Genomic DNA, 62600 nt, shown 5'->3' with positions numbered 1-62600 from the left:
CTGGGCCAGGGCTTCACCACCCTCTGAGGAAGAATTTTCTCCTAATATTCCCTGCCCTCTGGCAGTGGGAGCCATTCCCTGTGACCTGTCCCTCCATCCCTTGTCCCCAGTCCCTCTCCAGCTCTCCTGGAGCCCCTTTAGGCCCTGACAGGGACTCTGAGCTCTCCCTGGACCCTTCTCTTCCCCATGCTGGACCTTCAGCTGTCCCAGCCTGGCTCCATGCCAGCCTCCTGGGATTCACTGAGCAGTGCTGGCTGATGGGTTGGGTTGGTTTCACGTTGCTTCCTCACTGCTGATCTGCACCTGGACACCTTCTACAGGCTCTGAGAAGGCAGAGGCCGCCCACCATTGTGAGCTGAGCTGTCCCCCCCAGGCTATCAGCAGCCTGTGATGAAGCTCTTGGTGTGAGACAGGACAGGGGGAACAGGTCATGCTCTGTCCAAGCCTTTCCATTCAAGGATTAGAAAGAGAATCCTGTCCACCACGGTAAGAAAATTAATCTACAAACACCAGAGGTTTATGTCCAAAAAGGAGATAGAGGAGTCCTTTTTGGCTTTATTCAAATAAAGGGAGAGGCCATGGGGCATTCTCCTGGGATCTCTCAAACTTTTGGATGTCACAACCTCCTTTTTATCCCAATTTCCAGCCACATTTCGCTTCTCTCTTTCCCCATTGGCTGAGGTACTTGAGAGGTTCAGACTTCCCAAAACACCTGGTACCAAAGATTTCCCTCTAATATATAACCCTCCTTTTAATTTTTAATTCTTATGGAATTTAGGGGTTTTTCTTCTCCATTGTTTCTTTCTTTCATCTTTCCATGTCTAATTTCATTTATCAGCAAACCTAAAGTTTATTTGTGAAAGCAAAGATCTTTTTCCATTAATCAATCAGTGGAACCCTTCCCATTGTTTCTTTTGTCTCCCAGTGCTGGTTTTATCTACCAGCAGCCCCACAGCTTGTTTGGAAAGACAAATCCACCATTCCTCTCAACCAGGACTCAGCAAAAAGCACCGTGCAATCCATCCCATAAAACATTCCCGAGACAAAGGGGGCCATGAGTAGCAAAATTAGAGACTTTGGGGACACAATTAAACCTAAGGGATCACCAAGGTCCAAACACAGATCAGAAGCACAGAATTTCAACACCACATTAAGCCCTTCATGACCCTGTTTGCTCATTTCCTCAATCCTCTTTTACCCTTTCTTTGGTCAAAAATACATTGATTTGAGGTATTTTTCTTGCCTTTGGAGTTTATGCTTCCTGAGCTTCCTCTACAATGCTAGATTCTAATCCTCTCACTCCTTTTCCTGACAGGAAAGGCAGGATTTACAGGGAACCTCCTGTCTCTGAATCCTGAGCTTTCAAAGAACATCCCTGAAACGAAAGCTCCAGATAAAAATCAAGGCAGCGCCGCTATTACTGCATTTTACACGACTCATCTGCTTGTATTGTTCCATCTAAAAACATCAGGAAATGGAATCCGTGGGTGGGAAGGGAAGTCCATGAGTTGTCAAATGGGAAGTTTGGGTTTCCTTTGATGTTTAAAATCCCGCTGAGGGAAAACAGCAGTAACTCAGCTGCCCTCTCAATTCCAGCAGCCTCCCAGGGAATGGACAACTCTGGAATAGCACCGAGGGTTGGGTGTCAGCTGCAGGCTGGGTGACATCAGCCAGGCTCTGGTGGGTGCCTGAGAGGCATCAGAGCAGCTCTGGGGGTGAAATGCACACCAGCACAGCCAGTGCTGCCTGCCCATGACACCCCCAAATCGGGGCTCGGCAGTCTAATCCAGGCGGGCGGGATTTATCCCCTTCCAGCGGTATCTGTGCCTCGGGAGCTGCGCTCAGGGCTTAGCCTGGCCTACTCTGAATTCCACTCCAGTGAGGGAGAAGCGATTTTGGCATGTCCAAAGGTCACTGGATGGGCAGATGGGGGAGGTTTCTGTGGTGGATCCATCACTGGAGGTGTCGGACACAGAACCTGCAGCACACAAAGCCTTTTGCAAGGAGCTCCTAACTGGGCTCAGAGCAAGGCTTTGTTGGAGCCCAGGACATCCCTCTGGCTGCCCTGGATGGCTCCAGCCCCTGGGAGGGGGCTCAGAGGTCCTAGCACAAAGCAAAAGACACCTGTGCCTTTGATCTTAACCCATGGGAAAAATTACCAACCTTATGTGAAGATTTGCAAGCCGCAAGAGTTTGAGTAGAATGATAGTTAGTTTGTCACAAAGTAGAAAAGTTGAATTTTGTGGTTCCTAGAATGGGAGTTCAGGGGGCAAGATGGAGGGATTTGGGCATGCCTTGTCCTTCTTCTTAGCCTCCCTCTTCTGGGTGATGTTGGCACTTCTGGATTGGTTTAGACTAGAGACAGACTGTCTAACATGGGTGATAGGTATTGGAAAATTATTGTAAATAATGCACACGTAGTTTTTAGTATAAAAAGATAACACCATCCCAAGGGCGGTCAGTGTGCCATGAACTGATGTGCCAGACAGATCTCAGCAGGTCAGAAAATGAATGTCATAGATAACAGAGAATAAACAACCTTGAAAACCACAGCCAAAGAATCCTGACTCCTTCTTCAAGCACCAGGCTGGGAAAAAAGAGACTTTCTAACACCTTGGGGTCATCTCGACCACAGAGACTCCAAGAAGGTTTGTCTGCATTCCTTCCCATCCACAGCCTCCATCCTAAGCCAAAATCCATGGGAGATGTTGAGGGGAAGCTCCTGGCAGGTCAGGCGCTGACATGGTGTTAAACATGGTGAGCAGCCCTCAGGGAAAAGGAGAAGCTCGAGACAATTCTGACCTTCAGGGTAGGGCTAAAATGCACCAAGTGCCTCAGAGGGACCTGCACCCCCTCATGCTCCCCCTGTTAATCCCTTACCAATAACCTGGGTGTTCCCAATGATTGGCAGCAAACATGGATTCAAACATTTAGAGAATTCCAACAAGGAGAAAGAACAAATCACGTGGCTTGTGAACATCACGGGGCAAGAGGGTCAGACACCTCCCAGCCACGTTAGCAGCACAAACTCCATAAAAACCATGAGATATTCAAGTCTCTTAGGTGATTTATATGCTTAAAACACTTTTTAGCTTTCCTGTCTACAAAGACAGACTTATCTTAGAAAACTCATCCCACTTTCAACCACCTGGCCTGAAACCATTTTCCATCAACACACCAACAGCTCCAAGAAACTCCATGCAGGGAAGGGATTTCATCCTCCTTGGTTTTACTGCAACATGGGGACTTCACTTCACATCCCACCCTTGATGGAGCTACAAAACCACCCCCAAAACTTCCAGAGGCCCAAAACTGCACAGAGCAGCCCCTCAGGACTCCCCAGCATCCACTTTTCCTTCTGTTTTTCTGAGCCTCCCAGGGCTGCTCTGACAACAGCAAAAGGCCAAAGCACTAGGGAGGCCTGGGCACATTGTGATGCTCACTCCTTTTCTGTGGGGCTGAGAATAAAGGAGACAAATGCAGAGAAAACACACAAATTCTGGGGTTTCCCACCCAGGAGACAGAAAAGGAGCAACATAAATCTAGAAACTTCATCACAAATTTCACCCAATGCATTTTGCTTTACACACAGGCCAGAGGAGAAGCACTGTGTCAGAATCCCAGAAAATAAACCAGACTTGCAAAGCTAGAAATACTCCTGTTTTAGCCCATGTGATTTCCTACAGGAGGGAGTTGCAGGATCACAGCTCCCATATGGACAAAGAATTCCCCTGATGACAATCAGCCACGACCTAAGCCCTTGTATTTTAACAAGTGCACGTCATTGTCATTACAGTCACTCCACCCCATTGAGCTGTAGGGCCCAAAATAGCCTCAGCTGTCCAGCTCCATCTCTCCCTATCTCCCCTCAGAACCATTTGGAGAAATGGGAGGAGGGTGGGGGGCTGCAGAATGAATCTGTATTGACACCAGAGAGGAGCTCAGAGGGGAAAATAGTCCTGGCTGAAGAGAAAAGCTGCACTGAGATGATGCCCTGGAAATAAAGGTTTTTGAAACATTCCTTTCTGCCACCTCTCCATGTGTTTTTCCAGGCTCTGCACGCCCAGTGGTGTCTCAGATTTGGGGAAAAAGTGTAGCAAGTTGAGTCTACAGCTCTAAACTTGATTTTTTTTTCACTTTCCTCCTCTGGAGGCTGATCTTTGCTCAGAAGTAATTAAGCAAAACAATCCACATTTGGCTCAGAGAAAAGGAAGGAGGGATCTACTACCTGCACCTTCAGCTCCATGCCCAAATAAGTTTCATAAAGCAAAACATCCACCAGCACAGCACAAAACCAACCTCACCCTCCCTCAGCTACCAACAACCTTCTCCGCTTCCTGCTGGACCTCCAGCATGCCCAAATCCACCTCTCCTTAGCTGAAGGCTTTGGTCTTACCTGGAGTCTTGTCTGAGTCTGGGGAGGACAAAGCTCCGGGCAGAGGAAGAAAAATCCGATTCCTACTGAGATGAAAGGAGAGGGAAGAGGGAAGAGGGGAACAGAGGACGTGGGGAGACCATGTTGGCTTGGGTTCCCCCCCGCTTTCCCCTCCAGGAAATAAAACAGAAACCTCAGCAATGGCAGGGAGGTGCAGAAGGTGCCCCCGAGTCCCCCTGCAGTGGCTCTGCTGGCCAGGGTTAGGCTGTGCCGCCCCCCTGACCCTCCTCTGGGTTGTCCTCCTCCAGTCAAAGCGCTGACGTGCTCCTCCTTGCCTCCAGAGCCCAGCTCCAAAATAGCTCTGGGTGTCATTTACCGGGCAGATTAAATTTCCTGCAGCACACATGCAAAAGGGCAGCGCTTTAGGGACTCACTGCCACAGCCCAGCAACAGCAGGGGGCAAAAACCCCAAAAGTGGAGGTTTGGGGACAGGCTGTGGGGACAAGGAGGGTCAGAGGTGTTCCTCAAGGGTCCATCCCACAGCTAAATGTGATGGGGGGGGGATTCAGGAATGGGGGGCTGCTGAATTATCAGCGTTGCACACTTGGACAGGAATTCTGTCCCAAAGGCATCAGATCAATAGTAGGTTTATTTATAAATAAATAAATAGCTCCCAGGCAGGAGCTGTTACAATGGCAAATCAACAGCAAGTTAATAATCCTAAGTGTGTCTGTGCCCCTTCACCTTGCATATATATGTATAGGTTATATGAAGTTATGTGTATATATATATAACCCATATATAACCTATATATATATATATTTCCCCCCCTTTTTACCTCACAAATACAAACCATGTGCAAAAATCACCTGAGCAGCCAATCCATCACATCTCAGAGGCTCAACATCATCATTTCTATGTTTACAAGTCAAATTTCTAGTTTTATAAACAATTTCCTTGGGGTCCGTGCCAATTCTCATTGGCAATCACAGTGTTTTAAATTTAAAACCGATTTTTGCTAATGGTCAAAGAGCTACAACAGAGCCCAGCAGGCTCCCCCACAACCACTTCAGCTCTGTGCAAATATCAGGAGTGAACTGCAAGATGTGCTTATTTTTGGCAGTAAACAAAGCAGATAAGGTGCTGCATAGCCCCAAGCTCTGAAGACACAGTGATAGGTTGTGTTAAATCACTTTTCAGGGCACAAAACCACCACCAGGGCAGCACAAGGGAGTTTTAGCTGGGATTTTTGAAAGCAGGGCTTGAAGAGAGTCACAGAATTCCAGAATGGTTTGGGTTGGAAGGGAGCTTAAAGATCACCTTGTTTAATTCCCCAGGAATTGTCCAAGGCCAGGCTGGACAGGGCTTGGAGCAATTTGGGATAGTTGGAGGTGTCCTTGCCCACACAGGGTGTGGAATGCGATGAGGTTTAAGGTCCCTCACAGCCCAAACTATTCTGTGATTCTGTCAAAATTAATAATATTACAGGATTGAGGAGAAAAAAAGATTTAAGATGGTACCTGAACACCCTGTGCATTGGCTGAGGGACTTTATCCAATGTTCAGCCCTGTGAAAAACTCATCTCCTCTTAAAGACAGTGCCCACTGTGCTTGTTCTGCCCTCTCTCCTGAAGGTGGATTAAAGTTTCAGGACTTGCAGAGGCTTCCCAAAGGCACAGGAATGTGCCCAGGGTGTGTTGGCAACAGCTCTCAGCAGGATTCTCTCTGAATCAGCAGGATTTGGTTTCTGAACAGGCACAACTTCACAAACTGGACATCAGCAGACTCCAAAGTCTGTCCCCAGCTGATGCCTCAGGTTTTGGCTTTTCTATTTTCAGATTCTGTGCTGCTTTAGTGTGTGGGTCTGAGCTTCACATCAGGGCATGGTGAGCTCTGTGCACAGAGCAGGGAGACAAAACAATTCCTGCTCCAGCTGGGCACCAAGGACAAATGATCCAAATCTCAGCCCAGGAGCACAAACCCCGTGGGCTGGAGAGAGAAAAACAAGCAGGGTGGGACTGCAGGGGCTAAAGCTGGGATGGGACAATGAACTGCAAGATGCAAATGGAGCAGAACTGATCCCAGGGAGAGAGCCCGGGAGCGCTGGTGCATTTTGGGGCCATTTTGGTTCATCTTGGGTGCAGCCCTGGCTGGGCTCTGGTGCTGCCCAAGGTGCATCCATGGAGGCCTTTTAATAAATCCCTGCTTTATTCTTTAGCTCTGTCCAGCCTCTGCTCTGGGTCAGCCTGCACAAGGCATCCCAACTGGCAATTTGGAATCATCCAGTGTGCATTTGGAGCAAACCAAAGGAAATTTGCTGTTCCCCAGCCCTCCCTGTCACCACCTTTCATCTCCCTGCCCTGTGCAATTGCCAGAGGCACCAGGTAGATTTTTATGGGATTAAATGAGCAGTGCCTTTCCTTTAACATCTTGGTGACTTTGATGAAGATCTCAGAGACTTTATGATCTCCATCTTGAGGTTTTTGTTTTTTTTTTTAGTAAAGGACCACCTGTGTGTACCAGAATTGCAAATCTTCAAACTAAACCTCCCCTGGCACAACTTGAGGTCCTTCCCTCTCCTCCTGTTCCTGTTCCCTGGGAGCAGAGCCCGACTCCCCCTGGCTGTCCCCTCCTGTCAGGGAGTTGTGCAGATGCAGAAAATCCCCCTAAACCTCTTTTTCTCCTCTTTTTTTTTTTTTTTGCCCTAACTCTCCTGATATGAGTTGGATTATCTGAAAAGTCAGACAATACCCCAAAAAAGTAACTAAAAATTAAAAAGAGAGAAATATCTCCAGCACCAATGAGTTATTAACCTATTCAGGAACTACAACTTGTCATGAGTTTAAAATAAAGAAGCATCTTAAAATGATGAGCTAATAAAAGTTCCACCTTATAGAGAGAACGGCGAAAGGCTTGAAAAAAACCTGAATTTGGATGAAGAAAAATAAAATATCATCAGGCACAACTCTAGTCCCTTCCTCTTTGGAATAAGACCTGAGAGCTTTCCCATAAATGTGTTTTCTCCCCACAAAAAATATCAGGAAGATGGGCTTGAAACAGAAACATGTGAAGTTTTAAAACACAGAAAAATCTTTCCTTGCCCTTGAAAACCATAATTTGGAGTTCCAATCCTACCCATCTGAACAGTTCAGTTGGAAATAAAAGGATGCCAAACAGAATTAACCAGAGTTTAGAGGCACCAAAACAAGCTGTGTTTGGGTTTCCTCCAAAAAATCAATTTAAATTATTTGAATTATAATAACTAGCAAGGCCTGAGGCGTTACATCTTATTTCAATATTCCTCTGAAATACGAGATTTTTTGCATAAAAACGCAGGTTTTTGTAAAAAAAATATTCCTGCTTCTCTCTGTGGGAGAATTTAATTTGATTTTTTTCCCCATGTGATACTACTCAGGAATTTAAAAGCTGACACCATTTATTTCTCCTCAGTATGTTTACTAAGATTTTATAACTAAAAAACTCTGATGTGCTGTCTCCCAATCTAGCATTGTCAGAAAAATGAAATTGTGACTGTGGTCACAAGGGTTTTCAGGGTGAAGAAGAGACGAGAATGTTGACTCCATGATCAGAAGGCTTGATTTATTATTTTATGATATATGTTACATTAGACTATACTAAAAAGCAATAGCAAGGAAAAGTTTCTTCAGCAGCTAGCTAAGCTAAGAATAGAAAAGGAATGAATAACAAAGATCTGTGTCTCAGACAGAGCAAGAGCCAGCTCTGCCATGAGTGGTCAAGAAATCCAAACACCCACAGGAGACCAATCACCTGTTGCATTCCACAACAGCAGATAACCATTGTTTACTTTGGTTGCTGGAAACTGCAGCTTCTCACAAGGAAAAATCCTAAGAAAGGATTTTTCATGAAAGATGTCTGCGACATGTCACCTTTTTTTATTTAATTAAATTAAAAGGAAAAAGTGTTTGTAATTTTCTCTGCTGTACTCATGCCGAAGAAAAAGACAAACACTTGACAGGTTATCTGTTGCCAATCAAACTCCACTCAAGTGCTCCTGTGGAATGAACTGGGAATTTCTTCACCTGTAGGACATAAAAGTCTATCATATCACTAAAACGATTTTACAATATAAGAAAATGCAAAAACAATGCAAAGAAAATTCAAGTCCAAGCAGCTGAGTTTCAGGAAAAGTCCATGGCTTGAAGATGTTCCTCTTTGCCATATCTGAAAGTTTCTTTTGGTCCTGAAACAGGCTTGCTACAGAAAAAGTCAGTTATCAAAAGTCCATTGACGGTCTTCAAAGAATTTCGAGAAAATTTCTGAAATGTCTTGCCACAGCCCTTTATTGAACAACTTGGGCTGAAGCCAATCCCTGGCTCCTCAATGCCTCTGCTCAATGCCTCTGAGCTGCTGCCAGCTCTTTCACCCTTTTTTATTCAATTAATTTTTTTTTTTTTTTTTTTTTTTTTTTTCTTCTTGTCGGAAAGAGCAGCAGCAGAGGAGCCAGAGAGAGGCCCTTGGGGGCCCTGGCCCATGTGGAAGGATCAGGAACCCCACACCTGGCCCACTGAAAGGTGGCCCAGGACCAGAAGGGGGAAGCAAAGCCCCCAAACCCAACAGGAGGCCGGGAGGTGGCCCTGGCCCAAGCAACCAAGGCAGACAGCCCAGGCCCAGCCCCCGAGGCAGGCTCTGCATTGGCACAGACCTGCACCCTGCTGCCAGTACAATGGCAGAAGGGGTGACCAAACGCTTCCTTTCCCCAAAATCACCGAGGCATGCCGGCAGTGGGAAGACAGAAGCTGTCCCGAGAAACTTCGTCTCGGGTCTGGGGATGTCCTTTCCCCACAGCAGACAAGCGATGCTCGCTTCCTGCTGTGCCCTCTGCCTCTGCGATGCAAATGCAACAGGTATTCCTCCCATCTGCCTCACGGCACCACCTCCACCCCCTCTGGGCTGGGGACCAGGGGCAGAACTTTCGGGACCCACCTCCCCCTCGCTGCTGGGGCGCGCGAGGGGCGGCAGAGAGATCCGCATCCCCCAGGGGGAAACCCCGGACCAAACACCCCCCAACCCGCCAAAAATGCTGATCTTGAAAACAGGCAGCCACGCTGCGCCCACAGCCAGCTGTCGGGCCATGCCTCCTCCACGGAAGGACAGGCTGACGCCCTCTTCCCCTGTCCCAGCTCCCCCCGTAGGGGCAGCCCCAGGACAACCCGAAAAACTCGGGGAGGAAGTCACGCTGGATGCAGGAGGCGCCGCTGCAGCTGCCGCCGCCGGCTCCAGGGCAGCCTCTGACGCAGACACCGGGGACGAAGTCCCCACAGGCGGCAGAACTGCCGGGGCGGGCAGCGGGGCCGCCTGGGGAGGCGGCGGGGGCGGCGGGGGCGGCACGGGGTCGGCAGCATCTTCTGCGCCGGGCTCTGACATCGGCCGCGGAACCACAGTCGCAGAAGGCGGCGGGACGGCCGGGGGGAGCGGTGGATCGCTGTTGCCCAGCAACATCGGCGCTGCCGCGGGAAGCGGTGTCTCTGAGACCTCAGATGCAGGCAGGGAAGCCGGCGGAACCGCGGCCGGAGCGCACACAGGCTCCTCCGGAGGGGCGGCCGCGGGAGGGGCCGCGCGGGGAACCGCCCGCACCCGCGGGGCGGGTTGGGGCGGCGCTGGCGGTGCTGGCCGGGGCGGTGCCCGTGGCGCTGGCCGGGGCGGCACTGCCCACTCCCATCCCCCCCGAGAGCAACGGGATGGGGGAGAAACCGGCTCCGTCTGAGCGTGCTCCGAAGACGCAGTAAAAAAAACTTTGGCTGCGGGCGAAACTTCGCCCCCCCACTGCGGTTCAGGGGGGCTGGAAAGCAGCAGAGCGTCCCCCTCCAAAGGGTCTTCCCCCGGAATCGGGGGGAACGGGGCTTTGCCCTTGCAGTTAGCAATCCAGGGAAAAACAGCTGCTCTCCGTTTCAAGACTAGAAAGAGCAACAAAAAGGTTGGATAAATCGAGGGGCATCCGAACCCACGGCCCAAAAAGAATTGGAAAATGGAGTCCATACACTCCCAGACAAACACATCAAGGGCATATAGCACATTCGTAAAAAACCCAAAGAGCTTTGCCCATCGAAAGAACTCATAGAAATCTGTCTCCAACAGGAGAATTCCATCCTCTTCACCCCATTTTTGCCAGAGGGCAATAAGTTTCTCCTCTGAAGGGGAGAATGGAACCTCATCCTCTAGGGGAGAAGTCCTCCAGATGAGCAGCCACAAACTTCGAATGGCCTCATCTTCAGGAGGGCAAAAACCAACAGTACCTTGTGACAGTGTCCAGGACTCTCTGGCTATCTGCACGGTGCTGCTGAGCTTTCTGAACATCTTCCTGGAGGCTTTTCAGAAGGTTCTCTCTGTGGTCAGCCTTGCTGTGAACTCTGTCCAAATTCGGATCTTCAGTTCTTCAGCTCCTGGCTAGAATCCACTTCTGTGGTCACTTGTGAAGCAACCATCAATGCCACACATTCAGGGATTACCCAGTGCAGCAATGCTCCTCTGGTGGTCTCACCAAGTGATGATTGTCCTCCTCAGTCGGGGGTCACCAATTGTGACTGTGGTCACAAGGGTTTTCAGGGTGAAGAAGAGACGAGAATGTTGACTCCATGATCAGAAGGCTTGATTTATTATTTTATGATATATGTTACATTAGACTATACTAAAAAGCAATAGCAAGGAAAAGTTTCTTCAGCAGCTAGCTAAGCTAAGAATAGAAAAGGAATGAATAACAAAGATCTGTGTCTCAGACAGAGCAAGAGCCAGCTCTGCCATGAGTGGTCAAGAAATCCAAACACCCACAGGAGACCAATCACCTGTTGCATTCCACAACAGCAGATAACCATTGTTTACTTTGGTTGCTGGAAACTGCAGCTTCTCACAAGGAAAAATCCTAAGAAAGGATTTTTCATGAAAGATGTCTGCGACATGAAATTAAATAAAAATCAATGCTAATAAAAACTACACATAGAAATGACAGAAAATGAGATTTTTTTTTTCTACCACATCTAATTCTGATGGGAAAGAGCATCTAATTCTGAATTAAACCTCACAAGAAATTCCCTAAGGCATTTCTAGAGGAACACATTCCTCTAGAAAGTTTACTTATACCTGGCAATGTTAATTGAGAAAGTCATGGAGGACACAGAAAAATAATATATAGAGGACAATTAAGTATAACATTGATTTTAAAAAGAACAGAGGATTCTGGGTTAATTTTTCTTCAATTCCTAACTGGATTATTTTTTCTTAAAATGCATTTGTTTAGAATTTCAGGACAAAAAAAAAAAAAAGAAACAACAAACAAGGCTGAAGTGACACTTCTTGCCAAGGCTTCCAAAAAATCTTATAGATTTTCCTTTCTATTTCATGCTTTCCTGAGCTTCTCTCCTCTTAACTTTTTTTCTATATTGCTGATAAACTTTTTTCTATATTGCTAATAAAGTACCTAAATTTTAACCCTAAATTTTACCTGATTTAACCCTGTATATCCCAAACATTTTGTCAGGATGCCTGGAGATGTTTGAAGAGCAGACACATTTGTGCGTCCCATTATGGATTTTTGCCCCTTTCAAAACAACTGAAGAATTGCTGATCCCAAACCCACCTGTGCTTCCCAGTAATCCCCAAATCTCCCCAGAGCTGCACCTGAGCAGCATTTTCCTGGCATTAAGAACTAGACTGAAAAAATAAAATTAAAAAAATAAATCAATAAATGAAAGGTTAAAAAACCATTTCCTGAATTTTGGGTTGGTGGCAGTCTGACTGCAGCCTCAAGGGACTCTGCCAAAATCAGATTTTCAGTGAAAATGTGGCTCTGATGGCAAAATCTGTCTGGTTCTGTTGGGCCAATCCTTCCATTTTTGAGATTAAACCTTCAATAACCAAGCACTGAATAAAACTCTGCACCTGCTCTACACCACAATCCAAAACTGTCTACAGGTCTCTCACAGGGCCAAGTTATTTCCTACAGGAAAAAAATTAATTTCCTACTGGTAGAAATATTTTACATTTTACAACTTCTTTTGCACTGAGGGCAGTGCAATTGCCATAGAAAAACACCACACTTGGTGTAAAAATTTTTTTGCCCACAGAAGATGTGGACTCCCCATGGAGTCTGGAAGGGTTCAAGGCCAGGCTGGGTTGGGCTCTGAGCAACCTGAGAAGTGGTTTTATATAAAAAGCCAAACAAATAAACAATCACAGCACAAAGTAAACAAAAGCCCACAAACAAAAAAGAACAAAAAAAAAAAAAAAACCAAAATTCTGAAATCAATCAAAAACCAAAAAATACAAAAGAAAACCAACCAACCCACCCAAAACAAAAAAATCCAAACAGACCAGGGTGGTTTGGGTTGGAAAGGACCCAAACAAGTTCTATTAAAAAACCCAAACAAATAAACAATCACAGCACAAAGCAAAAAAAAAAAAAAAAACCAAAAAAACAAAAAAAACCCAAAATAAACAAACACAAAAAACATTTTAAAAATACCCAAAAAAACCCCAACCAACCAACCCAAAACAAAACACCCAACAAAAAATCCAAACAGAGAACCCCAGAGTGGTTTGGGTTGGAAAGGACCCAAACAACCTGAGTAGTTCTATTTTAAAAAACCAAACAAATAATCACAGCACATAGCAAACAAAAACACACAAACAAAAAAGAAAACAAAAAACCAAAACAAGCACTGAAAAAAATTAAAAATACCGAGAAAAACACCACAAAAACAAACAAACAAAAAAAATTAAGAAAACCCAACCAACCCAAAACAAAACACCAAACAAAAATCCCAACAGAGAATCCCAGAGTGGTTTGGGTTGGAAAGGACCCTAAAACCATCATTTTCCACCCCTTCTTTCCATCCTCCACTACCCCAGGTTGTTCCAAGCCCAATCCAACCTCCCCATGTTAAAACCACTCAGCCAAGAGCAGGACACCAGGAGTCTGGAGCTGTTTTGCCTTTTGAGATGTCTTTTAGTCAATAAACTTCATCCCTTTCAAAGAGTTACCTGCACAGAAGGTCCATTTTTAGGTGCTGAAGCAGCACCATGGGCTCTCCATGGTCACACTCATCCATCCCTTCCTGGGTTCCAGCCAAGGAAGGTGCATCAGCAGGGATAAAACAGGCTCCTTCCCTCATCCCAGACAGCACCCAGTGACTCAGCTCATCCCACTCCTTCTGCCTCTCCAGCTCACCCTTCATCATCATCACCAGGAAGCCCTGAGGGAGCTGGGGGTGCTCAGCCTGGAGCAAAGGAGACTCAGGGCTGCCCCCATCACTCTCTGCAGCTCCTGAAAGGGGCCTGTGCTCAGCTGGGCCTGGGCTCTTTCTGCAGCAGCACTGACACAACCAGAGCACACAGCCTCAAGCTGCACCAGGGGAAATACAGGCTGGTGTGGAAACCCAGGGCACTGGGAATGTTTCTGTGCCTGCTCTGGGGTGCCCTGACCCCCAGGGCAGCACTGACTCTGACCCTCATCCATGGAGAAAGTTCCCCAGACTTCAAGATAGACTGGAACCCACAAAAGTGTGAAATACATTACAGAGAGCAGTGCAGGTGTGTCACTGGGTGAGAAATTGAGGTTTTGGGGTTTTTAGTGTGTTGTGGATGGAAGCAGATGGAGGGCACAGGGTGTCATCCTGGGTTTCTGCTCCATGCTTCTTCTTCCTCCTTCTCCATGGGTTTGGGTGGCATTTTGGAATTGGGCAGAAAAGTCCCCATTGCAGCTCTGTGGGATCAGTGATTGGGTTCAAAGGGAAAATAATCCAGGTGTCAGCTCTTCATTGGACAGTTTAGTCTGAAAAGGCCTTGGAACAAGAGATTGTGGCCATTTTGTGCCTTCTAATGAAAAGCTGCTGAACTCCCAGCAGTGAGACTGTTTTACTGATAAGAAATAATAAACACCTGAGTGTGAACATGAACTACTGTCTCAAGTGCCTTCAATCCAGACCCAGAGAAACCCACAACTGGAACAGCCACAGGTTGGATAGCAGGGAAAAGTTTTTCACAGAAATGGTGATAAAGTTCTGGAATGGCTGCCCAGGGAGGTGGTGGAGTCCCCATGCCTGGGTGTGTTTAACAAAGCCTGGATGTGGCACTGGGGGCCAGGGTTTGGTTGAGCTGTTGGGGCTGGGTTGGACTCTACCTTGAAGGTCTCTTCCAACCTGGTCATTCTGGGAATCAGCAGAGAAACCTTTTCCCTTTTTGCCAATACCCCACGACCAGTGGCAGTGACTGCTTTACCCAAAAATAAAGATTCCATGGCCACATTGTTATTGGGTGAGCTGTGCTTTCCAGGGAATTCCAGACTGAGTGCATCTCCTGTTTGTGACTCACCTTGGAGAAGTCAATAGAGTTGTTTAAACTCTAAATTCTTCCAGCACCCGAGGGATCAATCCCAGTACAATCCAATCAATCCCAATGCAATCCCACCACCAGCAGTGCCCCTGTGAAAAGCACAATCTGTCAGAGATGTGACATTCTCAGCAAAGGGGCTATAAAGACTTGATACACAAAGGAAAATTTGGATAAAAATTTGACAACCAGGTTGCTTTTACTAATAAAACTATCTTAAACATTTTTCTTGCATGAAAATGGCCTTAATTTTTTATGTTAATAAAACTATCTTAAATGTTTTAATTGCATGAAAATGACCTTGAATTATTTTTTTACATTATTTGAGCTTATATAAATATTTTGGTTTTTTGGGTTGGTTTTTTTTTTCATTACCTTCTGGAAGGCAGACAAAGATCCCTCAGGAAAGAGAGAAAGAGCAAGCACCAAGGTTTTTATTCAAGTGTGCTCTCCTCAAAGGGCCCCATTCATCTAATTATGGATATTTATATCATTATTTATACAACTATTGGCTGTAGTCAGTGCCACTCACAGATCTTTAGTGGGATTACCTCCCAACAGGAAGCACATCCAAACTTAAAAAATACAAAGTGCTTGCACAATGGATTTATAATCCTAGAAAGGCAATTTCTTCCCACATGACAACAGAACTCAGCCCTTGAATGTTCCTCAGCTGGAGCACAAATCAATCATTTACAAGATGATTAAGCACCCCGGAAAGCTTTCACTCACACACATTGACACCCCAGATTAGCTTTGCTTCACAAGTGCTGCCAGAAGTTGTCTTTAAAATCTCACTTGGATACTCTGCCTGAATTTTGAAGTGATTCTGATTAAAGCAAAATGTAACTTTGCTTGTGATACATGATGCTTCTGCTGAACAGAGGGGAAAAGAGTTCTCTCAGCTCAGCAGAGCTGCACAAGCAGGAGGGGAAAAGAGTTCTCTCAGCTCAGCAGAGCTGCACAAGCAGGAGAACAACACCACAAACAGGAGAAGAACATGACAAACATCAGTGCCAAGGGCTGAGAGGAGCACTCGGGACAGGGAGCTGACCTGGGAGAAAAAGGGGAATGGCTCCAGATTGGAAGGCAGCAAGTTGAGATGGGATTTTGGGAAGAAATTCTTTACTCAGAGGGTGGTGATGCCCTGGCACAGGTGCCCAGAGCAGCTGTGGCTGCCCCTGGATCCCTGGAAGTGCCCAAGGCCAGGTTGGATGGGGTTTGGAGCACCCTGGGATGGTGGAAGTTGTCCCTGCCATGGCAGGGGTGGAACTGGATGATTTTTTATGTCCCTTCTACCCAAACCAATCTTGGATTCCATGATCTGCAGGAAGAGTGGAGTCACTCTGTGAAGGTTTGTGAAGGCTGGACAAACACCCAAGAGTGAATTCCAGACTGGCCTCTGTTCCTGTTTCTTCCTGGTGACACCATTCATTTGAGCACCCTGATAAAAAACCTGGACATGAGCCAGATTTTATTTCCCCCATTTGTAGCTGTGACTTTCTCTGTTCAATCCCTCTTAAAGAGCTGTTTGTTTTTCTGGCCATTGAGTTTTAATGGAATTGCCTGCAGTCTTTGCAGTGCCAGGGATCTACCAGGATAACAAATCCACCTTTTCCACTAACATCTCCTTCACAACAGGTCAGACATCTGTTGAAAATGGATTTATGGATTCCAGAATTAAGAAAGCAACACCCCACCAATTCAGCCAATCCTCTAAACCCACTCACTTCTGTTTGACCTTCTGATACATCATCACCTATCTTATTTTTCAATTCTCAGTGACTACAGTCCCTCCTGTTCTGGGGGAAATCCCTGAGCTCCCAGGGTCACACTGGTACAATTCTATTGATTCAATTCCAGCAGACCTTGGGTTCTTCCCTATTTGCTTCAAGAGGGGACAAGGCACCCTGAGACCCATGAAGAACAAAAGGAACTCTGTCATTGGGAAGCTCCCACACCTTCTTGGTGATGTCTCACATGCAGCTCCTCACAGCACTGACTCCTCCTTCCTCACAGCACACCCAACCATCTCCAACTCCTCTCAGCCCCCTGACCCACTGTTTTATAGCACTCAACCTCACTGGACACAGCTGTGGCCTGTTAAGGGCAGGCCTGTCCCTAATCTTTGGTAATTAGTACAGCTGCAGCTCCTCAGGGGCCAGATCACCTTCTGCACTATCTTCATTTTCTTGTATTCTATCCCTACACTGTCACTGAGCAGGTTCTGCAGCACAGCAAGAAGAGAGATCAGGAACAGCTCCTGGGAGGGGGGTGTTGGATTAAGCCCTTTTCTGACCCAGAGCTGGGGCAACTGAGAGGTGCTTTAAAAACTTTTATTCCATTTTCATTCTCATGTGAAGGGTGATACAATACAGATGTTATCATTCACACCATCACAATCAAGAGCTAATTATATTCTAATTACAACACATTATAAAGTGTTTCTTGGCCCATCAGCTTTAGCCACACCATGCTGTAAATGCCTTAAAGCCAATCATCTAAAATTACCCCTGGTGGGTCTCACTCCAATGCATCTTTCCTGTTCTATTTCCCCAGAGTACCCAGGCCTATTTCCAAGGCCACCCTTTGAAGTTTGTTTCTGGCTCCATTTCTCCCTCAGCAATGTCTGTCCTATTCCATGGCATTTCTAAATCAGCATTTCCCATCTCAAAGTTTACACCCAGATGCACACACAGTGTGAGCCTTCTGTCAGGCTTGGAGAATTCCCTACAAATCCATTTCCACAGGAGGAAGCTGTGAGTTTACAGGAGAGCTGAAGAACTGGGAAGGCAACAGAGCCTGAGATTCAAAGCTCACCAGAGCATCCTCTGGTTATTGATGAGATTATTGATGATTCCAGGCCAGGCTGGACAGGGCTGGGAGCAGCCTGGGACAGGCTTGGAGCAGTCCCTGCCATGGCAGGGGTGGAACAAGCTGAGCTTTAAGGTCCCTCCCAACCCAAACCAGTCTGGGATTTAACCAAGTGACTTCTCACAGCTCTGAAATCCATCCACATCTCCCAAACCAGCATTTGGCAGCAAAGTTAAAGATCTGAGTTACCAGAAATCCTCTCTGTAAGTCAGAATGGCCCCACGGCTCATTCAGTCATGACCTACCCAAGGCACAAAGATCTGGGAATTCTGTACCACAAGCAACAGCAGAAACTAATTTTTTTTCCCATTTATCTAAATTCCCTGCTTTTGCAACCCAAAAATAATTGGGTTGCAATAAACCCACTCTTAAATTAAATCTTTATCTAAGCAACCTGATGCATCAGCTCCAAATCAAAGTTCTCTTCAGTAAGTGGAGGGAGCTGGCACGGTGGAAACCCAGATTTTATTTTTTATATGGCACTAATATTCAAATCAGAACAGCACCACTGAATTTCACAGCTTCACAGAGCCCAGCCTATCACCCAAACATGGATTTAAAACATTTTTGATTCATATTATTTAAAAACCAACATAAAATACTGAATGCTATCAGACTGATTTGGGAAGAACACATTTCCCTGTGCCTGCTCTCCAAAATATCTCACACAGCACAAGCTGCCAGCACAGCCCCACTAAAATAGCTGCATTTATTCCATCACAGGTGTTTTGGAACAAGTATCAAAGCAACCGAGCTGCAGTCAAATAAAAGCAGAGATGCCCCCCAGGGAAGGGATGCTTCTCTCATGATCTGCTCTGGAAATCCCCTTCTCTCTCCAAAGGGAGGGAAAAGAGGAGGCTGCTTGGCAGGGTGGCCAAATTTCATTTATAAAACATGTGTCCAATGAGAAGCAACAACAGAAACCTGCTCAGAAGGGATAATTTTGGATATTTGATGTGTACAGCTCAGCTGAAGATGGAAACACCTCAAAATTACACCTTCAGATTATCCAAAGGACAATTTTATATCTTTTACAACAAGTATTATAACTTCTCCACCAATGAAAAAACAATCCTATCAATTATTTAATTATTTTTTCTATCACCAGGAAAGAAAAAATGCTTTTAAATTATTAAACTCTAAAGCAAGCAACTTTTCCCAGTCAAGGCTTAGAACATCACACTCAACTTCAGCCAAATTTTGTTGTTACCTGTGCAGTTCTTGACTTTTGCTTCAGATCTCTGCCAAAAAAAAAAAACAAAAATAAAAAAAAAAAAAACACCAGATCTGGGACATTTGTCAATTTATTTTGAGAAAAATGTTAAATTCATCCCAATTCCCTCATAACATCCCTCGAGGTCCTCACTAAACTCTTCTCTTTACTCTCAACCACCTGTTGCAAATCGGAATTTTCTGTGTGATCCAAGAGATTCCTCAGCCCCAAGTTCAACAAGTGCCCAAGCTTGCCCAGAATTAAGGCAATAAATACTTCCACAATTAAGGCAATAAAACCAGTCACAAAAAAAACCACAAAGGATTTTAATTTCTGTCATGAACACAGAACAGGTCAATTCAAGGCAGAATTACCAAACTGAAATTCAGCAGCTGAGAAACAGTGAGAGTGGCTCTAAACAAGCTGTCACCATTTATTAGGGACATCCACACAACACAGGTGATTATTTAAATCAAAGGAATCAAACCACATCCATAGAAAATACCAGAAAATTACACTGGACATGACCTATTCCAGAATTCTCCTGTTTCTGAAGACTCTCACACATGTGACACAAACCCCATCAGTTCAGCACAGGTGGGCAGAACAAGGCATCCTGGTGTTCCACAATAAAAATAAAAAAAAAAATTAAATAAAATAAAAGGAAAAGCAGATGAAATTCCCAAGTTAAGGTGCATCAGAGTACATCTGTGAAGGGGAATTTGAAGGATGTTACACAAGAGGTAGAAGTAAGATTTTTGCAGCGTTCAAACATCCACAGTGGTTTTACAGAAACACTTAAATAAGCCTAAATTGATTCATGATTAAAATCTTGCATCATCAACAAGTTTTTGCAGTTAAGTTATAATTTCACCTATTTTTCCTGGGCCCAACCAAAATCTCCTTCAGTAATATTTCACTAGCAGTGTAAAATGGGGTATTTTAAGGAAATGACTTTGACCAACACACAGGCAAATGATACACTTCAGACACCAAACAGTAATATTAAAATATAGACACTGTTCATCTTTGTAGATCTGTCATAAAAAATAAAAGGAAACTTATTTTTCCCATCTATGTATTTGAAACAGCCTAATTCTGTGAAAAAACTATGCTCATTAAGGAACTATTGTGCATAAAGAAGTTGTGTTTTATTCAGTAAAAAACAAAGCAATCTTTGTCTGGCAATGATTTTTACTCTGATTTATTCTCTCTCTAACCAGTGCTTCTTTTTTAATACACTATATGCAAATATTCTCCTTTTTAAAGCTCATTTGGCAACAAAGCAAAGAGCATTTATAACTCTGGTTCCTCAATTTAGAGGTTGCTCCTAACCCAATATATTTTCAATCTCTAACAGCACAGACATGTACATTAAACACCTTTTGCACCTTTGATGACAGTATTGCTAATGAAGAAAAATAAGGACCTTCCATCCTATAGCACTGATAAATTTGCTTGGCAAAGTGATTATTTTATTTTAGAAAATTACAAAGCAGTTCTCTACCCAAAAAATAATTGATAAAAAAAAAATCAGACATCTCAAGTGCTACAAACCAAAAAAAAAACACCAAAAAACCCAAAAAGTGCTGGTGACTGCCATGGATAAACTGCACAGGGAATAATAAATCAAGGTCTCACCATGGTTAAGGCTCTGTTTCCCTCAAAGCTGAACAGGAGAAAACAAGGTGCAAAAATTCCCAGAAAACCCCAATTTCCTGCAGCAGGTACATTCCTCAGCTTTAAGAGCAATCAAAATTATCCAGGCTGATTCCAAGAATCCCTCTAAAAGAGGCTGGGAGCTCATCCCTCCAGATTTTATTGATAAAAGTTCAAGGTGAGCTACTGAGTTTGTGTTTAATGAGCTCCTGAACTCAAGGTAAATCAACAAACTCAAATCAAGACAGAAATCTCTTAAAAGCTGTGCCTTCAATGGAAGCAGGGCCACACTCAGCTCTTCAGCAGCCAAAATCATCCAAAAATAAAAATTCAAATATATATTCCACAGCCAACTGCCCTCCTATTGACTGATGGCAAGTGCTCCCTGCTCCTGTTCAATCTACAAACACTAAATAATCAATAATTCAAAGTTTTTCCACTTTGATGACTCCATTAGGGAAAATAAATGAATAAATCTGCAGCAGACTGTGGCTATAAGGAATTGAACATTTAGTTTTGCAGCTAAGAGCACATACTCTGCCACAGCAATAAAGATATAAAGAAATAAAGAAATAAAGAATAAAATCCCCAAACCTCACTGCTTTGGGCTGTGCCACCATGCAGCATTTGTGAAAATTGCAGCTCCCAAACAAAGAATGGGCCAAAAAAAAAAAGAAAAAAATTCCAATCCCCAGCTTCCAGAGCAGGCAAAACCAGAATTTTTTAAAAAATAAACCTATAGGCTTAAGGTCTGTTTGTTGCATAATTTTTACAGTATTTCAACAAAAGCAAAATCCAAATTCCTGCAGAACCAGAGCTAAGAATTAATGGTGACTTGGTAAATATCCCACAAAGCCAAGGTGGATTCTGCCCCTGGGGGGAGAACAGACATGAACCACAACCAAACCCAACTTGTGCTCACTCCTCCTTGCTCTTTGCATCTCCCAAGGCTAGAAAATAAATGGATGAACTGCACAGGGGATAATAAATGAATGAAATGCTGCCAGCAGGCAGGAGAGGAGCTGAGCCTGATCCCAGAGGGACAACCCCATGCCCAGCTGTCCCCAAAGCCTGTCCTGGCCCCTCAATTTCATAAAAACGCACGCAGGGCAGGAAGAAACCAACTCTGCCCAAAATCTGCACCCTGCCAGCATCCAGAGGGGAAAACAATCCTGATTGAAGCCAATATTCCTGGTCCCTCAAGCCCTCCCGACCATGGGAGGCAAAAAAAAGAGAATTCTCCACTGGAATTTGGGCTCCTTCCTTCTCGGAGCTCCCTTTTCCTCCATTTTATCCCCCCCAAAAAAGGGGTGCAGGTCAAAGACAATGCCAGGAAGTTGGGCTCTGGAAAAGTGGAAAAACCTGATACAGTAATATCAAAATATAGACACTATTCATCTTTGTATATCTGTCATAAAAAATAAACAGATTTTGATCTCCACTGCTCTGCAAACAGAAATTCCTCATCAAACCTCACACTCACCAAATCCCCACCTTAAAACATTGATTTCCTTCAAAATCAATAACCATAAGAGACTTAGCATGAACTAGAGCAGCAGTTCTGACTAAGGCAAACAATTCCCAAATTTCACATACCCAGGTAGAGACAAAAATATTGGTGGCAAATTCCAGCAGCAAAGACAAATATTCAGTTTAAAAAGGAGAAAAATGCAGTTTGGGAATTAAAGTCACCCACTCCTGAAAAGGCCACAGCAAGACAAGCAGCATGAACTTAAATGATCTCCCTGCATGCTGCTCTAATGGAAATCACAAATTAATAGCAATTTCTGAGTTTAATTTATATAAATAGCATCAGAGCAACTGAACTGCCAGAGGGACCCTGTGGGTACAGAAAAACAGAGGTGTAAAATCTATAACCAGGAGAAAAAATAATAAAGAGTTAAAAAATGAAGTAAAAAATAAAATAATGAACAGTTCTTCCCTGCTGCTGGCCTCCCTTCTGGGAATTAATGAGGCTGAATCACCAAAAGCCTTCAGTTATTTACACAGAACACAGAAATAATTCTAATTCTTAAGTTTATGTTGTACTGGACTATCAATTTGGGATTTTAAAGCATTAAAGACTCACTAGCAGCTATCAAAAAGCACCCTGATAATAATCCTGACTCAAAAAGGAACAACTCAGTATTCTATTTATTTAAACTGGAGCAATCCAGTGTCCCTGCCACCAGGACTGGCTACAAACTCTGCCACCTTCTTCAGCTCACCCCCAAAATTTAAAAAGTATAAATCAAAACAGGCCCAAAACCCCAAATAATTAAATCTCATGAAAGCTGAATGCAGGGGCAGAGGTGGAAAAAAGGGAATAAACTGAATTTTACCTGATAGCCTCTCAAAAAGAGGAAGGGGCATTTTTTTTTCCTCTCTCTAAACATCAAAACTCACTCCAAACCAAAACCACCTCTTTGGCTTAGATGTGACCCAAAACCTCAACTCTGCTTTCCCTGAAGTCAGTAAAATGTGAATACAATTACTCCCTAAACCCACAAGCATTATACTTGTGCTTATTCACCCCAAAAACTCAGTGCAAGACTTGCAGAATTTGCACCTTGCTGCCAAATTAAACACAGGCAGCACAAATGATCTCTGACAGAGCTGCTGCAACTCCAGGTGTTATTTTACAAAATAAAATGGGTTTTTTTTTCCCCTTAAAATGCAACTGGTTTTGTAGTACAACAACAGAAGTGGAGTATTTAGGGATTGAAGACAAAACTCATTCTAGGTCTGATGCTGTCCATAACCAACCTATTTAAAGAAAAGGGGACTAAAACAATGATTAAAACTTGATTTTGGAAATAAACCCTTATTTTTGTTTGCAGAGCCGGAGTTTTTGTGCAGGAAAGTGAGCGGGGCCAAGGGACAGAGGAGCATTTGCAGGGCATGAGCAGGAGCAGCTGACCCAGCACAGGAGCCAGGGGGACATTCCAGGGCTCCTTCAGGAACCCAGCCCGGGGCAGCTCCTGAGTGCAATTAACACAATTAACAAGGTGAGCTCACTGCACTCACCTGTAACCCTTTAAAATGGCATTTTTAAACAGAAGTTGGAATCAGAAGTGACCACACAGCTTTTTAGCAGGCTGGAAAAATGAGATTATTAAAGGCACATTAGCTATCAGCTAATTAAGATCATTAATTAACACATGAGTAGTACAGTGTGAACCAATTATACCCTAAACACTCACCACTACAAACAACCCTGGCTGTGTAAACAGAAAAAACCCACAAGATCCAGACCCTGAAATTCTGATTTCCTGTCAGCACAGCAATGGTAAATTAATTTTAATTTGGGTAATTAAACCCCCAAATCACCCAGGAACTGAAATCCTACAGGCTCCACTTTTAAGCTGTGGAGCACAATCAGTTTTGCAAATGCAGATTCAACCTTCTTGAATTAGTTTGTGCAAATAAATTCCATGTACACAGAGAGAAAACACACTAAAATAACTCTGCTACCTGCTTTTTAGGCTAAGGCTTGAAATGATCTTTTAAGTGGAATTCACTTTTTATTTTTTTAGGGGAAAAAGCCATAATTTTGCTAAACTAATGATCTGATTTCTATCTACTTTTGTTTTTAAACTTCACTCAGTGGATTACAGTGAGGCCTGGGTAAATTTCAGCTACAAATCTCAGGCCTCAACAGAGTTAAGGATGGCACTACTGAGACAAAATCTGCTCTAGAAACATCCACAGATCCAGAACTACACAACTGCATTTGGAACAGTTTGCAAGTACAAATATATATGTGAACAGTTCTATAATTACCCACAAAAATGTCAAATTTGACACTGAACACCACATGACATGAAAATCTTCATTTTTGTCCTTCAAATTTTGCTTCTATCCCCAACTTAATTCACTTTTAACCCAAGAACTGCTCTCCAAAGCTGCTCATTAATATCCTGATGATCAAGAACCTTAATTATTAGCACATGTTAGGAGACTGTGGAACAGTAAGACAGTTGTTAAAGCATTAAAATATTCCTAAATGCCCTAAAATCACAGCTTGGATTAATTATTCTTTACTAGTTTTCACCCTGAACAACCACACTCTGATTGTCTAAGCCACACAATGGAGACTAATTAACAGCAATTAAATATATTAAACCTTCCACACCAAAAAAATAATCAGTGAAAGAGCTTTGGTAACCTAGTACATAATTAACTTTGTGTAAATATTTTGCAAACATCACTCTCCCCAAAAACCCCTATATACCACATGTATATTTATATAATAATATACAGAGTTCCTGAGTAAATCCTTAAATCTGATTATTCAGAAGATTTGGCAAAATATTTAACTTCATATTACTAAAAATAGATTTTTAAAATAAACATTCAATGAAGGCATTAAAATAAATATGGAATGTGTCTGAAAAAATATAGTACCAAGAACATACATGAGTAACAAATAATAGTTTTTTTATATGTAAGTGCATACTATGTTATATTGTTACTGGTTTTAACCCCACTGAGGAAGCAATAAATCTAATTTCTAATCCTGAGCAAGTTTTCTAACACCTGCTAATGTGCACTTCCATGCAGTTCACACTGCAAAGCTACAAAAATCCACTTTTTTAGTGGAAAAACCAAAGTGGGCAATTCTATGGAAAAGCTCAGCTCATACTGGTTTTGCTGGAAACTGAACTGGCAGCACAAAACTCTCTCAAAACCAGCACTGAACACTGATTATTCCTGTGAAACAGAGATAACCTGTCCCAAAAAACACCACCACAGCAGTGTGGATTGCTCCTGACACAGTGATGGGGTGCAAACTACTCAGTGATCACTTTGGCTCTGGAAAGAACTACACATGGTGCAACAAATAAAAATAAAACAAACCCTGAATGATTACTGAGTACCTTTAAATATAGTAAATTGTCTCATTAGCCAAAAAAAAAAAGAGAATTGAGTTTTTCCAGACTCTGGTCCTGGCTGGGCTCAGAGCTTTGGGTAAGCACAGGAGGAAAGCTCAGCTCTTGTTCAGCTCCTCTGAACATCAACATTTCTCAGCAGCAGACACCTGCAATATTCAACTGCACCAACACCACCACAAACTGTGTCTGCACACCAGAATCACAGCGCCACTACTGCAGCACTGACCAGGCACCTTAATTAACCCTTTTTTTTAATTAACCCCTTCCTGACACCCTGTGAAATCCACCTCTGGCGGTGCTGGGCAGGACCTGAGCCCTTCCCTCCCCATCCTCGGCTTTCCGTTAATTAGCGGCGATTATTCCAAAATCTTCCTCTCTTCCTCAGCTTTTTCACTTCCTCTGCTTTCCTGCTGCAGGCTGCTTTTTTCCTGGCTGCTTGTGCTTGAAGAACAAAGCTCTTGCAGGAGGAGTTGTTGGTTCTCAGGTCCAGCAGGAGGGGATTTGGGCAGGGTCAGCTGCAGCGCGCACCAGAGCGCAGTGCGAGCCCTGCGCGTGGCTCCAGCCAGGGCTCGCAGGGCAGCTGCCAGGGCCAGCACATCTGCAACAACAGGGAAAGCTCATCAGTGGGCAAGTGGAAATGTGACTGCCAGGTTCTGATTTCTCTTTCTATGATCAGGTCTCTGGTGCTGAGATGACCCTGAGGTGTTAGAAAGTCTTTTTTCCCAGCCCCATGACCAAAGAGGAAGACTGAATTCCTCAGCTCTCGTTCTCAAGGTTGTTTATTTTCTCTTATCTATTCCATTCTTTCTCTGACCTGCTGAGATCTGTCTGGCACACAGGTCAGTTCGTGGCACACTGACCACCTTCAGGGCAGTGTTATCTTTTTATACTAAGAACTACCTGTACTTTATTTACAATAATTTTCCAATACCTATCACCTGTGTTAGGCAGTCTGTCTCTAAACCAATCCAAAAGTGCCACCACTATCACAGCAGAAGATGGAGGCTAAGAGGAAGAAGGAGAAAGACACAACACACCCAGATTCTTCCATCTTGCCTCTTGAACCCTGATTCTAAAAAACACCAAAATTCTACATTTTCACTCTGTGATAAATTCACTAACATTCTACTCAAACCCTTGTAGCTTGTAAATCCTCACACAAAGCTGGGAATTGTTTCCATGGGCTAAAATCAAAGGCACAGGTGTTTGTGACTCTGTGCCAAGGTCTCTGAGCCCCTGCCAGGGTCTCAAGTCCTCCAGGGCAGCCAGAGCAATGTCCTGGGTTCCAACATTTCCACCTCTTTGGAGGTCAGGACTGAAGGCACTTGAGACAATAGCTCATGTTTAGACTTAGATGTTCTTTATTTCTTATCTATGTCACAGTCTCACAGCAGTGAGTTCTGCAGCCTTTCATTAACAAGGCACAAAATGGCCAACTATCTCTTGTTACAAGGTCTTTTAAGGCTAAACTTTCCAATTAAGAAATGACACCTAAATTATTTTCACTTTTAACGCAACAACTAATCACTCAAAGTCCAAAATATGGACTTTTCTGTGCAATGGCACAAAACCACCCAAACCCATGGAGAAGAAGGTGAAGAAGGAGGACCAGCCTCCATCCTAAAACCTCCATCTTGCTTTATATCCATTACTATATTCTAAACCCTTAAACTCCAAGTTTCTCACCCTATGATATCACACACTTCTATTCAAACTCCACACCCACAATCCCAGTTCTGTCATTCCATTTTGGAAGCTTCTCCACAGCTTCAGGTCAAATGCAGTGTTCTCTTGGGGGTCAGTGCCTGGCAGCACAGAAAGGCTAAAACTCCCAGCATCCAGAACTCTAACACACTATTAATTTCTTTTTTTAATTCAATAATTTGTTCAACTCACAGCCCTGAGCAAATTGTGCTCCAGGAGCAGCTGAGCTGCACCGCTAATGACAGCTGCAACATCTCACGTGAACTGTTTGTGCAAAAAGGATCCACAATGCTGCAAAAGGCTCCAAAATGCTGCTGGACACTGGGCAAACTGGGCTGCTGAGGCTGCAGGCAGTTTTCTGATTTTGCAGGAAGAAGGGAACACTGATTTTTGGATGGGTGAGTAAAGGCACAAAGATCTGGTCAAATATAGAAATGAAATCTTAAAGCAGCTCCACAGGGGATTTATTTGCAAGTGCAAATCCTGCAAGGCCAGGGATTGCAAACCTGCCCATTTCCAGACAAAACTGCTGCTACTGCAACCTTTCAGACAGAAACATTGATGAAATCTGGGACTAAGTGGGCCAAACTTCTCCTACATTCTCTGGGAATTCAGGAGGAGAGGGGGTCTCACCAAAACCTGTAACTCAACAGGAGGGACCAGGACCTGCTGATGCCATAACTCATTGTAACAGATGACAGAGCTGTTATTTAAAGTGTTGGCAATATTTAGATGCTGTATTGGCATTAAATCTAATCATAATCATCCACTTAACCACTGTGTCCTACTTCTCCTGCCTGGCCAAGAACCTTCCTTCCACTACTCCCGACTCACACTTGGAATTAAACTCACGTGAAAGTTTTAGGAGTTATTTTAAAAGCCAGTTTGCATATAGGACTACTGTTTTAAGGGCATGACATTTTACATTCATTTTACATTTTAATTTTGACACCTGAATTGCAAAAGCAAAACATTTTGATTTTCTTTCCAGCTTATCACAAGAGCAGCTATTCCACAGCCAAAGGAACTTCCCTGTCCACTTCAGCACTAAGGAGTGAATCCCTCTTTGGTTCTGAGACCCAGGTATTTTCTGAAGAAAAATAATATCATCTTTAACCCCAAACTTTAAATTGCCACATTCACTGCTGCTACAGGTTATTCTGGCTTTACTTCAATAGAATTTGGGAAACATGCAATGTCATTCCTGGTGGGTTTGTTATTTAGGTAAGGTAGACAATTGTTTTGCACAACACTGGCAATTTTTTTATTATTTTATAAGCTGAAGAGAAAAGAAAGTTTAGCCATACCAGGAAATAATTCTACCTGCCTAAAACTGAGCACATTTTTGCTTTTTAACCAATTTTAAGCAATTTATGGTTATATAATGTCACTGAGGAGTTTTTACAGTTGTCTTCTAGTCAAGAGGAAAAAATAGCCATTTTTTAAAAATAGTAACAGGAAAACAAAAAGAAAAACCCAATAGAACTGAAAGTAATTTGAAGTCTTAAAAAGTAACAAGAGTGTATTTGCAAGCTTCCTTGCTGAAGTGACAAGAATTGCTGGGTATTGCAAATTTACATTTTTAGGTGTAACACACTCACAATTAAACCCCTGGAAAAGCTCTGAGGGCTGCAGCAATGGGCAGCATTACCTTTCTCATTGTTGCAGCGTGGCCCCCCGTGACTCTGGGGGTTTGCAGCATTCCCAATCTCCTCCTTCCGCCGTGCCCGGGTCACCTGAATGGCCTCCAGGTGCAGCTCCAAGGTCCTGGAGATGTTCTTGTGCAGGGGAGCACCACAAAGCCTCTCCATTCTTCCTATCAGGGCGAGCACCTGGCAGAAAACTCAAGCTATTGTTTCATGTCCTTGTTTGCTGTACAAATGTAACTTTTCTACTTTCAGACTTGGCAGCTACTCTAAGTTCTCTGCTCGTTCTGTAACTGAAGGCTGCTTTCACAGATTTCTGAGTCTTATCTTAATTATTTCCCACAATCACTCCCCTCTGAATATTAGTAAATACCCTCACAAGATCAAAGAGCAGCAGCACATCCCTTCATGATACAGAAACCTCTCACCACATAAAAGAAAGATGTACTGTCCCAGTGGGGAGCAAAACTAGAAGCAGACCTTTAATAGAGTCCATTCTAAATCTATCCTAGAAAACTAATGACCCTATTTTAATTAATCAATAACCTTTATCAAAGAAAAGCTTAAGTACAGTTGAAAATTTAGTAAAATAACAATTGCAAAAAAATCACACCCACAAATAGTCCTGTATGCATTATCCACAAAGAGACTTCTAACCCCCAGAGATCACTTCATAACCTAAAGAAAATCAAGAAAGCAATCAAAAAACATGACACCCCTCCAGCCTAGACTTCCCTTTCTATCAATAACTCCAAGAAGCTAACCTCTGGTTGGCTTCAATTTAAAAGATTATCTTCACAGTTTAAAAGACAACTATTTTCATCAATTTAAAAGACTATTTTCTCAACATAGCACTCCATCCAAAAAACCACCCCAAATTTCACCTTTTCAGTTTACAGAATTCACAGAGTCATGGGGTTGGAAGAGACCTTAAAGACCAGAGAGCCCAACTCAAGCCCCAACACCTCAACTAAACCCTGGCACTGAGCTCCACCGACCAGCTCCGACTATCAGTGAACCAGTTCCAACTATCAGCCAAAGAGAACCACTACAAAGCCACCAAACCCAATGAGACTGATGAGTAAACAAACAAATCCCAGCTCTGCTGATGAATAAACAGACAAATCCAGGAGAAGTGCAGGAGTACAGCCCCTGCAGGGATACAGGGGTGCGCTCACAGGCCTGGTCGGCAAGCAGGCGATCCACGCACGATGGAACTCAACCACCAGTTCCAACCATCAGCCAAAGAGAACCACTACAAAACCACCAAACCCGCTGAGGCTGATGAGTAAACAAACAAAATCCCAGATTTGCTGATGAATAAACCAAGAAATCCCAGGAGAAGTGCAGGGCTGCAGGCATACCCGGGCGTGCTGGCGGGCCTGGTCAGCGAGCAGGCGATCCACGCGGGACGGATTCACAGGGAGCCGTGGCACAGGGCTGGGGCTGGGCTGCCCTGGGAAGTGCCTTGCAAGGTCAGCCTCAGCCTGAAAGGGAAATAATTTGTCAATGTGATGGCTTGAAGTGAGTGCCATGCGCTCAATCTGGCTTTGGTGCTGTTTGGAATTTTCAAGCCGATTAAGAGTGAGGGCCCGATCGGCTTCTGAGGGTGTTGGCAGAAAAATATTCCCAAATATTACAGGATCCCAGAGTGGTTTGGGTTGGAAGGGACCTTAAAGCTCACTTTATTCCACCCCCTGCCATAAACATCTTCCACTATCCCAGGTTACTCCAAACCCCATCCAACCCAGTCTGGGACATTTCCAGGGATCCAGGGGCAGCCACAGCTTTTCTGGGAACCTGTGCCAGCCCTCAGCACCCTCACAGGGAATAATTCCTTCCTTTTTCCATGAGGAAAATGCTAAACCACTGCTGGTTTAATCCCCAAACTCCCTGGACATGGATTTGCAACAGAATGATTTGGGTTGGGAAAGGACCTGCAACTTCCACTATCCCAGGGTGTTCCAAGCCCTGTCCAGCCTTGGGCACTTCCAGGGATCCAGGGGCAGCCACAGCTTCTCTGGGCACCCTGTGCCAGGGCCTCACCACCACCACAGCAAAAATTTGTTCCCAAATCTAATCTAACCCTGCCCTCTTTTGGTTTGAAGTCATTTCCCTTGACCTAGCACTACAAGCCCTTGTCAGAAGTCCCTCTCCAGCTTCCTTGCAGGAATATTTCTCTAATTCAGCTCTCCCTCAGAGTTCAACACCTCTCACTGCTTCTCTCAAATGTCACATATTATGATGATTAAAAAAAAAAAAAAAAAACAAAAAAACCCAAAAAACCCCCAGGCGATAGCAGCAGCATAAATCACATCTCAAGTGCATCAGGATGAACCCACATTTAACATAAACCAGCTCTTGAACCCAGAAAGTATTTTTTCTTTAACAGAAAATCTTTAAGACAACAGCCAAACCTCCACTGAGAAAGAGTGGCTTAGCCAGGGTCTAACACAGACAGTGACTAAACATCACCAAACCTATTTTTGGGTAGGAAATTCTTACACTTGAGTAAAAAAGACACAGCTAGCAGTAGATTCCTTATCTCATTCCTTCTCCAGGGTACCATGGATGTAAGAGAGAGGGGTCAGGTGCTGCACTCAAGGCTAAGTCCACACTGTGCATATTTGTACAAAAAGTACGTGGTGCAGTCCTTCTATTTTTGCTTTACTTATTATTATTTATTATAGTATTACTTATTATAATTTACTTATTATTATTATTTAGTCCCTGCCCTGACCTAACATGGATTACAAGAGCTGATTCCACCAGTACTCATCATCTGAGGAGCCCGAAAGGCATCCAGCAAAAAAAAAAAATGGATGGAGAAAAGGTCATGGATTCATATAATGATACCAGGAAATTAAGAATTACAGTTAATAAGCAATTAACTATGTGCACATTTAATATTGCAGATAATTCCTAACTTGTGGAAATGCTTTAAATGTGAGATCCCTGGAAAAGTGGGGTTTATGAAAGGAGACAGGTAAGCTGTGACCCCAAAGCAGCTGTTTCAGAGAGCTGGAAGGGCTGAGTGATTAAACAAGGTAGAGAGAATGAAATCAAATCCCAGGGGGAGTTCCTCTCTCCTTGCAGTCATCCCCCTCCTGAGGAATGTGGCTTGGCTGCAGGAGTGGGAGCCAGGCTGTAGCTTGGAGGACTGAGAACAGTTTCTCTCCTGTAACCACAAACCACCCTGAGAAACCCAGAGCAGCTCACTGGGATAAAACTGGAACACTTGGAATGGACCAGAGCAAGGGGTTAATTAAGCCAAAGACAAAAACTACGACTTGGTCTTTGTAAATGACTTAATTATCCCAAATCCTGCCTGAGAACAGGAGACAAACACTGGATCGTGAACCATCCCTTTCTCATTTCCAGAGCATTCCTGGAAGGCCAGAGAGGCAGAGAGGAATCTTGTTTAAAGGCATCCATGAGAGAACACCACAGGAACCTCCATTCACAATTCCAAAAGTCCATCAGCAAGGCCCCACAGCTGATGATGGGAAGGAAAAGGGGTTTTCCAGGTCAAGTCTGCTCAGACACCTTTATCCAGTGACCTGGAGGCTTCTCACACATGGCAGTAGCACTCAGTGCACTATTAGAACCAGGGATTATGGTAAATTTATCTTTTGAGACCTGGCACAGAATTCAGGGATTTAACTCCTCTTGGGAAAGCTCTTCCTGCTTCTTTAGAGCACAGAGTTCTCATTCCCAAGTGCAATACCCTCATTACCAGCGTGATCCTTCCCCTGCCAACAGTTCTGGGAGCGAGACTGAAGCAGGAAAGTGATCATAATAACAAGAGCATAAACTGAAATTCCCTTTGGGAACAAGAAAAATATTGTAGGTTTTCTCTACAGACACACAGAGGGTGCCCAGATTAGTTATTTCATTCTCTTTCTAACAACAGCCATAGATTTACTACAACAAGAAAAAAAAAAAAAAACAAAACAACAGAAGAGGAGAAAGCTGCGACTGTATCATGGACAGTAAAAACCAACCAAAAAAAAAACCAAAAACCCCCAACAAACCAAAGAAGAAACACCATAAAACTTTCTCTCTTAAAACCAGCCAAGTCTTTATCAGGAATCATCACCAGCTGTGCTTTACCTTCTTCCTCTCCTTCTCCAAAGCTCTCCACTGCTCGTAACACTCCTCCAGGCGGACGTGGAGCTCGTTAGCGGGGCCACTGCGGCTCCTGGGAGGCCTGACCTTGTTAAATGGGGCTGGAAAGGCAAAGCAGGGGGCAGGGATTTCCCAAGGGAACAGCTCACTCATGAAGGGACTCAAGGGGTTGAAATCATTGCCGTGAAAAAGATCAGCGAGGTCCGAGAATGGAAATGGCGGCGGAGGGAAACTGAAAGCGTTTGCTGATGGAAACAGCTGGTGATTAAATGGAGGGAAGCTGGGATTTTGTTTCAAATCAGACATGAATGGGAAGGAGGGAAGCAGAGAAGGATTGATGAAGTCTGACAAGCTGCCACCGCCCTGCTCGTGCTTTTTTGGAAACGCGTTGAAGGGACGGCGGTTTGGGGCCGTAGATCCCAAATGAGGGATCCAGTTCCTTCTACCTCTTCTGTCATCTTTGCTGCCACTTTCCTGGCTCTGCCTCTTTGGGAACCTGTGGTGTTTCTCAGCAGGGTCTTCACCTGCAGGTTTCTGCTGCCCGAGCCAGTCGGGTGAAAATCGAACGGGGAATTTGCGGCGCCGCCCATCCTTGTTGACCCCGGCATCCTCCTGGGACCCTCCAATGTGCCTCATCTGCTTCTGGCCCTCTGAGATGAAACGAGGAACCCCCAAGTGACTGGAAACTCCATTTGATGTCCGTAACCTCCCATCTTTCCTGGGAGGGAGGGTGGGAAGGAGCTGGGAGTAGAAGCAGGGCTGTGGGAAAGGCTGGTGGGTGGGAGAGCCCCCAGACATGGTGGAAACCCCTGATGAGGACTGGGGGCTCGTTGCCATTTGTTTTCCATATGGAATTTCAGAGGCAGCTGCCAGACTGCTCCCATCCAGCCATGCACACCCCTGGTATGAGGAGTAATTCCCATTTTGCACAGTGTTTTTCACAGATAAATCATATTCAGCTGCTTGAGGAGAGCTTTCCTTAGGGCCCATATTCACTTTACACTCATTATTATTATTAAAAGCTTCCCCCAAAGTAAAGCCACAATGGCCATTTTGCACATGGCTTTCCTGGGGTTTTCTGCCTGTTCCTCCAGAAAAGGTGTTTTCCTTTGGGGGTGGGTTGAAAAAATGAAGGGATGGATGGACAGGTGACTGCAGTTTGTGAGCAGCTGGGAAATTCTCATATCTCTTAGGGAACAGGTGACTGTCCTGGGGTACTTTATCCCAAGAGTTATCACCAGGCTGATTGGAAAGATCAGGGGAATACTTAGTTTGTCCTTGAGCATAATTTTTCAGAGCTTTTCCTCTTTTCCAAAACTCCTTCTGGGCACTGGGGCTTTCTTTCATCTTGTTCCGAGCGGAAAAAGGGCTAAAACTGGACCCACATTTTTCATAATCTCCATTTAACCTCCTGTGCTCATAATGCTGGTTCCAGCCCCCATTTGGGAAGGAAAACCCTTCCTGGGGAGCTGTGGTGCTGCTCTGCAAGGAGGAATTGTCAGGGTTCCTCAGGGCACTGCTGGGATGAGCGTGGGGAGAGAACCAAGACTCGAGGAGCTGAAGGTCCCCCAAACCTCTGTGCAGCATCTCCACCTCAGGAGGCTCCTGCAGGGCTTCCTGGTGGCAGCTGGAGCCCAGCAGGTTGGGAAAATCCTTGGGTGGGACCCAGTGCTGAGCTGGCAGCGCTGGGAACTCTCCATTGCTGCCCAGGTCAGGTGCCCACACAGGGGGGAACAAACTTGATAGAGAATTCCTGGAACAGAGTTAAACCAGCCTCCCGTCAGGATGGAAAACATTTCTTTCTTTAAAATAATTCACACATCATGTGTTATATTATTGACCAGCCATGCACAGCTCTCCCCAGAAATAGGAGGAATATTCCCAACTGCAGCTGAGCAAGTGCTCTGTGAAATCTCATCACCCACACTGTTTATGCTGCATGTTCAGAAATGCAGACTTTATTTGGATTTATTAAATATCTCAGATTCCACTGCATTCAGTCAACTCCCTACTGGTTAAAATTAATTATCATCTTTTTTTTCCCCCTCCTCAAATGCTGTAAAGCTGATGGAAAACTTTTTTAAAATTGCATTTTTAACAGTTCAGTATTGTTGCTTTGTTTTTTTTTTTTTACTGGCAAATGAAGTAAATGAACAGAATGGAAGTAAATGAACTTCCACATTTTAAGGGGATTTCAAAGGCTGTCATAACTCAAATAATTAAAAATATGTATCATATCTATGTGACAGTGGGCATAAAAACCAGCAGAAAAATAATCAGAACCCTCAGAACAAACTCACCAATCTGTAGCTGGCTCTGGCTTGTTTGGCTCCTCTAAAATGCTCGACACCAACCCAAACACATCAGGGCCATTGCCAGAGTAAGAAAGGTTTATTGGTGCCCTGAAAAAAAAACCAAAAAAGATTAAAGTAAAAGTTTTAAATAAGTTTTTAATAAGTTTTAAATAAGTTTTTAATAAGTTTTAAATAATAAACTTAAAGTTTTCTCCTAAACAAAACAGACAAAAAGAAGCTCAAACCTTTATTTCAGCAGCATTTTTTAGTCGTTCTGAATTTAATGTATCCTCAGCATCCCTCTATAGAAATCCCTTCCTGCATTTGTGAATTCTAGAGCCCAAGTGAAGTAGAATTATTTTCCTTCTTGTTTCACCAGAGACTTTCCAAGCAGCAAAAAATTTCTTTTCTTTCCAGGAAAAAAACCTGTTTCATGGACATTCCTTCAAACCTTCACTGTCTTGTTTAGAGCATAAATAGAATCACTATTCTCAAAGTCTGGAGCACTCCACCTACTGCCAAATAATTCAAAACCTATTATGTTAATCTCAAAAAAAAATTATATGTAAGTTATATATATTTAAATTGAACCACTTTTCAATCCCCTTTGGACAGGTCAAAATTTTACTAAATATTTCTGGTAAGCATCCAAGGTTTCCAACCATTTTTAAACAAACCCAACTTTTTACTCCAGGTGCAAGATTAGATTTTTATGGAGTTTTTTGTAATGACTCCTGACTCTTCCTCATAAGTCAATTACAAAGCTCTCATTCCCTCCATCCTCATCATTTTGCTCCAAGAAACTTCCCCTCCCCTCCTCACCTTTCAGGGTCCCTGAACATCTCTGAGATTTCCTGGTCCCACCTTACCCAAACCCCCTTGGCTGCCACACAATTGCTCCCTGACTTTGCTGTTTAACAGAGACCATAAAATGTGGGACAAACTCATAAAAAAATCACATTTTTAATCTCTTGCCACTGTGAAAATCAGTGAAAAAAATCACACTCTGCTGGCTTTTCAGATCTCACCACAGTTTCACCTCTAACTCAGTCCCTGATTTACCCCATGGCTGCTCAGTTTCCTCTCTAAGGAACCTGAATTTAATTTAGGATGCACAGAATTGCAAAGGCTCTTGAAAATGTTTTGTGAATGCAGAACTGATATTTGATAAGCACATCTTTTCTGTGTCTTGGTCAAATAGCAAAGTTTTCTCTTTCCTTTTTTTTTTTTTAAGAAGATCTCAAAGAATTTTGAATATCCACAGGCTCTGAATGGGTGTAGACATGGATTAACCCTAATTCCCTAATTTCTTTGTTTTTAAAGCTACCTTGCAATAATCTAAAGTCTGCTTTAAGAAAATACTGTATATTTTAATTGGCAAGTTGCCACTCCTTGCTTAAATTAACTCTCACACTGACACCAAAGCTGTGTAATCTTTTATTAAAAAATAAATATCACTCTGACACTTCTCACTGAAAACCAGCAAAAAAATTAACGTTTTTTGCAATCCATTACCTTATTTAACTGCTACCTTTCAGCACCTTGAGAGCCAGTATACTCCATTTTTTCCCAACCTCAGATTTTGCCTTTCTTATTAAGCAAATGATACAAAAAAAAGCAGTAAGGTATTAAAAATGCTCATTAAAAGAGCATTTTCTCATCAGAAGCTGCTGTGTCAGTCTCTATCACCCAATCAAAAAGTCTCTATCACCCTCCAAAAAAGGCAATATTCTGTCACTGGGCTTTAGGATGGAAAAAAGAAAACCCCACACACCTTTTTTTTTTCCACATCCTCAGTAATAACCACCAGAGAGCAAAGAAAATCTGCTGAGTTTCCAGAGATGCCTGAAACTCTCCCCAAGAAATATCCTGAATCTCCACCCCAGTCGCTAACTTTGAAAGCTGATCCTCTCTAATATCATCCCAATCATTAAGAGGCTGTGAACCAGCATTGGCCTTTCAAGCTAAAGAAAGAGGGGACCCCCCCTCCTTAATGATCTGCCTCAATTAAACCCCAGCCCCTGATTTGTTCCCATGCTCACTTCATGGCTCACTTCCTCTTGAATCATCCAACCCAAACTCCTGTTGTTTATATCAATAAATCCCCCCTCTAACAAACCACCCATGGCTCCAAGCACTGCCCCTGAACCTGACCTTGAACTTCAGCCTCTTTGACCAATTTTCAAGCTCATCCTTCCTAGGAATCCCACAAATCCTCATCTCAATAACATCCACAGCCCCCTCCTACTACCATCCCTGGGTAACCAGTGAATCCCTAACCCACTCTCAACCCCCCAGCTATGGTTTGTTAACTTAGTTACAAAACAACTAATAATACCTCTAGACAAAAAAAAGGACACAAATGGGCCCTGATTTTAATAAAAGACTAATAAAAGAAGATAAAAAAAGAATAATAAACAGAATAAAGAATAATGAATAGAAAGATAATAAAGAATAATAAAAAGAAGATAATAAAAGAATCCCAGTGACCCAGCAGCCCCAAGGCCCCAGCAGGGACGCTGATACCTTTTTTTAGGGCACTCCTGGAAGGCAGTTTGGGGTCCAAAATCCTCAGCACATCCCAGCCAGTCCCTGCACAGCTGGGAGGGCTCTGGGGGCGTGGGGGGACTGGGGACTGCTCCCAGGAATGGGGAGAACAACTGGGTGTCCATGGTGTGCCTCCTGCTATTCACCTGCAGGGAACAGAAAAAATAAAGTTATTTAATACTAGATTTTCATCTAATGAGCAGGAAAGGCAGCAAAGCAAAGCTTTGCTTTTGTTTCCTGAAATAAATGATTTTTTCAGCGCTGCGTAACGTAACCACGACAAAAGGATCAAGTTTAAATCATGTTTCTTTCCTCCCTTGCTTAAACTAACCCAAATCTGTCTTCCAAAAATAAATATGCAAATATCAGAGTTGACTTACTGCACAGCAATAGGAATTCTCCGCAGGTTTCACATTTTAGGTGTTGGTGTGGCACCTTCACAGCTCTATGGGAATGCACCTGTGCCAGGCAAACACATCCCCTCTGGAAAACAAGAGCCATCATCCCTGTTACAGCCCAAAACCCACAAAATATTCCAATGGAGAAGGGAGGGGCATCTGGGAACTCCAGGGAGCAAAATGTGGGTAAAGAAAAGTAACCCAGTACTGCTGCAGAAAGGAATATTACAAATAAATTATTTGTTCCCATGTTATTTATGCCAAGAAAGACTGGAACAGATGATATTTGAGGCCTCTTCCAACCTGGAATTCTCTGAATTTAATTTGCTATTAATCCTTTCCTACTGAGAGCTGTCCCAGACTCAGATCTCCATTCCTGGAGATTTTCTGAAAAGGTTGGACAGAAATATTCTCTGGTCGTGTGCGTTCCTACCAAGAGCAGGGCAGAACAACCCTGCACTGAACGTTCTTAAACAAATAAATAAAAAAATAAAAAGTCTACACTGAGAGTTTATCACTTGCTACAAACTGATTTTGCACACCCAAACCAATCCCTATTAAATAACAGAATTAGAGGCACCAGGACCCCATGGAGGCCACTGAAATACCCTGTAAAATTCCATATAAGCATTATAGAACATATGAACAGTCTGGCAGTATTTATTTAACCATATATTAGGTTAAATAAATACTAATATTAGGCCAAAATCCCACATGAATTTAGCAGCAAACCCACAGCCCCTGGTCCTGTTTGGGGCTACCAGGAAGCAGCAGACACAGAGAAATTCCTGCTCCTTGGCCAGAGAATAAAATACCCGTGCACAGATTAAAAATAGGGTCTGTAACAAATGGATTTATGCTTTATTTCCAGAGCCATCCATCACTGCTGATGGGAGTTGTGTCTAAAGCCCAGGAGAAGAGGGACTTCATGTACCCTAGATAAGGCTCAGTGCTTCCAGAACACTGGAGCCTGTCCTTCCCCCCAGGCAAACACTAAATTCTCCTTTGGGGTTTACATAGCAACCACTAACAAGTTGCAGGGAAAAAAAAAAAGGGGATGGAACTCAGAATTAAAAAGCAATTCTTTAAATTAATTAAATTTAAACTCAGAAATTCAGAGTTAAAAAGCAATTAATTAAATGCTGCCTTTAAAAAAAAAGAGGGGGGAAAAATCAAATTATTTAGTTTATTCCCCTGCAAATCCCAGGAAAGTCACTGGTCTTAATAAATTACCTTCAAAAACAACAATAAAAAACTACATCTAAAGCCCAGACAGGTCTTTTGGACTATATATTTTTTTTCATTCAAACAGTGAAGGAACAGGCAAAAAAAAAAAAACTATTTACCAAAACCATTCATTATTTCCAAAAGCCTCTTTGGACTTAAATTCTCTTCCAAAGTTTTTTTTGAGGAGAAATACATGAGCACAATTTCATAAGTAAAATGTTAATATTTCAGGTATAAATATATCCAAAATTAAACAGCATCAAAGCTATTAGATATTGATATTGCTGTGGTTATCTGTGACATGAAAAAAGGAGAGATTTAGGTCAGACATTAAGAGAAAGTTGTTCCCTGTCAGGGTGGGGAGGCCCTGGCAGAGATTCCAGGAGCAGCTGTGGCTGCCTTATCCCTGGAAGTGCCCAAGGCCAGGCTGGACCAACCTGGGATAGTGGAAGGGGGAAAATGAGATGATTTTTAAGGTCCCTTCCAACCCAAACCATTCTGGGATTCTGGGATCTGTAAGATCAGTGGAAGATGTGTCTGAGACATTTTCCACACAGAGGATCCCAGAAAGGCAGCTGGAAACAGAGACCTGCACCTTGTGAAAATCCTCTCTCAGCCAGGATTCCACAGCAGGACACTGGCTGGAGCCCTGGCTGCTGAGAATTTCAGATTTCTGTGCTGCCAGGCACTGACCCCCAAGAGAACACTGCACTGACCTGAGGCCATGGAGAAGCTTCCAAAATGGAATGACAGAACTGGGATTGTGGGGGTGGAGTTTGGATAGAAGTGTGTGATATCACAGGGTGGGAAACTCAGAGTTTAAGGGTTTAGAATACAGGAATGGATATAAAGCAAGATGGAGGTTATAGAGCGGAGGCTGCTCCTCCTTCTTCTTCTCCTCCATGGGTTTGGGTGTTTTTGTGTAATTGGATAAAAAAGTCCCCATTGCAGCCATGGGTGGTTGGTTATTGGGTTAAAAGTGAAAATAATTTCGGTGTCATTTCTGAATTGGACAGTTGATCCTTCAAAGGCCTTGCAGAGAGAGAGATGGGCTCCATTTTTAGTTTGTTGGAGTGAAGCGCTGCAGAACTCAGGGTTTGTGAGAGTGTGACAGAGATAAGAACTGATAAACATCTGAGTGCCAACAAGAAATTCCATCTCACACATTTAATCCTGACCCTGGCAGAAAAGAAGCAGAAGAATTGACAGACACTCCCATGTTGCTCCTCATCACTGGAAGGGTTTTGCTCCCAGAGATGTCCAGCAAAGCCCTGGAAGCAGTTCCAGACTTGTGGCTGTCATTCCAAGATGCCAGGAGCTGCTGGCAGAGCATGGGAAGCCCATTGGGCAGCCTGGAAGGAGTTTTAGGAATTTTCATGGAAATCCTAAATTATGCCAGGGTTATGCACATCTGGGGGACTGGAACAGAATGATTTGGGTTGGGAATGGATTTGCAAGTTCCACTGTCCCAGGTGCTCCAAGCCCCATCCAGCCTGGCCTTGGGCACTGCCAGGGACCCAGGGGCAGCCCCAGCTGCTCTGGGAATCTGCACCAGGGTCTCATCACCCTTTAGGAAGGATTTCCTCCTCTTTAGAGGTGAGAAGAGCTTCTGGCTCATATCAGATTAAGAGTTCTCTGAGAAAACATTTTATAAGCTGAAAAATACCATAACCACAGCTAAATATTGCTTTGTTTTACAATCAGAAGTAACTGCTTTCACTGACATGAAACCCACCTGACAGAGCTCTTGATTTTCCAAAAAAGAATCAGAATTAGCCAAAAGCCTTTTTAGAATCAGTGATCCTAAAGCTGCAGGGTCTCCCTGCCCCAGAGCACTGCAAGAACATCCCTGCTAACAACAGTAAACAGCAGCACTGCAGCATTATCACATCCACACTGAGGGGATTCTGCTCCCATTCCTTGGCAGGGGAGCTATTTCCTGTTTATTCCTTGGGGTTTGTTTCTTGGCAGGATAAAGCAAGCACAAAAGCAGTGTTTTGTGGCTTTTTGAAGATTTTTAATAACTCCCACCTATGGATATCTTAATCTGTAGCACACTGGGACTGCCTGACTCATTCAGGGTACACTGCCAGGGATTCTCTGGGTAAAAAAAATAAAGTAAAAAAAAAAACCAAAACACAACAAAGCAAAAATCTCTAAATTTCTTGTTTGGATTTCCCAGGAAATGAACCAGCAGAAGTAAACAAACAAAAGGGATAGAAAAAAAAAAACAAATTCAGGGGAGAAAATAGGTCAGTTATTCAGACCTCTTAATATCAGGGATAAAACTATAAAAAGAGCAGATTACTGAAGACTTCCCTCTAAATCCTGAACTCTCATCATCAAAAAGATTTGTCACAGCAGCAAAAGGAAAGGTTCCTTTTCAGCAGCCAAAGAATCAAATCACTTTTTTTTCCTGAGGAAAAGGAGCCAAGTCTGCCAGACCCCTCTTAGCTGGGTCAAAAGCACATTTTTAAGGAGGGGGAATAAGGGGTGTGTGTGTGTGGGAATAAAGGTAAATAAAATATAAATAATAATAAATTAATACATTTATGAGGGGTTTGTTCAATACATGGGTTCTGCTGCCCAATTACAATTAAGAATATTCACAGGCTCACAGGCCATTTGGTTACTTTGTTTTAACACAAGCATCTGAATACTCATTTCATACTAATAAAGATTTTTGGGGATTTTTCTTTTGTTTGTTTGGGTTTTTTTTTGGGTCCATGGTAACTTCCAGCAGTTGTTCTTCAGGACTTTGTGGTGACTCTGACCAAGACAAGAAGAGCTTGGGGGGATCTGCTGGATTTCCATGACCAGAGGAGGACTCTGACACAAGCAGGGAAAGCTGCTCCACCTGGGATGTAACATTCCCTCCAGGTGCTGAGGTTTTATTGTAATGTGCTTATTCACTATAAAACAAACCCCCCACCCCAGTTTTTATCTCTGCTGCCCTGCAGAAACTCAATTTTGGACTCACCTGTGGCTGGCACTGCCCAGGGGTGGCACCTGGACCATGGCCCTGTCACCAGCACCCAGGTTCTCTCCTCTGGAGTGTGCAGCATCGCGTGCAGGCTGGAATCAAGGCTCCTAAGGACCAACTTCTCCTGTTAAAAGCAACAAAAAACCCCAAAAAAGCAGTTAGCAGGTCTGCCAAAGCTGTATTTATACACAAAATTCATTTCTAGCTCCTCCAGTCCAGCCATCCCGACCCCAAGGCCAGATGGGGAAGTCCATCCTGCCAAGGAAGGGGTGATAATTCACTTGTGGGGAATTTTGGAAGGAGTTTTATCATTCTTGTTGCTTTTAATGAAGGGATGGGACTGTTTTCAGCCTAAGAATGATTTATTGCTCAGATATACACCAGTCTCAGAGGCTGTGGGATTTTAGAGGAGCAAGCAGTCAGCCATAGCTCAGAGTAGTCATAATTTCTTTGTTACAAGACAATATAGAACTTTCCAATCCAATGGACAGTTGTCCCAGGGTTTATTTTGCTTTTCTGACCTATCACCTTTACTCACTTCTCCTGCCCTGTGGATACTTTTATCCAGTGGGCTTTTGTCTCACATGCATAAATATATTTCTATTATAACTTCTGAACTCTCAGCTCACTCCATACAGCCACACCCCTACCTTATAAACCCTTCACCATCTTATCAGTACAATTTCTCACTTCTTTAAAGCATATTCTTTCTTACAACTATACAAACATAAATTTATGACTTTTCTACTTAACATCTGTGTAAGATGTAAATTTTATGTTTACACCAATCCAAGCTTCTTCCAAAGCTACAAATCAAATCCTTCAGTGTCCATAGAAGTTTCTGGGGTTTTTTTTTCAATTCCCACAGAATTTGAGACAGGACTTTTGAATTGTTTTTGATGATGTGGTTTATTTTTCTTACCTTTTGCATAGATAGGAAGGGTGAGTTTGGTTTACATCTTTACTGTATGGTTTAGAAGGTTACAAGACCCTTAGCTACCAAACTTATTAAGGAGTTATTGACTAATAAAACACTGCTAACAAGGATATTCACATTTTTAACTTAAATGCATGAATCTGAAATGCAAGGGACTCTCAGAACTTTGGGCCTGTAAGCCATGGCTTAGAATTAAACCCAGGATTTGATCTGAGACCTTGGAAAAGGCTCCCAAACTGAGGTGCTAGAAGGGAGAGTGCAGATTTGTAGTTTAAAGCAGAGAACATTAAGCTAAGTAAAGGAAACTTTAGAGGTTAAGGTATAGAAAAATAAAAGTAGTTACAGAAGTTTATAATACAATACAGTAGGTTTGTGTGTTATAACAGGATAGCCAAGAAAGCTTACACTGTAGCATGGGTCCATAAGATGAAATATTTAAAGATTAAATCAAAAACATAAATATCCAATTGGCAGTGGTTTATTGGTCAATAAGACCTTAAAAAGTCTTGTAACTAAAAGTCTGGTGACCTTCTGAATCATGCAGTGAAGATGTGAGCCAAACTCACCCTTCCTGCCTGTTTGGAAGATAAGAAAATAAACTGCATCATCAAATACAATCATTCAAATAGATCATCAGATACATCTCAAATTCCTTCCAAAATTCCCCACAAGTGAATTATGAGAGGCAGGCACTGGATGGCAGGGAAGGGCTGGAATCCACCCCCATCATCCCTGGTGGAATCATCACCAGAGCTCTAAAGGCACCTGAATGTGACACGTGGGGACAGGGCTGGACCTGGTGACCTGAGAGGTCTTTTCCAACCTGACCAATTCCCTGCTCCCAAGAGCACTCCAGGTGGAATGCTCTGACTCCAAAGTCCTTCCAACTTTGACCCATTACAGCCCAACCTCCCTGGGACAAGGGGCTGTCCAGCTGTCCCCTGCCACACAGGTGACACTTGTCAGGACACAGCAGCGTCCCAGGTGAGAGAATCAGCGCCCTGCACAAACCTAAGGCTTCATCTTCACTCAGTCAGGGCTTTGAGGCAGTGCAGCTTTTATGATTAAGATAAATCAGGATAAATTTCACAGCAGTCACATTATGATAAATTCACCAAACCAGACAAAGCAGCTGCTCCTGTCCTAAAGGAAGGAGATGATGTCAGACTGCTGGAACCCTGGTTACTGAGAATTTCAGATTTCTGTGCTGCCAGGCACTGACCCCCAAGAGAACACTGCACTGACCTGAGGCCCTGGAGAAGCTTCCAAAATGGAATGACAGAACTGGGATTGTGGGTGTGGAGTTTGGATAGAAGGGTGTGAGATCACAGGGTGGGAAACTCAGAGTTTGGGGTTTAGAATACAGGAATGGATATAAAGCAAGATGGAGGTTTTGGGGTGGAGGTTTCTCTTTCTTATTCTCCATGGGTTTGGGTGGTTTTGTGTAATTGGATAAAAAGTCCCCATTGCAGCCATGGTGGTTGGTTATTGGGTTAAAAGTGAAAATAATTTCAGTGTCATTTCTGAATTGGGCAGTTGATCCTTCAAAGGCCTTGCAGAGAGAGAGATGGGCTCCATGTTTAGTTTGTTGGAGTGAAGCGCTGCAGAACTCAGGGTTTGTGAGAGTGTGACAGAGATAAGAACTGATAAACATCTGAGTCCCAACAAGAAATTCCATCTCACACATTTAATCCCAACCCTGGCAAAAAAAGAAGCAAAGACTCCACATCCCATTGTGGCTGATGCTCTCCATCCTGCAGCACCAAGGATTTGGCTGATCTGATGTCCAGCCTGGATTTTGCTCCCAGAAATGGGATCTCACCACATCAACCTTTTATCAGCTGTTTTTCTCTCAAGGCACCCCTCACCATACACACATTATTGACCTGGTTAATCATTACCTCTGTGCCACAACCCCTCTATTTGCAGCTTCAGAAGTGGATTTCACAAAGCACTCAGGGATATCCTGACACTCAAACAACAATCCATTGATCTCTCTGAAACAGGAACCACCTGAAATCATGAGAAACTCCCACACTGTTGCAGGTACTGCATTTGGAATTCACAACCCACTCAAGAAGTGAAGCTTAAAATTCACACAGGTGCTCAAAACCAGCTCTGGGTGCTGCTCCTGTGCTCCAGCCTCCTTCAGAAAAATGGAATTTCTGTCTGTGGCTGCCACAAAGAGATGCTTCTTGCACTGGTGGGAAATAAAAAGGGGATTTCAGGGAGGAAATGGGGAAGACCTGAGAACTTCCAACCACACTACAAGCTCCAGAATCAGATGCCAAGTTTGAAGACCCACATTTCTCTCTAACACATTTTTTTTTTGACTTATTTTATATTTATATCTGCTTTACAAAGCTACATGGCAGAAAGGTTTTGGGGATAAGAGATTCCAACCAGCTCCTCAATTCCACCCTTGAAAGAAGGCAGTGAGATCTTTGTCAGGTGCCTCTTCCTGAGCCAATGCCCCCACCCAAACACACAGAACACTTCTGCAACATTTCTATTCAAGCTTCTAATTCATAACCTCTCCACTGACTGAAATTCTTGCTTTAGTTTAAAAAAAAAATAATAATTTGCCAGCAGATAGTTCAGAAACAAAGCCCTGCTCAGCCATTCATTTAAACTGTTTTAAAAAGTTACTCATATTGTTTTTCATGATAGATCTTATAGCTCTACACACTCCTAATTGTTGTCCAAAGCCACAAGTACTCTGAACACTCCACTCCCACTATTTCCAAGTATTTTACTCAGAAGTTTTACCCTGAAGTTTCACTTTTTTTTTATGCAGGCTCTATGAAAATATAAGAGAATGGAATTCACCTTCACTTACAATTCCTGTCACATGTCACACTCCATTATCTCCTGGCAGTCCCAGGAAACACAAAGGAATATTAAACAAACAAGTAATGAGATTTTACTGGACTTTCACTCACTTTAAAGTCAAATAATCCAAAGGCACTACAAGTGCCTGACTTGTAGATATTGCCCTGTGCTGTAAAACAGGATTATTGGTACTAAAATAAACCTTTTTGTTCAGAAATATAAAATTCCAGCTGGAGTTACAAAATATTTCTCCCAATTCATTCTGACCTATCCAGTACAGTTTAAACTCCACTAAATCAAACTCTTTCCAAATATAGCTTAAAGCACACAAAAATGCTGAAATTATCCATTGCTGAATGGGGAAAACCCACATTTACTAAAGTTACAACTGGTGCAACACGTGGACAAATAAATAGAACATTTTAATCAGCTGTACAAGGATCAGGACACACTAAATATTATAAAAAAGTTTGTGTCTTAATTTCATTAGACTATTCAAATTAGATATAAAGCCACTTTTCCTATTTGGTTTCCTCCTCCCTTTGTGAAATTAAAGTCATAATTAGGTGTACAGATTGGAACAAAACACGGTCACAACATCCCTTCAAACACCTAAACTGTTTCTAAAGAGAAACAGACTTGTTTCTAATGCTTTAATCAGCTGGTTGTGAAGTTACTACACATCTCAGGGCAGAGATGACTGCAAAGATTCCCACATTTCCTATTCACTTTGAGAAAGACTTTTAAAGCCTCCTGCTAGGAGACTCTGGTGCTCAGCACCACGAGGAACTTGGAGAAATCTGGGTTTTATCAGGCACTGGTACCAAAGAACCACCTGAAAGCTCTGAGAAACCACTGAACACTACTAGGAAAGTAACTCAGCACGCTTTTCTTTGAACTACAACAACTTCAGCAAAGAAATCACTGGCCTGGGGAGTTTTCCAGCTGTTCAAACCACCAGCATCCCTCTGGACACCCTGAATTATCTTTTGGGCAGCCCAATCATCCCTCTGGACACCCCAAGTTAGTTATCCCCCCAGAAACCCCAAATTATCTTTTGGGCAGCCCGAGCATCCCTCTGGGCACCCCAAGTTATCACCTCCAGACATTCTGAGTTTGTTATCCCCCCCAGACACCCCAAATTATCCTCTGGGCAGCCCAAGCATCCTCCAGACATCCTGATTTATCCTTCAGGCAGCCAGAGCATCCCCTTGGCCACCCCAAGTTAATTATCCCCCCAGAAACCCCAAATTATCCTCTGGGCAGCCCAAGCATCCCCCGGACACCCCAAATTCTCCTTCAGATAGCCTGAGCATCCCTCCAGGCACCCTAAGTTATCCCTCTGGACACCCCAAGTTAGTTATCCACTCCGGGCACCCCGAATTATCCCTCTGGACACCCCAAAGACCTATCCAGGCACCCCAAGCATCCCTCTGGACACCCCCAGTTTGTTATCCCCTCGGGACATCCCGAATTACCCTTCGGGCAGCCCGAGCATCCCTCCAAGCACCCCGAGCACGCATCCAGGCATGCCAAGTTATCCCCTCCGGACACCCCGAGCTTGTTATTCCCCGGGCAGCCCAAGCATCCCTCCGGGCCCCCCGAGTTTGTTATTCCCCCCGGACACGCCGAGGTGCAGAAACCTCATCCCGCATCCAGAGCCAACTTGCGCCGAGACCAACCCGCGCAGCCGCCGGGTCCCACCTGCCATTGCCCGGCTGCTCTCCCTGCTCCCGGCAGAGATCAGCGAGAAAGGAGCGGCCGGAGCCGAGCCCGGCGGGGCACGGGCGGCCGGAGGAGCCGCGGCCGGAGCCCGGCGGGGCCGTTCCCCGAGCCCGTCCCCGCTCACCCGCGGTTACCACACGCGCTCCGTTGCCAGGCTATGGCAAAGCGCCTCCTCCTCCACCCTCCCGGAGCCGCGGGACAAGGCGGAAAGCAGCGGGAAAGCCCCGGGGCACGGCCCCGCCCTTGTCACCTCGGTGTCCCCGCCGTGTCACCTCGGGTTGTCCCCTGGGGCCGCCGACCCTCCCGGAGCGCTGCCCTGGCGGCGGGGCCGGGCTGCGGGAGGCCCCGGAGGAGAGGGGGGAAAGCCGAGCTCACATTCGGCCGCGGCCGCTGCCCAGCCAGTCCCGGCCGGGGAGCGCTGATGTCACCGCAGGGCCGGGATGCGCGGGGACGCTGGGAATTGCAGTCCGTGCCCGGGATCCCGAGATTGGGAACTGCGGTCCGTGCCCGGGATCCCGAGATTGGGAACTGCGGTCCGTGCCCGGTGTGCCCGAGGATTGGGAATTGCAGTCCGTGCCCGGTGTGCCCGAGGATTGGGAATTGCGGTCCGTGCCCGGTGTGCCCGAGGATTGGGAATTGCAGTCCGTGCCCGGTGTGCCGAGATTGGGAACTGCGGTCCGTGCCCGGTGTGCCCGAGGTTTAGGATTGGGAATTGCGGTCCGTGCCCGGTATCCCGAGGATTGGGAATTGTGGTCCGTGCCCGGTATCCCGAGATCGGGAATTGCGGTCCGTGCCCGGTATCCCGAGATCGGGAACTGCGGTCCGTGCCCGGTATCCCGAGATCGGGAACTGCGGTCCGTGCCCGGTATCCCGAGATCGGGAATTGCGGTCCGTGCCCGGTATCCCGAGGATTGGGAACTGCGGTCCGTGCCCGGTATCCCGAGGATTGGGAACTGCGGTCCGTGCCCGGTGTTTGGGGTTGGGAATTGCGGTCCGTGCCCGGTGTCCCGAGGTTTAGGATCGGGAATTGCGGTCCGTGCCCGGTGTTCCCGATGTTTGGGATCGGGAATTGCGGTCCGTCCCTGGTGTCCCAAGGGTCGGGATTCCCCTGCCCGCGGGGTTTTATAATGAGCTGAGCCGTTTAATGAGGAAACGCTGCCCAGGTGGGAAATGCGGCTTCTCCTCCCCAGTTAGCGACTAATCTAATTGTGCTCAGGTGATCACTATTCTGTAGTTATATAGAAATATAGACTATTTAATATTATATATATATATATATCTATATATATATATATATATATATATGTGTAAAAGTATATCTATATATAGGTATATTAAAGTATATAGCAATAAAGCAAAGTATAATAATAAGTAAATATAGCTATTTTTATATATAAAAGTATATAAGTATATATAGAGAAATATGTATATGTATATGTATATGTGTGTGTGTGTGTGAAAGTACACATATAAAAGCATATAAGTATATATCAAAGTATGTGTGGATATATGTAAATATAGTTAAACAATATATGTACATATATTAAAAATGTTTATGTATATGTGTGTGTGAAAGTGCACATATAAAAGCATAAATATATATATAAAAGTAACTGTATATATTTATGTATTTTTAAAGGATATATATGTGTAAAAGTACATATATACAAAATTAAAGTAAAAGTACATATATATAAAATTAAATAATTAGAAATGTATATTATCAAAATATGTGTGGATATATCTGTATATATATATTTAAACTATATAAATATATAGTTTAAAATTATATATAAAAGTATGTATATGTATATGTATTTATACGTGTGTGTGAAAGCACATATATAAAATATATGTGTGCACACATATAAAAGTATGTCTGTATATACGCATATATATTTAAAGTATATATATGTGTAAAAGTACATATATATAATTATATAACTATAAAAGTATATATATCAAAGTATGTGTGTATATATGTATGTATATCTAAACTATATAAACATATATACATACATAAACGACATATATATTAAAAGTGTGTGTATATTTATATATATGTATCTGTATCTGTATATGTATATATTTTTATATGTGTGTGAAAGTCATCTATAAAAATATATAAGTACAATATATGCATAAAAATATATGTGTACATATGTGTAGATATATATTTTAAATATATGTTTAAAAGTACATATCTATATAAAATTGTATAAGTATAAAATTATATGTATCAAAGTATGCATATATATGTGTGAAAGTGTATATATATAAAAAAGAATCTCAGTATAAAAGTGTATATATAAAATATATAAAGTACATATATATGTGGATATATTCATTTATATATATACTATATTTACATAGTTTTATATATAAGTATATATGTATTACTATTTATATTAGTATATATTCATGTATACATGGTATATTTATATACTTATATATTAAATAAACAAATATATACATATAATAAAAGCATGTATATATACTAGTGTATATGTACTATACTTATAGAGTAATAAACTATATTTATTATGAACTAATTTCAAACCCATTTAAGCTGTAATCAAGAAGCACAATCCAGGAGGGAAATTTTAATTTTATTTTAATAGACATAGAAATTTACAATTACATCATATATCACAGCAAAAGGACTTTACACCTCCTGTATCTCTGGGGGTTTGGCATCTCAAATAATTCACTGGAATTCATGTGGTTTTGGTGGTGGTGGCACTTCTGTTCCTGTGTCCTCACTGAGAGTAGCACTAAAAAGAATTTAAAATGAAGTATTTATTTTAAGTAAAAGCTTCCTTCCATGCTAAGCTGATTTGCATTTTCCCCTTTATCAAATTTCTCGGTGAGAGTTGCATTTTATCACCTTTTAAACAATTTTTTTCCTTAATAAAATCATGGTTTTCCCACAATTCTTTGCCTGAGATTACAAATCCTGACCGTTCCCCCATCACTCTATTTTTAGCCCTACCAAAAAAAAAAAAAAGGAAATGTAATTTCAGCAAATAAATGTATCCAGAGACAATGGGAATGGGAATTGCAAACAGATCCATCTTCATCTTTCTGAAGAAAATGACACAAAACCCAGTTAAAATGCAGTTTAGTTGGGTTGCTGGGAAGTGGAGTCCATCATCAGTCAGGAATTATTAATCTGGAGACTGGAAAAAAGAGAAACCGCTGGATTCCCATGAAATTTAAAAAGAAAAACCACAAGAAACCCATCTGAAAAATTACAAAAGCTACCTTTGACATGCATTTATTTAAGTGAAACACCAAAATTTGAATAAAACTGCTGTAATAAAACAGAATGTGAGTGGCACACACAGCACACAACCTTCCCCAAATATTGAATGTATTCCCTGCAGCTTTTCTGACACAGCAATAAGTAGGAAATGAGATCAGCTCTAAAAACCCAACTTTTATTTGCTGAGTTGCTGTTCCCCCTCTGGTTTGTCCCAAAACTTCCAGTGACATTCCCAGACACCCTCCAGCTGCCAAGCCAGCACAAGAGGAGAGTAAAATAATATTTAAAACTGAAACAATAAGATTTCTATTCATTTCTACTTTTTTCTTTTTTTTTTTTTTCCCTCAAAACCCTAAAAAATCAAAAATCTTAGGCAGGGATGGAGGAAAAGAGAGAAAACCCAAAGATTTCCAGAGTTGTGGCAGCAGAGCACTGAAGCACAAACTGATTTTAGTGATTTTAGCAGAATTCCACACTCCTTTGGCCTGGATGGACAGAGGGAAAGAGAAGAAATCCAGACACAAATCCATGAAAAACAGCTCAGGCAGGAGTTATTTCTGCTGGCTCAAGAACTGGGTTACAGCAAAAAAAAAAACCACCCAAACTTTTCCTTTTAGGGGTCACAGTCTAAAAAAGCAAAATACCACACAAGGAAAGGGTTGGGAAAAAAGGATTTAAAACCAAAATGTAGCATTTGTCTTTGTTTCTATCCAGCAGAAAGTGAGCTCCCAAAAATATTAAATAATTCAAAGTAGCAGGAGCTACACCCTCCTCTCAAAATAACATTCAAAATGCAACAATGGCCATGCAGAGAGTGGTTTCAGCAGGAATTGTTGGGGAAAGGGGATGAAAACTGCCAAATGTTCCAGCCCTGAAAACCCTGGAGAAATTGAATCTCCTGGAAAAGCAGCACCAAGGCAGCCTGTGAGGAATAAATCCAATTTGTGGCTCTCATCTGGGCAGTTTTGGACACTCCCTGAGGGGCTGAAAGGGCTCAGCACTGCCTCAGCAGCAGGAAAAAACAAACAAAATATTAATTTAAGCCACAATCAAAATATTGATTTAAGCTAATATTGATTTTGATCCACAGCACTGTGGATCCCTATAATTATGTTTTTAATAGGGAATAGCAGTGGTTTTGACAACCTGCAGTAGAATATATATATTTTTATATTTTTTTAATATATATTTATTTTATATATATATTATACACATAGAAAGATATATAACATAATATATATATTTATGTTATATTATATATATTTCTATGTGTATAATATATATATAGCTATGTATAGATATAATATAGAATATGCAGAATATATAGAATATATATAGAATTATATATAGAATATATATCTCTATATAGAATACATAGTAGAATATATATAGATATATCTATAGAATATATATCTATTATATATAATAGAATATCTATCTATAGATATAGAAGATATATATTATATATATTTCTAGATATATAAATTGAAAATATATATCTCTATGTGTATATATAATATAGAATACATAGAATATATAGAGAATATATAGAGAATTATATATTTAATTTATCTCTCTATACAGAATACATAGTAGAATATATATATAATATAGATATATCTATAAAATATATAAAGAATATCGATATATAATATATATTAGAATATATATAAATAAATATAAAAATATAGTTTGTATTCCATATATTTCTGTTTGTATTTACATTTATATAAAATACAGTACACTGAAGTATAAGCTGTTTTTTCTGGACTCCTCACCACACCAAGACAACTTTTTTTTTGGCATTTTACTATGACAGAGGAGGTAAAAAAATGTAACAATGAAGAGAAGCTCTGGTCTTCGAAATTTAAAAAAAAATTAAAATAAAAGGCAGAAAAAAATAGGAAAACTTTTTGTTGCTGAAAGCAGCCATTTCATGTATTCCCCTCTGCAATCTCTGCAAGTGACTCCTGTCTTATCCCACTGGGATTTCAGGTTATTCCAAGTGTTTACTGTCCTATCCCATTGGGATTTCAGGGTATTCCAAGTGTTTGCCCCACTCTTTTCCCTCAGAAAGCATCACTGAGGCAGAGGAAGGGCAAACTGAGGCAGCAAGGGGAGACCCACAGAAAAAGGGGATCAGGAAGGGCCCGACATTTTCCAGCTGTTTGGGTTGAGGCTGGAATCTGAGCAGGTCACCTGAGAGCCCCCCTTGGGAACCGTCTTGGTGCTCAGGAAAAATTTCACAGAATCCCAGAATGACCAGGTTGGAAGAGACCTTAAAATCAACCCAGCTCCAACAGCTCAACTCAACCCTGGCACCCAGTGCCACATCCAGGCTTTGTTAAACACACCCAGGCATGGGGACTCCAGAACTTTCTCACTCTTTCTGTAAAAAACTTTTTCCTGCTATCCAGCCTGTGGTGGTTCCAATTGTGGGTTTCTCTGGGTCTGGATTGAAGGCACTTGAGACAGTAGTTCATGTTCACACTCAGGTGTTTATTATCTCTTATCAGTAAAACAGCCTCACTGCTGGGAGTTCAGCAGCTTTTCATTAGAAGGCACAAAATGGCCACAATCTCTTGTTCCAAGGCCTTTTCAGACTAAACTGTCCAATTAAGAGCTGACACCTGGATTATTTTCCCTTTGAACCCAATCACTGATCCCACAGAGCTGCAATGGGGACTTTTCTGCCCAATTACAAAATGCCACCCAAACCCACGGAGAAGGAGGAAGAAGAAGCATGGAGCAGAAACCCAGGGTGACACCCTGTGCCCTCCATCTGCTTCCATCCACAACACACTAAAAGCCCCAAACCTCAATTTCTCACCCAGTGACACACCTACACTGCTCTCTATAATCTATTTCACACTTTTGTGGGTTCCAGTCTATCTTGAAGTCTGGGGAACTTTCTCCATGAATGAGGGTCAGAGTCAGTGCTGCCCTGGGGGTCAGGGCACCCCAGAGCAGGCAGAGAAACATTCCCAGTGCCCTGGGTTTCCACACCAACCTAAACTTGCCCTGGTGCAGCTGGAGGCTGTGTGCTCTGGTTGTGTCAGTGCTGCTGCAGAAAGAGCCCAGGGCCAGCTGAGCACAGGCACCTTTCAGGAGCTGCAGAGAGTGATGGGGGCAGCCCTGAGTCTCCTTTGCTCCAGGCTGAGCACCCCCAGCTCCCTCAGGGCTTCCTCACAGGGTTTGTGTTCCCAGCCCCTCTGCAGCCTCCTTGTCCCCTCTGGATGTGCTCAGTGTCCCCAGGTCCTTCCCAAGCTGAGGGCCCAGAGCTGGGCACAGCACTCCAGGTGTGACCCCAGCAGTGCCCAGGGCAGGGCCAGAGTGACCTCCCTGCTCCTGCTGGCCACACCATTCCTGAGCCAGGCCAGGAGCCCTTGGCCTTCTTGGCCACCAGGGCACTCTGCTGGCTCCTGTCCACCCTGCTGCCCATCAGGTCCCTTTGTGCCTGGCCACTGTCCAACCACACCAGTGTCCCCAGCCTAGAGCACTGCAGGAGTTATCGTAGCCAAAATGCAGGACTGGGCACTTGGATTTATTAAACTTTATCTTACTGGACTCTGCTCATCCATCCAAGCATTCCAGGTCTCCCTGCAGAGCCCTTCTCCCTTCCAATTTCCTCACTGGAAAGGTCAAACCCTGAATAGGCTGCCAAGGGAAGTGGTGGAGTCACCATCCCTGAAAGTGGCCAAAAACTGGGTGGATGTGGCACTTGGGGATGTGGATTAGTGGTGGATGTGGAAGTGCTGGTAATGATTGGAGTAGATGATCCAAGCCTTAATAATTCCATGGCTCTCAGAGAGGCAAAAATCCCTGCAAAATCAACTCTTGCACCCTCCAGCCCCAAATTTCACCTGGTTGCAATCATTAAAGGTGGAGAAGACTGTGAAGGAGAATAAAAAAATTAAAGGATAACATGGATTGGGTTATGCTCCATCCATCCCCTCCATTTCTACCTCAGTTTTTTTTGTTTTCCAGAATCAAACACCTCTTCACCCCAGCACCACCTTCTCATGTCTAACCTTGTGTCACCTGCAGCTGCTGGCAGCAACAAAAGCCTTTCAAACACTGTGAAGAACAAAAGAAATGTGTGTCTGAGGCAGAAAAGATGCAGGGCTTCCCCAAACAGAGGAGTTTATTCAGTGTTTGTTCAGGCTCTGCTCACCCCAGGACAATAAAACCATTCTGAGCAGCCTTTGCACAATGAGGGGCAGAGAGGAAAAGCTGCTTCAGGCCGAGCTGAGCAGCACAGCCTCATCTCTGTGGCCACTCAAGGGTCCAATTTCATTTATTTTCCCAATTTCTGACACCAATCCCACACCTGACCAACAGGCTAAGGCATGGTTCTTGTGAGCAAGCAACCTGAAAATGCATTTATTCTGTTGCATGTCTTCACACCAAGCAAACAAAAGGCATCTTCTCTTTCAGATGAGTCCCATTTAAATCAGAGGTCATAATTAATGAGATAGTCCACAGCATCATTTTACAGCAACCATAGAATTTTAATCAATATAAGCTTTTTTTTTTTACAGACAAATTCCATTCACAGTAACACTAAAACAGAGGAAGAATGTGATTTGGGACGGGTTTTGTTACAAATATTCATGCAAAGGCTTTTTTGGTTTTGTTTTGGACTAAATAGGATCTCACCTGGGCAGCTCTCTCATTGTGTAATGGATTGATTACAATACAAAAATAAAAAGGGTTCCTATAAATCACTGCAGGTTTACAAGGTCAGGAGGCACAGAGCTGGTTGGCTTTGGAATAAAAGAGGAATATGATAATAAGAGGAATATGTTGCAAGAAGAAAAATTGGGGAAGCAGAGGGGTGTTGGCAGCCAGAAAAAATGAAGCAAAGAAATGCCCAGGCATTGGGCTGCTCTGAAAACCCTGGGGTGGTGGATGGAGAAAACCCCAGCTGCAGGTGGCAGCAGGGACAGGGTGAAGGGCACAGAAAGAGCCAGAACATGGTGAAAATCCCTCCTCAGCAAGGCCAGGCCAAGCCAGCACATGTGGCATTGAAAACATCCCTTTGCTCTCCCAAAAAAATGGTTTGAGTGAAGGGAGTCACAGGAACTGCTCCCTCCACTGGCACCAAAGCAGGAGACAGGACAGGAGGTTTGAGACCTTTTTCCCTCAGCTGGGATGAGTTAAATCAAGGTTTGACATGTGAAGCACAAGGTGTTCCTTCCAGTGGTGGGAAGAAACACCAGCCCCATCAGCAAGTTGAAGAAGCTCAATGCAAGAAACAATTTGCAGCAAAAAAACTTCAGCCTGAGAATACATCTTAATAAGAGCAGCATGATCTCCACTCAAAAAACCCCAACAGAATTATAATACCTCAGAATGGTTATTGTGAACCAATAAAATGATAATATCTCAGAATGGTTATTGTGAACCAATAAAATTATAGTATCTCAGAATGGTTATTGTGAACCAATAAAATTATAATACCTCAGAATGGTAATTCTGAACTGAAAAATCAGTGCATGGACCAGAGAAAGTCCTGATCCCATTGCTTGGGAGAGCACAGTCTGAGGGAGTGAGTGTCAGCCTGGAGACCCATCCAGAGTCCAACCCAACAACACAGGGCACCCCTAAATACAGAGGGTCCCAACAAGTCATGGCACCCCTAAAAAAGTGGGGATTAGCCTTAGGAAAAACTGCAATTCCCTGGATTTTTCTCTCCACAGCAGATCCAACCCAGTGATCTGCCACAGCTTTGGGTTCTCGCTGTGAGGAATCCTGCAAGCCCCTCCCCACAGAACAGCAGCATTCCCAAATTCCCCACCCAGCCCACCCCAACCTCTCCCTGAGCTGCTCCCTCGCCTACTTAGCAGCCCCTTTCGGCCACCACTCGGGCGTGGTGGCCCTGAGCTCCAGCCTGTGCCCTGCCAGGGGGATGCAGAGCGGCTCCTGGAGGTGAGCCAGCCTCAGCAGGGCTATGCCCAGCTCTCCTCCTCCAGCACGGAACTTTCCAGCACGTTTCCCCGCCTGGGTGAGGATGTCAGCGCCCTCGGGGATGCCGGCAGGGGGAAGGGGCCCCGGGAAGGTGACGGGCAGCAGGCGCTTGCGGATCACGCCCATGTGGTGGGTCCTGGCCGTCAGCTCCTGGCCGATGTAGCAGCCCTTGGTGAAGCTGATGCCGTTCATGAAGGCCAGGTTGGATTCCAGGGGCAGGGCGACTCCAGGGGGGAGATCTTTCACCCCTTCAGGGATTCCTAGGGGAGAGCAAAGGCAGGAGATTGGTGCCTTGAGAAGGGTGATCTAGAACAGAGGCAAGACTGAGCTAGAATAGTATTGTTAAAAACGCCAAGCACTTGTTTCCAAAATTTTAAAAGTTTAATAGTAATAAAATGGTTATAAAAATAGTAATACAATTAGAGTAATAATAATTTGGACAAACTGAATTAGGACAATATGAGACAATAGAAACAAAGAGTTACGGACGTCTGGGTACCTTTTTCTGGGCAGCACGAGCCCGAGAAAGGACCCAGGTTAACAGAGGATTAACCCTTAAAAGCAACAGCCTGTTGCATATTCATACACTTCATACATGATGCATAAATTCCATTCAAACACAGGATTCTGTCAGGTCATTGTCAACTTCTTCCTCCAAATCCTAACAGCGCCTTCGAGGCAGGAAGAAGTTCCTTTCTTCTGATAATGGGGCCATAAATTCTTCTTCTCTGAAAAATTTAGGTGTCCTGTGGCTGCTATCTCACTGTGAGTCCTTTCTTTTTAAAAAAAGTATCCTACATAGCATAGTTTCTATTTAACCTTATGTTATAACCTAAAACTATATTTAGGTTTTAACACACTACTTAAGAGAATTAATACAGCATTACTTTCTAACACACCACATATCATATTCATTTTAATACTTGCAAAAAGCCAATCATAAAATACATGCGTTTTTCACAGTATGGCAATGTGCCCCTGTTGATGGAGTGACAAAACTATCCTTTGTCCCCTTAAAAAGGAAATAAACCCAGAAGTTTAGTATGGAGGGGGTAAAAAATGTGTATTTTATGATTGGCTTTTCACAAATATTAAAATGAATATTATATGTGGTGTGTTAGAAAGTAATGCTGTATTAATTCTCTTAAGTAGTGTGTTAAAACCTAAATATAGTTTTAGGTTATAACATAAGGTTAAATAGAAACTATGCTATGTAGGATACTTTTTTTAAAGAAAGGATTCACAGCAAGATAGCAGCCACAGGACACCTGAATCTTTCAGAGAAAGAGAATTTATTGCCCCATTATCAGAAGAAATGAACTTCTCCTGCCTCAAAGGCACTGTTAGGATTAAGAAGTTGATGATGACCAGACAGAATCCTGTGTTTGAATGGAATTTATGCATCATGTATGAGATGTATGAATATGCAACAGGCTGTTGCTTTTAAGGGTTAATCCTTTGTTAACCTGGGTCCTTTTTCAGGCTTATTTTGCCCAGAAAAAGGTACCTGGACATCTGTAACTCTTTGTTTCTATTGTCTCATATTATCCTAATTCAATTTGTCCAAATTATTATTACTCTAATTGTATTACTATTTTTTATAACCATTTTATTACTATTAAACTTTTGAAATTTTAAAAACAAGTGGTTGGCGTTTTTCACAGAGAGGCTTGACAGCTGGCCTGCAAGCAAAGCTGAGTTACTAAAATAAATAACAATTGAAGATTTTTGAGTGTATCCATAGCAAGGAAGAAGACAAGGCTGTCAGCATGGAAACAGAAAAAATACATGACAATTTTTGTAAGCTAGACTATGTGCATAGGTAGCTGTGTATACAGGCCTTAATAAATTTCTGTAAAACTTTTGCCAATTATATTGATGTTAATTGCTCTGCACCAATGACTATAATAAGTTATTGTGATGTAGTTAATGACTTAAGTGTTACAGACATCTTTTATGAAAAATCCTTTTGCTAGGATTTTTTTCTCCTGAGAAGCTGAGAGGCCTCAGGAACAAAATGTAACCAATGGTTATCTGCTGCTGTGGGATGCAACAGGTGCATCTGGGATTGGGCTCATGTGGTTGTTTCTAATAATGGCCAATCACAGCCCAGCTGGCTCAGACTCTCTGTCCAAGACACAAACCTTTGTTATTCATACTTTCTTTTTCTATTCTTAGCCAGCCTTCTGATGAAATCCTTTCTTCTATTCTTTTAGTATAGTTTTAATATAATATATATCATAAAATAATAAATCAGCCTTGTGAAACATGGAGTCAGATCCTCATCTCTTCCCTCATCCTTGGAACCCTGTGAACACGGTCACATTGCATCAATGAAGATAATAAATTATTGTGATGTAGTTAATGATTTAAGTGTCACAGACATATTTTATGAAAAATCCCTTTGCTAGGATTTTTCTCCTGAGAAGCTGAGAGGCCTCAGAGGAAAAGAAAAACAATAATTATCTGCTGCTGTGGAATGCAACAGGTGCATCTTTGATTGGTCTCATGTGGTTGTTTCTAACTAATGGCCAATCACAGCCCAGCTGGCTCAGACTCTCTGGTCAGTCACAAGATTTTATTATCATTCCATTCCTTTCTATTCCTTGTTAGCCCTCTGATGAAATCCTTTCTTCTATTCTTTTAGTAGAGTTTTCTTTTAATATAATATCTATCATAAAATAATAAATCAGCCTTCTGAAACATCAAAATCAAAGGCACTGGGGCTCCCAGGACTGAGATCCCTGTCCAGTATCTCTGACCTTGGAATTAGGTCAGCAAATCCAGCCACAAAGTTTTTAGGAAGCCAAGTCTGGGTGTTTCCTTTTCCTTCCTCAGCAACAAGCAAATGCCTGGGCTGTGCATCATCCCGAAATAATCAAAATTACTCCAACCACAGAAGCTTCTCTCTAAGAAAATGAATAATCCTGGCTTTCTTTTAGCATTTCTGACCAGTCCCCATAATCTGAGTAAGAGAAAATTACACCCCAACATTGCTACCAGACAGACTTAGAACCACCAGCACCCTTTAATACTCAAAGTAGCAATTAATACATCCATTAATGAACAAATTAAATGCACTAAAACATGAGAATGAAGGGTTTATAACTTAATATTGCCTTAAATCAGCATGTGGACTCCCAAAACCCAAAGTGCAAACCAGGGCTTGCCTTTACCTTGTTTATACCTGTGCCTGTGGTAATCCTGCACGTCTCCAACTTGGCTCCCAGGGATAATCTCTGACAGATTTGCTCCTTTCTTTGCAATCAGTCTCCAGCCCATGACTTCTGCCCTGGGGTCAGGGGTGAGGAGCAGAGCCTGGTCTGCACATTTTGGGAGGGAGCTGGTGTCCCCAGGGATGACAGCCCACAGGGAGAGGTCGGGGCAGGGGGTGATGGTGACTTTCCTGCGGATCTTGTAGAGTTTCAGGTGTTGCTGGATGGAGTCCAGGACGCTGCTGTCGCACTCCAGCAGGATGTGAGGCTCCTCTGCTGTGCTCCTGTGGAGCCTAAAAAAAAATATCACACCCACAAGGTGAGGAAAACAAACCCCCACAGCAGCAGGAGGCAAAGATGGGTATTCATTTGGATCCTGGTGCAAATCCACACGGGGATTTCTGGATTTGCACAGAAATTTCTGTTGGGAGATTTCTGGATGGCACAGAAGGAGCAGCACCCAGGTGCCCACAGTGAAATACCTGAAGCTGTGGCTTCCCTAGTAAACACTGCCCTCACTTCTCCCAGGGGCAGAAACAGGTCTGCCCATGTGGAATTCTCTATTCTTACCTCCAGTGAAGGGAATTTCACAGAATCACAGAATAATGAGCTTGGAAGAGACCTCTAAGATCAACGAGCCCAACCCATGCCCTAACACCTCAGCCAGACTATAGCACCCAGTGCCATGGCCAGTCTTTTGTTAAACACATCCAGACATGGTGATTCTACCACCTCCCTGGGAAGAGCATTCCAGTACTTTATTATTCTTTTGGTGAAAATTTTTTCCTTGTATCCAACCTGTACCTTCCCTGACATAGCTGGAGGCTGTGTTCTCTGGTTCTGTCAGAGACCAGCCCCACCTGTCTGCAGCCTCCCTGCAGGAGTTGTAGAGAGCAATAAGGTCACCTCTGAGCCCCCTCTTCTCCAGGCTGAGCACCCCCAGCTCCTTCAAACGTTCCTCACAGGGTTTGTGTTCCCAGCCCCTCTCCAGCCTCGTTGCCTCCTCTGGACGTGCTCAAGCATCTCAATGTCCTTCCCATACTGAGGGGCCAGAGCTTGGCACAGATGGTGGAGAAGCTTCATTCTGCTGTGCCTTCCACTGTCACACAATCCCAGGATGGTTTGGGTTGGGAGGGACCTTAAAGCCCATCCAGTTCCAACCCCAACACCTCCCACAGTCCCAGGCTGCTCCAAGCCCCATCCAGCCGGGCCTTGGGCACTTCCAGGGATCCAGGGGCAGCCTCAGCTGCTCTGGGCACCCTGTGCCAGGGCCTCAGCACCCTCAGAGGGAAGAATTCCTTCCCAAAATCCCATCCGTGCCTCTGGAAGGGCTCTGAGGTCTCCCTGGATCCTTCTCCTGTCCAGGTGATCACCCCCAGCCCTCACAGCCTGGCTCCAGAGCAGAGCCAACCTCCACACGTGCGGATATCGCACCCATCACACTTCTCTGCTGTGGTGTTCCAGAGAAGCTGCATTGAGTGATGGCACAGACCCACGGAGGAAGCGCTTTTTTGCACATTAATTTTGACTTTTTGACATTTGAGCCGGAAATGTCAGGAGCCACCCCCCGCCACCCCGCAATGGTCTCTCCCACTCCCCCCCCGGCCGCGCCGCTTGGTCTCACCTGTACAGGATGACGTCATACAGGCAGCGGCCTTGCACGTTCAGCGCGTGCGCATAGAGGGCGGAGGGGGCGTCGCCTTCCGCTACCAGCTGCGTGACGTCATTGGTGAGCAGCCCCTGCAGGAAGGCGGCGGCCTCGGCGCCCCTCACGCCCAGCAGCGCCCGGCCCAGCGGGAAACAGGCGGCGGCCGCGCCCCGCTGGCTCCGGCACCACCGGCGCAGCCCGGGCGCCGTTATTGCCCTCACCAACATGGCGGCGCCGTCACAGAGTCCCCCCACGGCCGCCGCCCGCCGCCGCCGCCGCCATCTTGTGTGTGTCCGCTGGGAGGGCGACACCTGCCGGAGGGACCGGGGCGCCACGAGACCGCCCCCTTTCCCTTAGCCACGCCCCCTTCCACTACAGTTCCCGCCCCTCCAATAGGCTCAGCCGCCGAGTTGGCCACGCCCACACATTCATGACCACGCCCCCTCGTTTGGTCACGCCCCCGGTGCCGAGCGGCGCCGGGCGCTCCCCGCGATCCCAAAGCAGGAATTTGGGAACCCCCCGGGATCCCCGGCCATGGAATAGCGAGGGGACAGCCCAGAGCGCTCCCCTCGATTCCAAAGCAGGAATTTGGGAACCCCCCCGGCCATGGAACAGCTGGGGCACAGCCCAGAGCGCTCCCACATCCCACGGTTCCCGTGGGGGCTGCCCGGCCCAGCTCTCCGTGTTATAGATGGATAATGAGA

At 43.7% G+C, this 62600-nt stretch overlaps 2 protein-coding genes across 3 annotated transcripts; both read right to left on the bottom strand.

Moving 5' to 3' along the window:
* Positions 1–19125: 19125 nt before the first annotated feature.
* On the bottom strand, positions 19126–48273 carry LOC129130128 (uncharacterized). 2 transcript variants are annotated; one of them, XM_054648377.2, is made up of 9 exons: positions 47923–48273; positions 42302–42428; positions 38077–38179; positions 37676–37842; positions 35156–35257; positions 32841–34608; positions 30092–30214; positions 28733–28913; positions 19126–25975 (listed from the first exon to the last, which is right to left on the bottom strand). In XM_054648377.2, exons 4-9 carry the CDS (start codon positions 37819–37821, stop codon positions 25734–25736), a joined length of 2562 nt encoding a protein of 853 aa, XP_054504352.2. In that variant the 5' UTR covers positions 37822–37842; positions 38077–38179; positions 42302–42428; positions 47923–48273; the 3' UTR covers positions 19126–25733. The 2 variants fall into 2 exon arrangements, with proteins under 2 accessions (XP_054504352.2, XP_077040701.1); XM_077184586.1 differs by having other exon boundaries at positions 48049–48273.
* Positions 48274–55553: 7280 nt separating this feature from the next.
* On the bottom strand, positions 55554–62219 carry IBA57 (iron-sulfur cluster assembly factor IBA57). Its single transcript, XM_054630952.2, has 3 exons — positions 61873–62219; positions 60210–60541; positions 55554–57293 (listed from the first exon to the last, which is right to left on the bottom strand). Exons 1-3 carry the CDS (start codon positions 62121–62123, stop codon positions 56902–56904), a joined length of 975 nt encoding a protein of 324 aa, XP_054486927.1. The 5' UTR covers positions 62124–62219; the 3' UTR covers positions 55554–56901.
* Positions 62220–62600: the final 381 nt, after the last annotated feature.

This window comes from Agelaius phoeniceus, chromosome 1 (genome assembly GCF_051311805.1).
Source record: "Agelaius phoeniceus isolate bAgePho1 chromosome 1, bAgePho1.hap1, whole genome shotgun sequence".
Lineage (NCBI taxonomy): Eukaryota > Metazoa > Chordata > Aves > Passeriformes > Icteridae > Agelaius > Agelaius phoeniceus.
This window is presented reverse-complemented; position numbering and strand designations above follow the sequence as displayed.

Bases quoted from the DNA above. Each gene is read 5' to 3' on its own strand.
- LOC129130128 (XM_054648377.2), bottom strand. From the start codon at position 37,821: ATGGACACCCAGTTGTTCTCCCCATTCCTGGGAGCAGTCCCCAGTCCC. The intron at 35,258-37,675 runs GTATCAGCGTCC...TTTTTTTTTCAG, and splicing joins CAGGAGTGCCCTAAAAAAAG to GGCACCAATAAACCTTTCTT. The intron at 34,609-35,155 runs GTGAGTTTGTTC...ACTCTGTTCCAG, and splicing joins CCAGAGCCAGCTACAGATTG to GAATTCTCTATCAAGTTTGT.
- IBA57 (XM_054630952.2), bottom strand. From the start codon at position 62,123: ATGTTGGTGAGGGCAATAACGGCGCCCGGGCTGCGCCGGTGGTGCCGG. The intron at 60,542-61,872 runs GTGAGACCAAGC...ATTTTTTTTTAG, and splicing joins TATGACGTCATCCTGTACAG to GCTCCACAGGAGCACAGCAG. The intron at 57,294-60,209 runs GTAAAGGCAAGC...GCTCTCCCCTAG, and splicing joins CAGGCACAGGTATAAACAAG to GAATCCCTGAAGGGGTGAAA.